The following is a 65831-nucleotide window of genomic DNA, read 5'->3' on the forward strand; positions in this document are numbered from 1 at the left end:
ACAGGGCCAGAATGGTTTCTGGGTTCCCTGTCGCAACTTTAAAATTCACTATAAATTATCCAAAAAGAATTAGGAGATATATCTTATATGTACAGATTCCATTTTGAGTCTAGTTTCATTAGAAACAAACGAAACCAGAATTAAAGCCCTGTACAGAGAGATATTCAAGTTATACCGCGCGAAGGTCGGAGCAGTCGATCCCTGTAACAGGGGTAACTTTAACTAATAAACTGTACCAATTGGCCCGACCAAAATCCTAGAAATAAATCCATGGATGGATATATGAGTCTAAATTCAGGAAAATTTACGAAACCAGTTTCCGAGTTTTGAAACTCGAGATATGATTTTAAGGCGACAGTGACGCAGTTTTCCAGCCTGACTGGAAATGTCAAATTGGTGGGCAAAACATGTGAACTTGGTTTGTTAACCCTCGGTCCGACACGGCGATGGTCTCGGGTTTTGGGGTGTTACAATTTTATTGGTATCAGAGCCACGGTTTAGTCGATTCTAGGACTACCGTGATGTGTTTGGGGTCTAGCTATACATGCCATTAAATGATGAATCGATAGTGTGATGAATTCGACAATTTGACTTCATGATTGTTTATAGCAATGGATCCCGATCCCAACCGAGCGATAGTGATGATGTGGAGAGTGTGGCGCTGCTCCGCGCAAGGGACAGCGCCGGCGGACTCTCAACCTATGGCCAGTAATCCTAATGATGAGGCTAGGCAAGCCTTTTATAGTGTGATGAGCGAATGGTTCAATCAATACATTCGAACCAACACGGTGTTCCACCACCTCCATTCCCGACGAATGCAACCCCGCACCTACAATACCTCCGGTGGTGACCCAATAAGGTCGGGTAAGCCCCGATCGATAGGATTCAAAACATGGGGCCACTGAATTTAAGGCTACGGATGATGATGATGCCGAAGCGAGCTGAATTATGGTTAGATAACACTATCCGGTGCTTGATGAGCTATCCTGTACACCCGATGAGTGCTTAAAGTGTACCATCTCCTTGCTACGCGAGTCCGCCTACTATTGGTGGAGTACTCGACTTGTGGTGCCTAGAGAGCAAGTGACTTGGGAATTCTTTCTAACCGAGTTCAAAAAAGTATATCGATCGAGATTCATCGACCAAAAGCGGAGGGAGTTCCTTGATCTTAAGCAAGGTTCTATGTCCGTTACCGACTCTGAACGAAAGTTTGTGAGGCTTAGCCGATGCTGCGAGAATGCATTTCGTCCGAAGCTATTATGTGCAAACGCTTGAGGATGGGCTGAATGATGATATAAGGATGTTTGTTGGCATTCTCGAGATCGAGAGTTCGTAGTACTTGTTGAGCGAGCTTGTAAAGTCAAGAGCTTAGAAAGGAGAAACAAAAAGCTGATGTGGGGATTGGAGAATTCGAAGAGGTCCTCGGAAAGTCTCTTCAACAAGCATCGAAGAGATTTCGAGATGATGCGAGCCGGTCTAGAGGCGTTTGGGATTTTCTAGACGAGGACGCGATCGACCCCTGTGACCACACGAGTCACCTCGATTGCCGTGGCGGAAATGATCGCCGAGAGAGGACGGAGTGTCCACATTGTGGCAAATGGCATTCGGGGAGCTGTTGGTTTCGTGATCGCTCCTGCTATAAGTGTGGATCGGCCGACCATTTTATGAAGGATTGCCCGAGGATGCATGAACAGAATGCAAGTCAGAGTGCAAACCCGGTGCTACCATTTGCTCGAGGTAGGCCACCTAGAAATATGGGCAATGTCGTTGGCGGTCGAGAGGATCTAGAGATGCTACCATCGATCTGAGGCTCGTGCTCTGCTAGGACTTATGCCATCTGGCACGCGAGGATCTGCCTCTCCAGATGTTATTACCGGTACTTTCACTCTTTTCAATACAAATGTAATTGCTTTGATTGACCCTGGTTCTACTCATTCTTATATATGTGAAACCTTAGCATCCAGTAAGACTTTGCCCATTGAGTCTACTGAGTTTGTAATTCGGGTGTCAAACCCCTTGGGTCATTACGTGCTTGTTAACAAAGTGTGCAAGAAAAGTCCCCTAGTGTTCCGAGGTTCTTGTTTTCCGGCGGACTTAATGCTTTTGCCATTCGATGAGTTCGATGTTATTCTTGGTTTGGATTGGTTGACCATGCACGATGCGGTTGTAAATTGCAAGAGCAAGACTATCGATTTGAGGTGCGCGAATAATGAAATAATTCGGGTTGAGTCCACGGACTTAAAGGGGTTGCCAGCTGTAATATCAGCGATGTTGGCCCAGAAATATGTAAGAAAAGGGTGCGAAGCGTACCTTGCGTACGTACTCGATGACAAGGAATCAGAGAAGAAACCCGAATCTGCTCGTGGTTTGTGAATACCGGATGTTTTCCCAAGAATTGCGGGTTTACCACTGCTCGAAATAGAATTTGGCATCGAATTGGTACTGGTACCACCCCAATTCGATAGCTCCGTATCGTATGGCACCAACGAATTGAAGGAGTTGAAAACTCAGTTGCAAGAATTGGTGGATAGAGGTTTTGCTCGCCCGAGTTTTTCGCCTTGGGGTGCGCCGGTGTTGTTCGTGAAGAAGAAGGATGGAACCATGCGACTATGCATCGACTATCGTCAGCTTAACAAAGCGACGATAAAGAACAAATATCCGTTGCCACGTATTGATGACTTGTTCGATCAAGCTGAAGGAGCCTCGGTGTTCTCGAAAATAGATTTGAGATCGGGCTACTATCAATTGCGAATCCGAGATTGAGGCGTGCCCAAGACGCCTTGAGCGAGATATGGTCACTATGAGTTCCTGGTGATGCCGTTTGGGCTCACTAATGCCCCTGCGGTATTTATGGATTTAATGAATCGAATCTTTAGACCATATTTGGATCGATTCGTAGTCGTGTTCATTGATGACATCTTGGTCTATTCAAGAAATGAGACCGAACATCTTTGAACACCGCGGTTAGTGCTGCAAATTTTACGGGACAAGCAATTATATGCTAAGTTCAGCAAGTGTGAGTTCTGGTTAAGAGAGGTAAGCTTCTTGGGTCATGTGGTATCTGCATCGGGTATTCGAGTCGACCCGAATAAAATTTCAGCCATACTAAATTGGAAGCCTCCGAGAAATATTACTGAGGTTCGAAGCTTTTTGGGGCTTGCCGGTTACTACCGACGATTTGTAAAAGGCTTCTCAACGATAGCCACGCCGATGACGAAGCTACTCCAAAAGGATGTTAAGTTCGAATGGACGGAGAAATGCCAAAAAAGCTTCGATCAACTGAAAACTTATTTGACTGAAGCCCCAATTCTAGTGCAACCCGAGTCCGGCAAGGAGTTTGTCATCTATAGCGACGCCTCTCTACTTGGGTTAGGTTGCGTATTAATGCAAGAAGGTCGAGTTGTGGCCTATGCGTCGAGGCAATTAAAGCCACATGAGAAAAATTATCCGACTCATGATCTCGAATTGGCCGCCATCGTATTCGCCTTAAAGATTTGGCGACATTACTTATTCGGTGAAAGGTGCCATGTATACTCGGATCACAAAAGTCTCAAGTATTTGATGACCCAACGAGACTTAAATCTGCGACAAAGACGTTGGCTCGAGCTGTTAAAGGATTATGAGCTGATCATTGACTATCACCCGAAAGGCGAATGTAGTTGCGGATGCCTTGAGTCGTAAATCGTTATTCACTTTACGACGATGAATGTGCACTTGTCTATCCGATCCGACGGTGTGTTAGTGGCTGAAATGAAAGCCAAACCATTATTGACACACCAAATTCGAGAAGCTCGTAAAGTCGATGACGAGTTGGTTGCAAAGCGGGCGCGTGTGTTCGAACAAGGACTCGGAGTTTCAAATCGACGATGACGATTGTTTGAGGTTCAAAAGTCGTCTGTGTGTCCCAAAGAATTGAACTCATTTCGATAATTCAAATGAAGCCCATTGTAGCCGAATGGCAATCCACCCGGAGTACGAAGATGTACAATGATTTGAAACGTCGATTTTGGTGGCATGGTATGAAGCGAGACATCTCCGACTTTGTTTCAAGATGTTTAATATGTCAACAAGTGAAAGCGGAACATCGGTGCCTTGAGATTACTTCACCAATCACGATACCCGAGTGGAAATGGGATCGAGTCACAATGGACTTTGTATCCGGACCGCCATTGTCGACCAAGTAAGAAGGATGCGGTTTGGGTCGTGGTAGATCGATTGACTAAGTCGGCCCACTTTGTCCCCGTCGTCACGGATTTTCAATGGACAAATTAGCGGAATTGTACGTTTCTCAGTTGTGAAATTACACGGGTGCCTATTTCTATCGTGTCGGATAGAGATCCGAGATTTACCTCGCGGTTTTGGAAAAAGTTGCAAGAAGCTTTGGGTACCAAGTTGCATTTCAAGACCGCCTTCCACCCCAAACCGATGGTCAATCCGGCGGGTAATTCGGATACTTGAGGATATGTTAAGATGTTGCGTCCTCGAGTTTAGTGGTTCATGGGAGCGGTATTTGCCGTTGATTGAATTCGCTTACAACAACAACTTTCAATCGAGTATTAAGATGGCACCCTACGAGGCTTTGTACGGCGTAAATGCCGTACACCATTGTTTTGGACCGAGCTTGGTGAAAGCAAGATTTTCGGGTGGATTTGATTAGGGATGCCGAATGAAAGTGAAAGTAATCCGTGAAAGTTTGAAGATAGCCTTCGATCGTCGAAGTCGTGCGCGGATATGAAGCGTAAGGATATCGAGTATCGGTGGGTGATAAAGTGTTCCTCAAGGTATCGCCTTGGAAAAAATACTCGAGTTCGGTAGTAAGGGCAAGTTGAGCCCGAGGTTCATTGGGCCATATGAGATATCGAGCGAGTCGGTCCGGTGGCATATCGTTTGATTTTGCCCCGAACTCAAAAGGTTCACGATGTCTTCCACGTTTGATGCTTGACGTTATAGATCCGATCCATCGCACGTGATTAGTCCATCGAAATTGAAATTCAAGCTAATATGAGTTATGAGGAAGAACCAATTCGTATCCTATCACGAGAAGTGAAAGAGTTGCGAAACAAGCGGGTTCCGCTAGTGAAAGTGTTATGGCTCAAGCACGGGATAGAAGAAGCTACTTGGGAGACCGAGAACTCAATGAGAGAGCGATATCCGAACCTATTTACTGGTAAGCTTTTGGGGACGAAAATCTCTTGAGTGGGGAGAGTTGTGACACCGAATGTGACCCTAGTCGGAGAGTGGTTTGGGACCACGAAACCGAGTCACAAGAATAATTAAGTGTTATATTCCGTACTTATTGTATGTGGAATTGGTATGCGTAAATATTTCGTGTCTCGATTTTTATTAATTAGGTGCTAAATTATAAGAAAGGACTTAGTAGTGAACTTTGAAAGTACGATAGGAAAATAGGTGATGACTAATTAAAGCATGCATGCAAAATAATGGACTTGCATGTCAAATTCCCCTTTTACAAGTAATGGCCGCCATGACAAAGAAATATGGGTCAAACATGTCATGAAACATGTTTTGTTGGGCATTAGGGAGAAATAGTAAACAAATAAGCATGGGTAAGAAAAGAATGAAAAAAAAATGTGTGTGAGAGAGTGGCATACCCCATTGCCGTGAGTTGTAGAGAAGGAAAGAAAAAATTTTGTTCATCCTTTCTTTGAGCCAAAACTAAGGAAGAAGGAGGATTTTTGCTTCATGCTTGGTTTGGAAGAGATCTAGAAGGAGATTTGGCTAAGTTTGCATCAAGATTAAGGTATGTATGAGGTTGTGTTGGGAGTTTCATGCATGTTTTGGTTGCTAACTTGATGTGCATGTTAGCCATGGCTCAAATCTTTGGTATGCCATGGAAATGGTATTTGGCCAAAGTTGTTATAGTGATAAAGCCATTGCATGCTAAGTGTGAAGCTTGATGATGATGCATGCAATGATGGATTTTCTACTCATGAGTAAGATTTTGAGTTTTCTCTTTGTTTTATCATGATTAAAGTTGAAAAGGAGCATGATTGTCATACTTGGCCATGATGCATTCTTGAGCATGATTCATGCTTCTTGCATGTTAGTTAAAAGTTTGTGTTTTGGATGGCTATGGACACTTTGAAAATTCGCCATGCTCATATATGCATATATATGATTGCACATTTTGTTTGGTTATGAACTAAGTGATGAATATATTGATTTAAAGAAGAAAATGTGGAAGAATGCTTGTGAAATTGCAAGCACAATTGACCTAGCACACATATAAGTGCTTGATGCTATATTATAAGTTTTGGGCCACAATGTGCAAGCATTAATTAGTAGATTGCATGCTGTTTTTGTGAGGTATTAAGTGCAAATTTTGACCTCAACAAGTACATGAATATTCGCCTTGGGTAGCCCATTGAAGGCCTTAGCATTTCCTTGATGTTCAAACAAATTGTATTGAATTGCTTGATGTAGTATAAAATGTGCATGACCATTGTGTATTCAAGCTAAAGAGTGGCCATATGACCATCTAAAATCCTTGTCATATTCGCCATAAGCAAGCACAATGAGGTTTTAATAAATTGAATTTGTTTGAATTAGCTCAAGAGCCAAGAGGGCCACAATTGGACAAGGGAAGGAAAAGGTGATCGAATAGCCGAAAAAGCCGTTCGACAACATCCGAGGTAAGTCCTCAAGAAGTGACCTTACTTGAATTATGTGAGATGAAATATGGATGTGTATGATTATTGATTATGTGTGTATGAGTATTTGAATTCCACCGGCTAAGTCCCGGCGAACATGCTAATGATATTAATTGTGTTTGAGCCTTAGTAACGAAAATGAAATATGTATGTCCAATGATTATTGATGTATGTGTGCATGAGAAATTGAATGATATCCGGGCTAAGCCGAAGACAATTATGCTGAAATTATATCCGGTTAAGACCGAAGGCAATTGTGCTAGTGGTTATATCCGGGCTAAGGCCGAAGGCATTCGTGCGAGTTATTCTATCCGGGCTAAGACCAAGGCATTTGTGCACGTGATTATATCCGGTTATATTCGAAGAATCTTGGGCTGGAGGTGAGTGTTGGTTGCTGAAATGAATTTAATTAGTACACTCGGACAGCCCAAAGGATAAGGTACGTTATATGTGCATTGGAAAGTCGGCGTGTTTGAGCAACATTCGCTCAATCGACTAATGAATTTCAGTTATTGAATTGATTGATGCTTTGCGAACTTATACAATGATGAAGTATGAAGTAAGAATGTGTATTAATGAAATGATGCATTTGGCTATGTGAATGTATTGCTGTAAATTATAGTTCATTATATTCCTTGAGACTTACTAAGCATAAAATGCTTACCCGTTGCTTTGGCTCTTAGTTTTCTAGATTTCGCTCAAGGCAATCGGATTTGGGATCGTTGAAGTCAAGTCATCCACACTATCAAGCCTCCATTTTGGTATAAATTTTGTTTGAACTTGAGATGGCATGTATAGGACTACCCTTGTTTGTTAAATATGTTGTAATGTAAGTATGTACGGCCGTGCGAAAATGGCTCGAAAAGGGAAGTATGAACTTAGACTAATTGTGGGTTGTATGTATATATTTTGTGTCATGATGTGGCTATGGCTTGGAAATGAGAATGTTGGTCATATGATCAGCCATTGGCACGGTTAAAATGATCATATATGAACCTATGTATGGTAAGGCTAGTTGAATCATGGAGACCACCAAATAGGTGAGTCCTATCTTAAAACAGATGCTGCCAGCTGCAGTGGCGTGAATGTGAAAAATCACCAAAATTCATAGGAATGGAATTAGATAGTGAATAAGCTATGTAAATGAACCTTGATGAGTCTATTTTCATATGGAAGAAATGAAACGGTCATAGGAGTTACAGGTTAAGAGATATTAAAGCTATTGTGAGACAGGGCCAGAATGGTTTCTGGGTTCCCTGTCGCAACTTTAAAAATTCACTATAAATTATCCAAAAAGAATTAGGAGATATATCTTATATGTACAGATTCCATTTTGAGTCTAGTTTCATTAGAAACAAACGACACCAGAATTAAAGCCCTGTACAGAGAGATATTCAAGTTATACCGCGCGAAGGTCGGAGCAGTCGATCCCTGTAACAGGGTAACTTTAACTAATAAACTGTACCAATTGGCCCGACCAAAATCCTAGAAATAAATCCATGGATGGATATATGAGTCTAAATTCAGGAAAATTTACGAAACCAGTTTCCGAGTTTTGAAACTCGAGATATGATTTTTAAGGCGACAGTGACGCAGTTTTCCAGCCTGACTGGAAATGTCAAATTGGTGGGCAAAAACATGTGAACTTGGTTTGTTAACCCTCGGGTCCGACACCGGCGATGGTCTCGGGTTTTGGGGTGTTACAGTTCTAGGACTACTGTAGCGCGTGTGAGTCTAGCTATACATGCCAATGTGTTAGTGCTTAAAAATGTGATGACTTCTGACGGTTGAAATTTTTGTTTTGATTAACAAATGGAACCCGGGGTAGAGAGACCCTTGGCGGATGATGTTGAAAGTGTAGCGGCTGCTCCTGCGCAAGGGACACCGCCTGTTGAGCCTCAGTCATCCGCGAATAATCAAGATGAAGGGGCGAAACAAGCCTTCTTCACCATGATGAACGAGTGGGTCGCGCAATATGCCCGAACCAATCCGGCTGTCCAACCATTCCCAAATGTAAATAATCCACCCCAAGAGCCCGTAATGCCATCGATTGCTGATCCCGTGAGGTGAGTAAACCACCGTGGACTTGATTAGGAAGCGTGGGGCCGAGGTTTAAGGCCATAGTTACTGATGATGCCGAAAGGGTCGAGTTCTGGCTTGATAACACCATTAGAGTGTTTGATGAACTGTCATGCACACCCGATGAATGTCTTAAGTGTGCTATATCCTTGTTGCGAGACTCAACCTACTATTGGTGGAGGACCTTAATTTCCATAGTCCCAAAGGAACAAGTTACTTGGGATTTCTTCCAAACGAATTTCAAAGAAATACATTAGTCAACGGTTCATCGATCAAAAGCGTAAGGAATTCTTGGAGCTCAAGCAAGGTCGTATGACAAGATGTCGAATCTGAACATGAGTTCGTAAGACTCGTCGGTATGCTCGGGAGTGTGTGGCTGATGAGGTTGCTATGTGCAAAAGATTTGAAGAGGGATTGAATGAAGAGTTAAAGCTACTGGTGGGTATTTTGGAGATAAAAGAATTTGTAACACTAGTTGAACGAGCACACAAGGCGGAAGAGCTCGGAAGGGAGAAGAGGAAGGCTGAATTTGAAGCTAGAGATTATCGTAAAAGATCGACGGCAAGGCTCCATTTTCTGTAAAGAAGTTCGAGAGGACACAAATAAGTCGAGGGCAATCGGGGATGTCCATTAGAGCACGACCATCGATGGACTCACGAGCTACTTGGTAGCTAGTGTGGGCAATAATCGTCAAGAAAAGCCCGAATGCCCCAATGTGGAAGACGACACATAGGTGAATGTTGGGGTAAGTCTTATTATAGGGCTGTTATGGATGCGGTTCAAGGACCACTTCATTAGAGATTGCACGAGCTAGATGAGAAGAATAAGATGCAAGGTACAAGATCTAGTGGGATGACGGCTAGAGGTAGACCCCGAGGACTTGGGAGGTAGGGGTGGTAATCGAGAGGGTCTCGATACGGTTGTTCGATCTGAGACTCATGCTCCTGCTAGAGCATATGCTATCCGCACACGAGAGGAGGCATCCTCCCCTGACGTTATCACTAGTACTTTCACTCTCTTTGATACTAGTGTGATTGCATTGATTGACCCTGGCTCTACTCATTCATATGTATGTGAAACCTTAGCATCCAGTAAGACTCTACCTGTTGAGTCTACTGAGTTCGTAATTCGAGTGTCAAACCCTTTGGGTCAATACGTACTCGTTGATAAAGTGTGCAAGAGATGCCCCCTAGTAATTCGAGGTTCCTGTTTTCCGGCGGACTTGATGCTTTTGCCGTTCGATGAATTTGATGTTATTCTTGGGTTGGATTGGTTGACCGTGCATGATGCGGTTGTGAATTGCAAAAGCAAGACTATTGATTTGAGATGCGGAAATAATGAGATGATCCGAGTTGAGTCTACGGACTTAAAGGGGTTGCCAGCTGTAATATCATCAATGTTGGCCCAGAAATATGTAAGAAAGGGGTGCGAAGCATACCTTGCGTATGTAATTGATGATAAGGAGTTAGAAATAAAACCGAATCAGTGTTTGGTTTGTGAATACCGGATGTTTTTCTTGAAGAATTACCGGGTTTGCCACTGTTCGGAGATAGAGTTTGGTATTGAGCTTGTACCGGGACCACACCGATTTCGATAGCTCCGTGTCGTATGGCACCAACGGAATTAAAGGAGTTGAAAGCTTCGGTTGCAAGAGTTGGTGGATAGAGGTTTTGCTCGCCGAGTTTTTCACCTTGGGTGCACCGGTGTTGTTTGTGAAAAGAAGGACGGAACCATGAGGTTGTGCATCGACTATCGTCGACAATAAAGTGACAATAAAGAACAAATATCCGTTATCACAGTATCGATGATTTGTTCGATCAAGCTGAAGAACCTCGGTGTTCTCAAAATAGATTTGAGATCGGGCTATTATCGATTCTTGGTCGAGATCGGATATACCCAAAACGCCTTGAGACGAGATATGGTCACTCGAGTTCTTAGTGATGCCGTTTGGGCTCACTAATGCCCTACGGTATTTATGGATTTGATGAATTGGATCTTCGACCATATTTGGATCGGTTTGTAGTTGTGTTCATTGGCGACATCTTGGTCTATTCAAGAGACGAGACCGAACATGTGGAGCATCCGAGATTAGTGTTGCAAATATTACGGGATAAGCGGTTATATGCTAAGTTCAAAGCAAGTGTGAGTTACGGTTAAGAGAGGTTAGCTTCTTGGGTCATGTGGTATCTGCGTGACGGGTATTCGAGTCGACAGAGCAAAATTTCAGCCATATTTAATCGAAACCTCCGAGAAATATTACTAAGGTTCGAGCTTTTGGGACTTGCGGTTACTACCGACGGTTTGTAAAAGGATTCTCGATGATAGCCACACCCATGACGAAACCGCTTGAAAAGATGTCAAGTTTGAATGGACGGAAAAGTGTCGAAAAAGTTTCGACCAATTGAAAACTCATTTGACGAAGCTCCAGTGCTAATACAGCTTCGAATCGGCAAAGAGTTTGTCATCTATAGTGATGCCTCCCTACTTGGGTTAGGGTGCGTATTGATGCAAGAAGGTCGAGTTGTGGCCTACGCGTCGAGACAATTAAAGCCACATGAGAAAAATTATCCGATCCATGATCTCGAATTGGCTGCCATCGTATTCGCCTTGAAGATATGGCGACATTACTTATTTGGTGAGAAGTGCCATGTGTATTCGGATCACAAAAGTCTCAAATATTTGATGACTCAAAGAGACTTAAATCTGCGACAAAGACGTTGGCTCGAGTTGTTAAAAGATTATGAGCTTGTCATTGATTATCACCCGGGAAAGGCTAATGTGGTTGCGGACGCCTTAAGCCGGAAATCACTGTTTGCTTTACGAGAAATGAATGTACACTTGTCTATTCTACCCGGCAATGTGTTAGTAGCCGAATTAAAGGCCAAACCATTATTGACTCATCAAATTCGTGAAGCTCAGAAAGTTGACGATGAATTGGTTGCAAAACGGGCCGAGTGTGTTCCGAACAAGGAATCGGAGTTTCAAATTGATGATGACGATTGTTTGAGGTTCAGAAATCGTTTGTATGTTCCAAGAAATTTAGAACTCATTTCGATGATTCTGAACGAAGCTCATTGTAGCCGAATGTCAATCCACCCGGGGAGTACGAAGATGTACAACGATTTGAAACGTCGGTTTTGGTGGCATGGTATGAAACGAGACATCTCCGACTTTGTTTCGAGATGTTTAATATGTCAACAAGTGAAAGCGGAACATCAAGTACCTTCAGGATTACTTCAACCGATCATGATACCCGAGTGGAAATGGGATCGAGTCACAATGGACTTTGTGTCCGGACTGCCATTGTCAGCAAGTAAGAAGGATGCGATTTGGGTTGTTGTTGATAGATGACTAAGTCACTCACTTTATCCCCGTCGCGTCGGATTTTCATTGGATAAACTAGCTGAATTGTACGTTTCTCAGATTGTGAGATTACACGGGGTACCGATTTCTGTGGTGTCGGATAGAGATCCGAGGTTCACCTCGCGATTTTGGAAGAAATTGCAAGAAGCTTTAGGTACCAAGTTGCATTTCAGCACCGCCTTTCACCCCCAAACCGATGGTCAATCCGAGCGGATAATTCAGATACTTGAGGATATGTTAAGATGTTGCATCCTCGAGTTCAGTGGTTCATGGGAACGGTACTTACCTTTGATTGAATTCGCTTACAACAATAGTTTTCAATCAAGTATTAAGATGGCGCCTTACGAGGCCTTGTACGGGCGTAAATGCCGTACACCATTGTTTTGGACCGAGCTCGGTAAGAACAAAATTTTTGGAGTGGATTTGATTAAAGATCTTTGAGCAAAAGTAAAAGTAATCCGTGAAAATCTGAAGATAGCCTCCGATCGTTAGAAGTCGTACGCGGATCTGAAACGAAAAGACATTGAGTATCAAGTGGGAGATAAAGTGTTTCTTAAAGTTTCGCCTTGGAAAAAGATACTCAGATTTGGCCGTAAAGGCAAATTGAGCCCGAGGTTCATCGGGCCATATGAGATATCCGAACGAGTCGGTCCGATTATGTATCGTTTGATTTTGCCCCGAACTTGAAAAGATTCACGACGTCTTTCATGTTTCGATGCTTCGACGCTATAGGTCTGATCCGTCGCATGCGTAATTAGTCCATCGAGGTTAAAATTCAAGCCGATATGAGTTATGAAGAAGAACCGATTCGTATCCTAGCTCGTGAAGTGAAGGAGTTGCGAAACAAAAGGGTTCCGTTAGTAAAAGTGTTATGGCTCAAACACGGATGGAAGAAGCTACTTGGGAACCCGAGAACTCTATAAAAGAGCGTTACCCAAACCTATTTACGGTAAGATTTTGGGGACGAAAATTTCTTAAGTGGGGGAGAGTTGTGACAGCCCAAAATTGACCCTAGTCGGAATGTGGTTTCGGGACCACAAAACCGAGGCATAAAAATAATTTAATATTTATTTTATTGCCTATAACATGTGTTAACTCATGTGTGACATTTTTGATGTTTTAATTTAGAGTTATAAATGTGAATTTCACTAGAAAGGACCTATTAGAAAACTTTGAAAGTATGATGGGGAAATGTATGATGACTAATTAAAGCATGCATGCAAAACAATGGCCTTGCATGTCAAATACCCTCTTTTTACAAGTGATGGCCGGCCATGACAAGGGAGTATGGGCTAAACATGTCATGAAACATGTTTTGTTGGTGCATTAGGGAGAAACAATAAACAAATAAGTATGGGTAATAAGGAAAGAAAAAAAAAATGTGTGTGTGAGTGAAACCCCCCCCATTGCCGTACATGGAAGAAAAGAAAAGAAAAAAATTTTGCTCATCCATTTCATTCTCTCTTGATCGAAAATACTAGAGGGAAGGAGGAATTTTGCTTCATGCTTGGGTTGGAAGAGGATTAGGAAGAGGTTTGGCTATATTTGCATCAAGATTAAGGTATGTTTGATGTTGTGCCATGAGATTCATGCATGTTTTTGGTTGCTAACTTGATGTTCTTATTAGCCCATGGTTCAAATCTTTGTTATATCATGGGGATGGTATTTGGCCAAGGTGGATTTTGAGTTAATGCCATTGCATGCTAAATATGAAGCTTGATGATGATACATGTGATGGTGGGTTGAGGACTCTTAGATTTTCTTTGAGCATTTTTGAATGATATACTAAGTTCTTTGTGTAATTATGACCAAAATTATGGTGTTGTGATGTATTCGCCATGGTACATCCCCAAGTGTGATTTATGCTCTTTGCATGGAGAGTAAGATTTGTGTTTCAAATCATGTTCATGTTTAGTTACAATCAACTTGAGATTCGGCTCTAGCATACATATATGTATATATGTTTGAGCATGATGTATTGGTATGACGTATATACTATCTTAAGGTATATACTTACTTATGATGATGTTTTGGTTATGAAGGAAATGATAGATGTGTATTGAGTTACAATATGGAAAGGTATTAGTTAGTAAAATGTATGCTGTTTTGTGTGGTAATAAGTGCATAAATGGCCTCAACATGGACATGCATATTCGCCACATGAAGGAAATTGGTGTGCATGTATTCGGTTAGAGGCAACCATATTGAAGCCTTATCTTGGCTTAGATTGTTGACTAAATGGGTAATAAGTGAGGATGGTTGCGAATATACAAACATACATATGCATGTGTAATTGAATTATGAATGTTTAGCAAGATGGTTAAACTAGTTGATTTATTGATTAAGCTCAAGGAGTTAAAGAAGGAGAATCAAGCAAGGGAAAGACGAAGGTCATCGAGTAGCCGACTTGGACTATTTTACCCAACACTAGGTAAGTCATTAAGCATATATTTGATATTGCTTAAATGATTGTAATATCTATGCAATTGTGTTTAATGAAATGAAATATATACAAATGTATGTGTATGAAAAGATGATGTTGTTGAACGTAAAAGAGATAGTGAAATGTGTAGGAAGTATGCTTCGGCACTAAGTGTGCGAGAAATAGATGTGTACGGTGACGAGATTGGCACTGAGTGTGCGAGCTTGTAATGTACGGCACTAAGTGTGCGAGTTGGGACTATATGGCACTATGTGTGCGGGCTTGAATCACGTGGCACTAAGTGTGCGTGATTGAGTATTAAGCACCATGTGTGCGAACTCTACATATATCTCCGAGTGAATATTTATATGGAGGCGTGACTCTATCGAGATGAGTATGGACAGCGGAAAGAGTAAGTACCTTGAGTTCATGGCTAATAGATGCTATGTTCATGCTCGGGGTGGAGTGGTAAGATTTAAATCTATGTGATGATTTCAATTGCATGATTGTTGCGAAATGAAATGATGTATGGAAATTGCTTCAAATATCCTATTGAATAGTATATGAAATGTAAATGTATGACTTGGTATGAGATTGATCCGAAGGATCTAAGGAACTATGGTATAGTTCGGTATGGCTAGAACACTTGGCCTTGTTTCATTATTTCATTTTATGATAATGTTATTAATGGATGGTCGTGGAATGCTTATGACTTCTGAGTTATAAACTCACTCGGTGTTTTCTTGTCACCCATTTTAGGTTCCTTGGGCTCGTCTCCTTTTGGGTGTTCAGTGAATCACAACTAAGTCATCACACCGCGAGCAATTTTGGTATTGTCTTCTTAGTCGACTTAGGAGAACATTTGGCATGTATGGGCTATTTTGTTTTGTTAAATTTTGGGTTGTAAGCTTTAAGCCATGTGAAAATGGCCTATGTGGTCGTTTGAGTGGGATGCTAGAATCCATAGCCACGAGTCTTAGAAACCTTAATTTTGATAAGGTGGCCATAATTTGTGTCATGTATGATGGATGATTAGTAAGGCTAAGGAAGGATTCATGAAATTGGCATAGTCTACTGCAGTAACTGTTGCGGACAGCAGCGGTGATATGAGATCGAAAAATCACTAAAAATAGTAGAAGTGGAATTAATTGCTAAAAAAATTACGTACTCGAAGCTTGATGGGTCTATTTTCATATGGACGAAACGAAACGATCATATGAGCTGTATTTTAAGATATATTCAAGATTTCGGGAGATAGGGCCAGAACGGTTTCTGGATTCTATGTTTCGACTTTGAAAATTTACCATAAATTATCCAGAAATAATTAGAATTCATGCCTTATATGTGTAGATTCCTATCTGAGTCTAGTTTCTATAGAAACAAACGGCATCAGTATTGAAGCCCTGTACAGGGAGATATCCAATTCGTAACGCACAAAGGTCAGTGTAGTCGATCCCTACAACAGGGGAGACTTTAACTAATAAACTGTACTAATTTTCTTGACCAAAAATTCTAGAAAAAAATCTGTAGATGGATATATGAGTCTAGTTTCAGGGAAAAATTACGAAACTGATTTTTGAGTTGTAAAACTCAAGTTATGATTTTTGAAGCGACTAGTACACAGATTGGCAGCTTGTCTGGGAAATTCTCCATAAGTGGTTTGAAGTCTGTTAACACCTCGTGTTCGACTCCGGCGACGGTCTCGGGTTCGGGGTGTTACAGGAGAAGTGGCTTTCTCTATGGTGTTTTGAGTGGCTAATGAGATAGCTCACTCTTTGGCAAAAGCAACATGCTTTAGGGGTGTCATGTTTTCTAGTTTCTAGTAGTGATGGAGTGGTTCTTTCATTGTTAATGTAATCTATTATAATCTAGTTTATGTAATCCAATGTTGCTTTTTTAAGGTGTGTCGAATTGCATTGTTTGATTTGGGGAGTATGATAATTAAGAAATTACCTTTCAATGAAAAATTTGTAAATTTAAAGGAAAAAAAAACATTACTTGCTTATGTTCCTATAGTCGAACTTCATGCAGGATTGACCTAACCTTGCATTCCAAATAGAAACTTCTTGCACCAATTAATGCTCATACTTGCTTATGTTCCTATAGTTGAATCAGCTAAGGAATGGTTGTCGCTAAAGTGCTCAACAATTTTTCTTCTTAAGTGGCATACGGGTACATAATAAATATAGCTTAAAACACAAGAAAAGAACAAGTCAAATCATTAAGGAAACTATTTAAAAACATAAAAAATAAAAAGTATATATAAGTTTTAAAAAAACTATTTAAAAATAAAAGATAAAAAGATGTTTTAAAAACTATTTTAAAAACATAAGAAATGATAAAATTTAATGCTATTTAAACTGGACTAGATCGATTGGGTCAAGAACTAGTTAGGGTATCGATCCGATGAGAGGTAAAAAATTAGTTGACCTGCAAGTTAGTATGAACTAGTTAAACCGGGCTAAAAAATCAGCTGAACTGGAGGTTAATTCGTTTTTTATAAAAAAAAAATTTATTTTTCAAGAATTTATTTGCTTTGAATCGATTGGATTAGTTGTTCAGGAAATCAATTGCCTTGATCAATTAGAAATCAGTTCAAACCATTTTTTAGCTCAGTTCAAGCAGTCTATACCAATTTTAAGTCAACTGATTTTTTACGTCTTGTCGGCCTAATATCCAACCGGTTCTCACTCCGATCAGTCGGTCCAGTCCAGTTTAGATAACATTAAATTTTAAATTTTTTATATTTAGCATCATTTGAAAGAGTTTTTTTTTTTGAATTTTTATATTTAAAATGCAAAGAATTCTGATCTTGCCATAAAAAATGAAAAATGAATATAAATTATTAATCAAACAAAAAAAAAAGTAAGTAAAAATAGCAATAACGAAAACAATAAATTTCATTACTTAACAAAGAAGCTTACAGCAACATAAGCAAATAATTTTTATATTTATTCTTTCCAAAAAAAAAATTATTATTGTAGAAAAGGAAACAAGTCAAAGATTATTGCAAACAAATTGTGAATTTGAATCCAAATTGAATTATACCCTAATTGTTAGCCCACCAGAATTTTGACTGAAGATTTTTCACCACATTCTTGTCCAATTGGAAAGCCTTGACGAGAAAATCGGGATTGATGGGTGGATTTGATCCAAACACTGCATTTGCTACGGTAATAACACCAGGATTCTGGCTACTCAAAGCAGCGAAGGCAACGGCATTGGTTTTCCCCACATTGAATTGAAAGTGAATGAGACCAATTGGGAAAACAAATACATCTCCAGGGTATAAGACCTTGGTAATGAGACGATTATCGGTGTTGGATGTCACGAAGCCAACGTAGAGTGTGCCCTCCACAACGACTAGGATTTCGGTGGCACGAGGGTGAGTATGAGGGGGGTTTAGGCCACCATTTGGTGCGTAATCAATTCGAACCAATGAGATGCCAAGAGTGTTAAGCCCTGGTATTTGAGCAACATTAACTGGAGTAACAGTCGATCCCACTGGATTTGATGTGTTTATGGGGATGTTGAGCCCTGAATAGTAAAAGTCTTGCGCTTTAGCAAGCTTTGGGTCCTTGCAGAACTTCCCATTAACAAACACTGGTGGAGACGAGAAGAAGAATGTTATAATTTCATGTACCATGCCATGAAGAGGTTGTAGAATGTTTTATTTGAAGGTCAAGTTTAAGAAGAAGAGATAAAAACAAAACTTACCAGCATCCTTGGGGTCATTGATGGCTACGCAGAAATCTTGGAGAGGACTAGGATCAGATGCATAGGCAAATGGGGAAGCCAGAGCCAAGAGACAAAATATTAGGATGAAATGGGCAGTTTTCATTGTGATAAATGGAATTTTGATTGCTTTGGAGAGGATGAGGAACTCTGCTGCAGAACATGACTATTTATACATTACAGTCTTTGAGCTAGTCTATGTTTTTCCATTTCTGATGAATTGTTCTTCAACTACTACCCTTGTCTCTTCCCACTTCCAATGCTTACATCAGTATCATTGTCATGGAAGTAGTCAAATCTGTAATTAAATTATGTCTTTTGTATTACTTAATACAACTTGGTCCATTCGAACGTTGACTTTAGGAGATATCCACCATTTCGTTTCTTCCATATGAAAATAGACTCATCAAGGTTCATTTACATAGCTTATTCACTATTTAATTCCATTCCTACGAATTTTGGTGATTTTTCACATTCGCGTCACTGCAGCTGGCAGCATCTGTTTTAAGGTAGGTCTTACCTATTTGGTAGTCTCCATGAACCAACTAGTCTTGCCATACATAGGTTCATATATGATCATTTTAACCATGCCAATGGCTGATCATATGACCAACATTCCCATTTCCAAGCCATAGCCACATCATGACACCAAATATATACATACAAACCACAATTATTCTAAGTTCATGTTTCCCGAGCCATTTTCGATGGCCAATACTTACATCACAACATATTTAACAAACAAGGGGTAGTCCTATAATGCCATCTCAAGTTCAACCAAAATTTATACCAAAATGGAGGCTTGATAGTGTGGATGACTTACTTAACGATCCCAAACCGTTTTTTAAATCTAGAAAACCGGAGCCAAAAGAACGGGTAAGCATTTTTATGCTTAGTAAGTCTCAAGGAATATAATCAACTCTAATTACAGCAATACATTCACATAACCAAATGCATCATTTCATTAATACAATTCACTTCACACTTCATCATTATATAATTTCACAAAGTATCAATCAATTCAATAACTGAAATTCATTAGTCGATTGAGAATGTTGCTCAAACATGTCGACTTTCCAATGCACATATAAACGATTTCATTCTTTGGGCTTTTGAGTGTACTCATTGAATTTATTACAGCAACCAACACTCACCTCCAGCCCAAGATTCTTCGAATATAACCGGATATAACCATGTGCAAAATGCCTTGTCTTAGCCGGATAGAATGTCTCCCAAATGCCCGGTCTTCCCGGATGTAGCCACTAGCACAATTGTTTCGGTCTTAACCCGGATATAATTTCCAGCATAATTGTCTTCGGATTTAGCCCGGATATCATTCAATTTCCCATGAACACATACATCAATTATCATTGGACATACATAATTCATTTTTATTAAGGCTCAAACGCAATTATAGTCACAAGCATATTCGCCGGACTTAGCCCGTAGAATTCAAATACTCATGCATACATAATCAATAATCAATACACATCCATACTTTATTTCACATAATTCAAGTAGGGTCACCTTGAGGACTTACCTCGGATGTTGTCGAACGGCTTTTTTCGCTATTCGATCACTTTCTCCTTCCCTTGTCCAATTGTGGCCCTAAGCTCTTGAGCTAATTCAAACAAATTCAATTTATTAAAACCTCATTGTGCTAGCTTATGGCGAATATGACAAGGAGTTTAAATGGTCATATGGCCACCCTTTAGCTTGAATACACAACGGTCATGCACATTTTATACTACATCAAGCAATTCAATACAATTTATTCGAGCATCAAGGAAATGCTAAGGCCTTCAATAGGCTACCCAACAATATTCATGTACATGTTGAGGTCAATTTTGCACTTAATACCTCACAAAACAGCATGCAATTTACTAATTAATGCTTTGCACATTGTGGCCCAAAACTTATAATATAGCATCAAGCACTTATATGTGTTAGTAATTGTGCTTGCAATTTCCAAGCATTCTTCCACATCTTCTTCTTTAAACCAATTTATTCATCACTTAGTTCATAACCAAAACATAATGTGCAATCATATATATGCATATATGAGCGTGGCAATTTCAAGGTGTCCATAGCCATCCAAAACACAAATTTTAACTAACATGCAAGAAGCATGAATCATGCTCAAGAATGCATCATGGAATATGACAATCATGCTCCTTTTCAACTTCAATCATGATAAAACAAAAAGAAAGCTCAAAATCTTACTCATGAGTAGACAATCCATCATTGCATGCCATCATCAAGCTTCACACTTAGCATGCAATGGCTTTATCACCATAACAACTTTGGCCAAATGCCATTTCCATGGCATAACAAAGATTTGAGCCATGGCTAACATGCACATCAAATTAGCAACCAAAACATGCATGAAACTCCCAACACAACCTCATACATACCTTACTCTTGTTGCAAGTTTAGCCAAATTTCCTTCTAGATCTCTTCTAAACAAAGAAAATGAAGCAAAATCCTTCCTTCTTCCTTAGTATTTTCGGCCAAAGAAGAGAAAAATAGGTGAACAAAATTTTTTCTTTGCTTCTCTTTCACTCACGCAAAGGGGGGAAGGATGAGCAAATTTTGATTTTTTGTTTCTCTTCCTACATGCTTAATTTTTTATCATTTATCACATCATGCATTAACAAAACATGTCATAACATGTCTTCCTTGCCCATATTCCCTTGTCATGGCCGGCCACTATACCATCCTTGGGGAAATTTGACATGCAAATCCCTTATTTTTGCATGCATGCTCAACTAGTCATCACACATTTCCCCATCATACTTTCAAAGTTTACTACTAGGTCCTTTCTAGTGAAATTCACATTTATAATTCTAAATTGAAACATCAAAATGTCATACACAATTTAACACATATCATAGGCATCAAATTAAATTTTAATTATTTTATGCCTCGGTTTTGTGGTCCCGAAACCACATTCCGACTAGGGTCAATTTTGGGCTGTCACAACTCTCCCCACTTAAGAAATTTTCGTCCCCAAAATCTTACCGTAAATAGGTTTGGATATCGTTCTTTCATAGAGTTCTCGGTCTCCCAAGTAGCTTCTTCTATCCCGTGCTTGAGCCATAACACTTTCACTAGCGGAACCCGCTTGTTTCGCAACTCTTTCACTCTCGTGATAAGATACGAATCGGTTCTTCCTCATAACTCATATTAGCTTGAATTTCAATTTCGATGGACTAATCACGCATGGATCGGATCTATAGCGTCAAGCATCAAACGTGAAAGACATCGTGAACCTTTTGAGTTCAAAAATCGCGATATGCCACCGGATCGACTTCGCTCGATATCTCATATGGTCCAATGAACCTTGGGCTCAACTTGCCCTTATGGCAACTCGAGTATCTTTTCCAAGGCGATACCTTGAGAAACACTTTATCACCCACCGATACTCGATATCCTTACGCTTCAGATCCGTCACGACTTCTCGACGATCGGAGGCTATCTTCAGACTTTCACGGATTACTTTCACTTTCTGCTCAGATCCCTAATCAAATCCACCCGAAAATCTTGCTTTCACCGAGCTCATCCAAAACAATGGCGACGGCATTTACGATCGCATAAGGCCTCGTAGGTGCCATCTTAATACTTGATTGAAAGTCGTTGTTGTGTTAATTCAATCAACGGCAAATACCGCTCCCATGAACCACTAAACTCGAGGACGCAACATCTTAACATATCCTCAAGTATCTCGAATTATCCGCCGGATTGACCATCGATTTGGGGTGAAAGGCGGTGAAATGCAACTTGGTACCCAAAGCTTCTTGCAACTTTTTCCAAAATCGCGAGGTAAATCTCGGATCTCTATCCCACACGATAGAAATAGGCACCCTGTAATCTCACAACTGAGAAACGATAATTCCGCTTAATTTGTCCATTGAAAATCCAGACGACGGGACAAAGTGGGCCGACTTAGTCAATCGATCTACCACGACCCAAACCGCATCCTTCTTACTTGTCGACAATGGCAGTCCGGATACAAAGTCCATTGTGACTCGATCCCATTTCCACTGTATCGTGATTGGTCAAGTAATCCAAGGCACCGATGTTCCGCTTTCACTTGTTGACATATTAGACATCTCAAACAAAGTCGAGATGTCTCGCTCATACCATGCCACCAAAACCGACGCTTCAATTCATTGTACATCTTCGTACTCTCGTGGATTGCCATTCGCTACAATGGGCTTCATTCAATTATCGAAATGAGTTCAATTCTTTGGGACACAGACGACTTTTGAACCTCAAACAATCGCATCGCCGATTTCAAACTCCGAGTCCTTGTTCGAACACATGCAGCCTGCTTTGCAACCAACTCGCGTTGACTTTCTCGAGCTTCTCGAATTTGTGTGTCAATAATGGTTTGGCTTTCAATTCAGCCACTAACACACCGTCGGATCGGATGCATAAGTGCACATTCATCGCTCAGAAGTGAATAACGATTTACGCTCAAGGCATCCGCAACCACATTCGCTTTCCGGTGATAGTCAATGATCACTCATAATCCTTTAACACTCGAGCCAACGCCTTTGTCGCAGATTTAAGTCTCTTTGGGTCATCAAATATTTGAGACTTTTGTGATCCGAGTATACATGGCACCTTTCACCAAATAAGTAATGTCGCCAAATCTTTAAGGCGAATACGATGGCAGCCAATTCGAGATCATGAGTCGGATAATTTTTCTCATGTGGCTTTAATTGCCTCGACGACAGGCCACAACTCGACCTTCTTGCATTAATACGCAACCTAACCCAAGTAGAGAGGCGCTATAGATGACAAACTCTTTGCGGACTCGGGTTGCACTAGAATTGGGGCTTCACAAATAAGTTTTCATTGATCGAAACTTTTTGGCATTTCTCCGTCCATTCGAACTTAACGCCCTTTTGGAGTAGCCACATCGGCGTGGCTATCGTTGAGAAGCCTTTTACAAATCGTTGTAATAACCTGAAGCCCCAAAAGTCTCGAACCTCAGAATATTTCTGAGGCTTCCAATTAAGTATGGCTGAAATTTTATTCGGTCGACTCAATACCCGATGCGATACCACATGACCCAAGAAGCTAACCTCTCTTAACCGTAACTCACACTTGTAACTTAGCATATAATTGCTTGTCCCGTAAAATTTGCAGACTAACCGCAGTGTTCAAGATGTTCGGTCTCATTTCTTGAATAGACCAAGATGTCATCAATGAACACGACTACTAATCGATCCAAATATGGTCTAAAGATCCGATTCATTAAATCCATAAATACCGTAGGGCATTAGTGAGCCCAAACGGCATCACTAGGAACTCATAGTGACCATATCTCGCTCAAGGCGCCTTGGGCACGTCCGAATCTCGGATGATCTATTCCACTCTGCTTAGGAGATAAGATCTATAATTTTAGCCTGTTACCCTACTGCTTAGGGGGTTAAGGCGAGTCTTCGATCTACTCCACTACTACTTAGGGAGATAAGATCTGCAAATTTAACCTGTTACCCTACTGGGGATTAAGGTGCTGAATTTTGTAATTTTCAATCAATCTTGCTACATTGTCCACTGGGGAATCCACTTGTAGAATTGATTTCCTGGAATTTATGCTTATGCCAAATAATTAAGATGACATGATCGAAATGAGTCAAATGCTCCTAATTAGACATATTATGATGCAAAATGTTTATGAAAATAACTCCTATTTCAGACGTCATCACTCATTCATCTATCGAGCTTCCCACCTCATTCTTCTCAACATATCAATCATACTCTACTTGAATGCCTTTAATCTTCTCCATTAATTTGGTCTACTGTACCATTCCCTGAATGTTACAACCCACTGAAGATGTTTATAAAATGATCCTTTCTTAAGATCAATATTGCTTAAAAAGTCCAACCACCTTTTGGACTGAAGAAGAAAATCTCTCGAGTATCTCCAACCCATACATATAGGAATTCCTTAAACAATTGTCTTGTTTCAGTTTCTTGTATTATCTAAAAATTTCCAGAGTAATATGCAAAACTTCGTTTGTGAAGATATTTTAGTTTATCTATCATTATTTCAATGCAACATGCTTTATGAATAATGGGAGACAAATAAATTGATCCTTAGGATAATTAGATTTGGACAAATTATTGGAAGGAATGCAAAAAGATTAACCTGAGAACATATCTTTGAGAAGAAAAAGAATCCAAAGATAGTAAATAGGACAAAAATCAGATGCCCCAGATATCGCCGCTTGAGCGTATATACACCAGATCCATGAAGACTTTCTTGAGTTCAACATGTGTTTAAAAGATCCAAAGTAATTTGTTGATGCCTCGATATGTAACATACTTCACTTCTCGTCGAATCCGGTATAGCAAGGTCACTGCATGACTTTCCAAATTTTAGCTGCCCTTTCGGGTTTTCAACTCAAAACCCCTTTGGTCTCAAGGCGCCCTTTACGGGTTTTCACCTTAGCCTCTCCATTTTTTTTTCTTTTTTCTCTTTTTTCTTTTTCTTTTTTTTTTCTCTTTTTCTTTTATTTTTTTGCCTTTTTTTTTGAAATAGAAGTCCCAAAGTGCCCTTTGCGGGTTTTCACCTTGGCTTCTCTTCTCCTTCAGACAAAGTACTCCTTGACCGAGTCTGAATTCACTGGATCAGATAAATTCTTCCTATCCATTTCTTGACAAAATCAGTGCACCTCTAGAGAAATCCCTCTTCGCAACATATGACTATTCCCAATTCGGCATCCTTTTGTATGGGAAGGATCTCTTTCAGCACAAGGTTTCCTTTATGAAATTCTTTTGGATGAACCTTTTTTGTCATAAGTCTGTGTCATCCATTCTTGGTACATTTGCTTAGGATGAATACTTTCAAGTTAAGTTTACTAGAGGTATTCAATTCTTGACTCCATCAAAGCTTGGAGGAAAAATCTTGATTCATAAACCCATGAGAAAAGGATTGCCCCAGCAGCAGTCCTGGCTGTTGTTTGTCAAACCCTACAAAAAGTTGGTTCAATGATTCTTAGCAGACAAGAATGAAGTTGCTGACTTTATCCTTCAACCTAAAAACCTGAGGTACAGAGATTACTCCCAGAGCATACATCCCACCATGACTCGATGATGTTTCTGAAGCATCCCTAATCTTCATAAATTGCCCCCAACTGTGAAGCTGCCAAATGAGCGTAGCAAATAGGAGCCACAAAAATATAGTCATGGTGCTATTTTTGTAACACCCTTACCCGCTTATGTCATCGCGGAACAGATACAAGGTATTACCGAACATAACACATACCATTAAACATAACCGAGATATAAATATGTCATCCAATTTGATAGTGCATCGTATAACATATGTCTTGAACAATATTAGCCAACTTTAATGGCTTGTACAAAGTAGTGGTCGAAAATCTTGAACTAATATTTTAAACCTAGACAAATATGACACGTAACAAAATAATTAAGCCTACTATACATGCCATAATTCAAAACGTTTAGTTCAAATACCCTAAAGTATGATAGTGCGGGTAGATCTTCACGATCCTTAACTCCCGAGCAAGTTGGAGGACACTATAAGACAAAAGAGAGAAACAAAGTAAGCTTATAGCTTAGTAAGTAAGTATGTAAATACTAATTAAAGAATCTAACATGTTTACACAACAATTCAAGTATATCTCCTTTAACTTCACTATTCATTCCACTTTGATTAAGCTATCTCTGTTGCGTCATATTCACTAAATAAATCATAACTCGAGTTACAAAACTCGAAATTCAAATCCGTAAAATTTTTATAATTTTTGCTAATTTTTTTCTATAATTTTTGGTTCAAATTGATTAGTACAGTTTATTAGTTAAAGTTTCCCTATTACACATTTCGACCGATCGACCTCTGTTCACTACTGAATTGAATTTCTCTCATTACACAATTCAAACAACCTCAAGTCTATTTCATTTAAAACTAGTCTCAATAAGGAATTTATGCATGTAAACTATATTTCTTAATTTGCTTTGTACAATTTTTAATGATTTTTCAAAGTTGGAACAGGGATCACGTATTCATCTGAGCAAGTCACATACAATTGTAAATATCTCAAAATATAGAATTCCTTTGCTTGCTCTGTTTCTTTTACATGAAAGTAGACTCATTAAACTTTAATTTCACTTCTCATTCAACTTCTAATTATATTCCTCCTATTTTTGTGATTTTTCAAAATCACGCCACTTTACCATCTAAAAACAATTTTAATGCTAATTTCACTCTTTCACACATTCTTTATGCTAACCTCATTTTATCTTATATATGTATGTACCACAAATCATTTTCACCACATTTCATTCACCAAAAGTGTAGGTCCAAACCACAATATCACCACAAAACCATCCCGTTGAATAATTCGGATCAATCCTCGATATTTAATGGTTTCAGCACACAGCCCCACCATCATACTTCGTTTAGTTCGGCTCTCTTGTACACATGGTGAACACTTAGTACCACTCATGCGACCTAACCGATTTGTCTCGTAGCTCTCTTGTCTACATGGTGTCCTTCACTTGGAATCACGCATGCGACCTAGCTACATTTATCTTTCACGTAGCTCTCTTGTCTACATGGTGTCCTTCACTTGGAATCACGCATGCGACCTAGCTACATTTATCTTTCACGTAGCTCTCTTGCCTACATGGGATACATCTCGTATCACACATGTGACCTAGCTACTACTGGGTGTCTCGTAGCTTTCTTGTACACATGATGTGCAACAAGATCATACATGTGACCTAGCTACGCTCCTCTATTTCATTCGATCTCTCAGAATGTTCAACCGGATCTCTCTCTATATTTATTTCCATTCTTCCAACAATGATTTATATTTTAACATCAGCTAGTATATTTATATAATAGGCTGAAATATAAGAATGTACATGAAATTATTGTAATATTTACATGCAAACTTACCTTGGTGCAAAATGTGGAAATTTTGCAATTTAGTCCAAAACTTTTTCCTTCCCCGCTCGAGATCAATTCGCGTCTTTCTTGATTAATGAGCTTGAAAATTGAAGAAACCCTAGCTATGGAGAGAGGAGAATTCGGCAGCAACTAAGGAGGATGATGATCAATTTTGTGTTATTTTTCCCATTTTATTTCATTTAATATCCAAATGACCAAAATGCCCTCCTTACTAAACTTTCAAAAATTCCTTCCATGTCCTAATTTTGTCCATGAACTTAAAATTGGTCAAATTGCTATTTAAGACCTCCTAATTAATATTCCAAAACAATTTCATACTAAAACTTCCGGATGCAAATTTTGCAACTTATTCGATTTAGTCCCTACTTTCAATTTAAGCACTTTAGGCATAGAATTTCATCACGAAATTTTCACACAATCATGCAATCATATCATAAACCGCAAAATAATTATAAAACAATTATTTCTATCTCGAATTTGTGGTCACGAAACCACTATTCCGATTAGGCCCTAATTCGGGTTGTCACAATTCTCCCCCCCTTTTGAGATTTTCGTCACCGAAAATCTTACCGGTAAAGAGGTTTGGGTACTATTTCCTCATAGCTTCCTCAGGTTCCCACGTAGCCTCTTCTATCCCATGTCTGTGCCACAATACTTTCACTAAGGCTATACTTTTATTTCTTAACTATTTAACTTCTCGAGCCAAAATCTTTATTGGTTCCTCCTCATAGGTCATATCCGATCGAATCTCAATTTCTGTTGGGGAAATCACATGTGAAGGATCAGAACGATAACGTCGCAACATTGATACATGAAACACGTTATGAATTCTTTCTAACTTCTGCGGTAAGGCCAACCGATATGCCATCGGTCCAATTCTCTCAAGAATCTCAGACGCCCAATAAAACGCAGACTCAACTTGCCTTTTCGACTAAATCTCGAATCTTTTTCCATGGTGACACCTTCAAGAACACTTTATCACCCACTTGAAATTCAATCTCTTTTCTTTTTAAATTTGCATATGACTTTTGTCGATCCAAGCGACTTTCAAGCAATCCCGAATTACTTTTATTTTCTCTTCGGTTTCTTTAACTAAATCAACTCCATGAATCTATTTCTCACTAAGCTCGGTCCAATATAAAGGAGTCCGACACTTACGACCATACAAGGCTTCGTGACGGTGCCATTTGTATACTTGATTGATAAGCTGTTATTGTAGGCAAACTCAATCAAAGATAGATATTTCTCCCAACTACCTCCAAATTCTAAAACACAAGATCTAAGCATATCTTGAGTACCGGATTACTCTTTCCGTTTGACCATCTGTTTGTGGATGAAATGCGGTACTAAAGTTCAATTTTGTACCCAAAGCTTCTTGTAACTTTTTCCAAAATCTCGAGGTAAATCTTGGATCTCTATCGATATTATAGACATAGGTACTCCGTGCAACTTCACAATTTCAGCAATATATAATTCGCTAATTTATCAAGTGAGTAATCGGTGCGTCTTGGTATAAAGTGGGTGACTTTGTTAATCTATCAACCACTACCCAAACAAAGATCCTTCTTTTTAGGAGTTAAAGGCAAACCGGTTACAAAATCCATGGTAATCTTGTCCCATTTCCACTCGGGCACCATTACTGGTTGAAGTAATCCACAAGGCACTTGATGTTCAAACTTTTACTTGTTGATGATCAAACACTTGGTTACAAATTCGAAATGTCCTTTTCATACCGCCACCAATACTTCTTTAAATCATTATACATTTTGTGCTACCAGATGAACTGATAAACAGCCATTGTACGCCTCATGTAATATTTTCGAATCAATTTATCGTTTTCGACACATATCCTGTCTCAAACATCAAACAGTCATCCGGTCCAACTCGAAAATCTGAGTCGAATCGATTTGCATTGATTTCTCTTGATCCGCAACTCACTATCATTCTTTTGAGCATCACAAATCAACTGGAGAAATAATGGTTTAGCTCTCATCTCTGCTAAGATTGACCCATCATCAGACAATGTTAACCCCGTGTTCATGGCTCTCAAAGTAAAAAGAAATTTTCTGCTCAAGGTGTCAGCAACTACATTTGCTTTTCCGGATGATAATCAATCACTAGATCATAATCCTTTAATAATTCAAGCCATCTTCATTGCAGATTCAAATCCTTTTGATTCATCAAGTACTTCAAACTTTTGTGATCGGTAAAATTTGGCATTTTTCACCGTACAAATAATGTCGCCAAATTTTCAAGGCAAAACAACAATGATCGGTTCCAAATCATGTGTAGGATAGTTCTTCTCATGCGGTTTTAACTGTCTCAAAGCATAAGCTACCACTTTACCCTCTTGCATCAACACACATCCAAGGCACATCAACGATGCATCACTATAAATTACGAACTCCTTTCCGACTCGGTCAGTACTAAAATTGGTGCTTCATCAATCGTGCTTTCAACTTTTCAAAACTTTGTTGACATTTATCATCCATTCAAACTTAACATTCTTTTGCAACAACTTAGTCATAGGAGAGGCAATCATCGAAAATCCTTCAACAAAACGTCTATAATACGGCTAAGCCTAAAAGCTTCTAACCTCGGATACATTCTTGGCGGTTTCAATCAACGATCACGAAATCTTGCTTGGATCCACCCGAATACCATCACCTGAGACTATATGCCCCAAAAATCCGACTTCACGAAGCCAGAACTCACTTTTACTAAACTTGGCAAACAGTTTCTTTTCTCTCAAGATCTGCAATATAGTTCTCAAGTGTTCGGCATGTTCAGACTCATCTCGAGAATAAATTAAAATGTCATCTATAAACACTACTACAAACTTATCCAAATATGGCCGGAAGATCCGATTCATTAAGTCCATAAATATAGCTGGAGCATTTGTTAAGCCAAAAGGCATCACAAGAAACTCATAATGTCCATACCTTGTCCTAAAGGCGGTTTTCGGCACATCTGACTCCTTAACTCTCAGCTGGTAGTAACCAGACCTCAAATCAATCTTTGAAAACACTGTGGCCCCCTTTAACTGATCGAATAAATCATCAATCCTCGGCAATGGGTACTTGTTCTTTATAGTCACCTTATTAAGCTGACGGTAATCAATGCAAAGTCTCATTGAACCATCCTTCTTCTTTACGAATAATACAGGAGCACCCCAGGGAGAGAAACTCGGTCTCACAAATCCCTTGTCTGTTAACTCCTGCAACTGAGCCTTCAATTCTTTTAATTCAGTCGGAGCCATTCTATATGGAGCAATCGAGATCGGTGCGATGCAAGCAACAAATCAATGGAAAAATCTATCTCTCTTCGAGGCAACCCGTGCAATTCCTCCGAAATACATCTGAAACTCACGACTATCGATCGATTCAAATTTCGGTTGAGGCAACTCAATATTCATTACATAAGCGGATAAGCTTCACACCCTTTTCTCATGTATTTACGTGCGGACATGTGCGAAATCACCATAGGCAATTTATTTGATTCATCTGTTTCAACCCACGAATTTCTCCATTTTCACATTTCAACTCTAGTGTCTTTTGTTTACAATCTACCTTAGCATCATACAATGTTAACCAGGTCCATTCCCAAGATAACGTCAAACTCACCAAATGGTAACACATCAAGTTGGTAGGAAAAGCAGTGACCTTGAATCATTAATGGGCAATTCTTGCAAACCTTGTCAACTAGCACATATTGGCCTAAGGGTTCGACACTTTAATCGTAAACTCGATAAATTCAACAGCAACTTTTTATTGGATACTAAATTCATGCAAATATAGGAATAAGTGGACCGGGATCAATCAATGCAATAACAATAGTATCATAGAGAAAATGTACCAAGAAAGACATCGGAGATGATGCATCTTCTCGAACACGTATAGCATAAGCTCTAGCAGTGCTCGAGCTTCGATCTTCCGTTAAATCTTTCATCACAGTCTTACTACTAGTCCCACCTCCGGTATTTCTCGGTGGTCTACCTCTACTAGCGGTGGTATTCATCTAGCACTCAAATCTTTCTTCTTTAACTTTCTCCGGACAATCTCTAATAAAATGCTCATGAGAATCGCACTGAAACAAGCTCGCTCGGTCCCCAACACTCACCATAATGTTGCTCGCCACATTGTCGACACTCGGGCTTTCTAGGTCGCACATTACCCACACTTGCCACAAGTAGCTTGAGCTTTAGACCCGAATATGCTCTACCACGATCTCTGTGAATCCCCAATTGAAACTGTCATTCGAGGGTTTGTCTCTTTGGACCTCTTTGGTTGAGATTGAAATGGTTTGCTTATCTGTCTTTTTCGACATCTCGAGCCTCAATAGCACTTTTCTTCTTTCTTTGTTCAATTCTTCACTTTAAGAGCTCGATCAACCAATACTACAAATTCTTTCAACTCCAAAATTCCTACAAGCACTTTAATATCCTCATTCAGCCCATCTTCAAATCTTCTACACATAATAGCCTCGGTGGACACACATTCTCGGGCATACTTGTTGAGTCTTACAAATTCGCGTTCATACTCTGCTACAAACATTTTCCCTGCTTCAATTCAAGGAACTCCTTCCGTTTTTGACCAATAAATCGTGACTTATGTATTTCTTTCTAAATTCTTCCCGAAGAAATCCCAAGTAACTTTTCTTTTGGCACCATGCAACCAAAGTCTTCCACCATTAGTAAGTCAATCTCTCAAAAGTGATACAACACACTTTAAGCATTCCTCGGTGTACATGAGAGCTCATCAAATACACGGGTAGAATTTCAAGCCGAATTCCGCTTTCTCGGGATCATCATCGACCTTTGCTCTAAACTCTTGACCCTTGTTTTGAATCTTGTCAACCGGAGGCTTGTTCATTCTTACCAAATCTATACCTTGAGCAGCTAAAGGAATCGTCTGAGGTATAGGAGGGGGTGGAGGAGGTTGAGCATTTGGATTTGCTCGAATAAATTCAATATACCAATTGTTCATCATTTGGAGAAAGGCATCCCGAGCCTCATCTCCTTGTCTCAATGTCTCAGGTCTACTTTCCACAGGCGCGGTCCCTTGTGCGGGAGCCGGCGCATTACTAGCAGCATCATCAGCCACAGTTCCTTCAGGATCCATTACTATATTAAAACAAAACACAGTTTAGAATAATCAGGAGTCACCACACTATCACAATATTTTTATGGCATGTATAGCTAGACTTTTACACACACTTTATTAGTCCGAGAACCGACTAAACCATAGCTCTGATACCACTAAATGTAACACCCCTTACCCGTTACCGTCGCCAGAACAGGATACAAGGTATTACCAGAACATAACACATACCATTAAACATAACCGAGATATAAATATGTCATCCAATTTGATAGTGCATCGTATAACATATGTCTTGAACAATATTAGCCAACTTTAATGGCTTGTACAAAGTAGCTGGTCGAGTACTGTAACTAATATTTTAAACCTAGACAAATATGACACGTAACAAAATAATTAAGCCTACTATACATGCCATAATTCAAAACGTTTAGTTCAAATACCCTAAAGTATGATAGTGCGGGTAGATCTTCACGATCCTTAACTCCTGAGCAAGCCGGAGGACACTATAAGACAAAAGAGAGAAACAAAGTAAGCTTATAGCTTAGTAAGTAAGTATGTAAATACTAATTAAAGAATCTAACATGTTTACACAACAATTCAAGTATATCTACTTTAACTTCACTATTCATTCCACTTTGATTAAGCTTTGTCTCTGTTGCGTCATATTCACTAAATAAATCATAACTCGAGTTACAAAACTCGAAATTCAAATCCGTAAAATTTCCCAGAATCTAGACTCATAAAGCTTTTTGCTAATTTTTTCTATAATTTTGGTTCAGCCGATTAGTACAGTTTATTAGTTAAAGTTTCCCTGTTACACAGCTCGACTGATCTGACCTCTGTTCACTACGAATTGAATTTCTCTCACTACACAATTCAAAAACCCTGAAGTCTATTTCATTTAAAACTAGTCTCAATAAGGAATTTAGGCATGTAAATTATATTTCTTAATTTGCTTTGTACAATTTTTAATGATTTTTCAAAGTTGGAACAGGGGATCACGTATTCATCCTGAGCAAGTCACATACAATTGTAAATATCTCAAAATATAGAATTCCTTTGCTTGCTCTGTTTCTTTTACATGAAAGTAGACTCATTAAACTTTAATTTCACTTCTCATTCAACTTCTAATTATATTCCTCCTATTTTTTGTGATTTTTCAAAATCACGTCACTGCTACCATCTAAAAACAGTTTTAATGCTAATTTCACTCTTTCACACATTCTTTATGCTAACCTCATTTTATCTTATATATGTATGTACCACAAATCATTTTCACCACATTTCATTCACCAAAAGTGTAGGTCCAAACCACAATATCACCACAAAACCATCCCGTTGAATAATTCGGATCAATCCTCGATATTTAATGGTTTCATATGACCCCCACCATCATACTTCGTTTAGTTCGGCTCTCTTGTACACATGGTGAACACTTAGTACCACTCATGCGACCTAACCGATTTGTCTCGTAGCTCTCTTGTCTACATGGTGTCCTTCACTTGGAATCACGCATGCGACCTAGCTACATTTATCTTTCACGTAGCTCTCTTGTCTACATGGTGTCCTTCACTTGGAATCACGCATGCGACCTAGCTACATTTATCTTTCACGTAGCTCTCTTGCCTACATGGGATACATCTCGTATCACACATGTGACCTAGCTACTACAGGGTGTCTCGTAGCTTTCTTGTACACATGATGTGCACTCAGCATCATACATGTGACCTAGCTACGCTCCTCTATTTCATTCGATCTCTCCAATGTTCAACCGGATCTCTCTCTATATTTATTTCCATTCTTCCAACAATGATTTATATTTTAACATCAGCTAGTATATTTATATAATAGGCTGAAATATAAGAATGTACATGAAATTATTGTAATATTTACATACAAACTTACCTTGGTGCAAAATGTGGAAATTTTGCAATTTAGTCCAAAACTTTTTCCTTCCCTGCTCGAGATCAATTCGCGTCTTTCTTGATTATGGAGCTTGAAAATTGAAGAAACCCTAGCTATGGAGAGAGGAGAATTCGCAGCAACTAAGGAGGATGATGATCAATTTTGTGTTATTTTTCCCATTTTATTTCATTTAATATCCAAATGACCAAAATGCCCCTCCTTACTAAACTTTCAAAAATTCCTTCCATGTCCTAATTTTGTCCATGAACTTAAAATTGGTCAAATTGCTATTTAAGACCTCCTAATTAATATTCCAAAACAATTTCATACTAAAAACTTCCGGGATGCAAATTTTGCAACTTATTCGATTTAGTCCCTACTTTCAATTTAAGCACTTTAGGCATAGAATTTCATCACGAAATTTTCACACAATCATGCAATCATATCATAAACCCCAAAATAATTATAAAACAATTATTTCTATCTCGGATTTGTGGTCACGAAACCACTATTCCGATTAGGCCCTAATTCGGGTTGTCACACTTTTGATACATATAGGATAGAGAATGAACAAACTCTAGTAGATCATTAGCCGAAAACTCAGCATGGTCTAAGAGAACATAATAGTGGGTTTGTCTCGTGATTCCAATCATTCTAGCATGGGTACCAAGGTAAAAATCATTGTTCTTTGGATGACATACTTTGTTGTCAATGACAGTACCATGTATCACATTGTTAGGAGATCCCTACTGAAAAAACTTGGTATGATGGTTTTTTGTACAACAATAACCACAATCTTTAGGGTTCCACTTCTCGTCAAGGAACTTGCAAGCCTCAATAACTTAATCAAAACTTGATTGAATTGAGACTCGCTAACCCCATCCCTGAAATTAATGATTTGATCAGGTTTCCTCTTCCCTGAACTTGTATAGAAGTCAAAGAGAGCTTCCTTCATGATACCGTCATCCACTTTGTCAGAAACTGGTTTTGAAGAAAGAATCTATCATTTTAAGCTTTAGAGACTGTGACGGCCTGATGCTCCATAGCTGGAAATCAATAGCCACTACCTGGAGCTAACCATCGCAGCTATTGACGGCACATCAGACTGCTCAGGAAAGCCAAACAATGCACCCATTCCAAGGATGATGGTTGAAACCTTTGAAACAACTGGAATTGAAGGTGTTTGCCCCAGCGTAAACATAAAGAGTAGGCGGTAGTTTCTTATGCCAATTTTTACCAGTCTCGGTCATCTTCTGTAATTTGTTTTTTTTTTCTTTTCTTTTGGCAACCTTTGTTGTAATGTGGTATGGCGCATTATTTTTGAAAAGACTGCAAACTTTTAGCATTGTGCAGTTATATATAATCTCTTTTTCTTTTTTTTTTCCTTTTTTTTTTTTGAGATGGATGACTTTTGACTTTGTAATATTGGCATATGAAGCTATCTCCCCTCCTAATGGAGCAGTTGACGTCCACAAAAATGAGTCATTGTTAGCTTGAAACTTTTGACGACCTCGGGCCCATAACATACATGCCCCATAAGTCTTGACTCCCTTAAATTTGGCATTCATTGTACAACTGATGCGATCCCTTTTCATGGTGGACCAACAGTGTCCCAAAACCTCATGTTTATCCTGGAAATTGCAAATCATCCTGCATGCGTCTTTGGACCACATTTTTGAATTTCCATAATAGTCTCAACAAGGTCTTGTTTTGTCTCCTCAGCTAATTCCAATTTCGTAATCTTTCCTTCCTCTAAGCCTATATTTCCTACCACCACTTCATGGGGTAAAAACAATTTTCAACAAATTCAGAAACAAGTCACAATTTCTGTCACCTTCAAAGTACTGAGATTCCTCTAAACACATATCGCACTCAAAAGGAACTCTGAATCTGTAGTATCGTTGCTCGTGTCATTGATATCTAGGGATCTATGATAGGCACACAAAAGAATCTACAAGGAATAAATGAATTCAAAAATGACTATTTACATGAAATGAAAATTTAAAAAGAATGTCAAAGGTCAAAAGAATCAGAATGAAAGAATATTTACTCGGATGAATAATAAAAGTATGTTTTATTGAAAATAAAAATGTCTGAACATGAGCCCACTTCTCAAAAGGAATCTTATTACTCCTAGGATTTAGAGCAACAAGAGTATTCTGAATATTACTCCGTAAAATTCCTAAAGATTACAAGAAGTTCTTCTGCAGTCCAATTGTTTAAAGAAATTCCCAGTTCGTAAGGGCGAATGCCTTCAAGGTTTCTTTGTTCAGTCCCTTCCTCATGTATGACATTGATGGGATGATTTTCATTTCCAAACACCCCCTTCTCTGGGTAAGCTATCCCTCCTAACACAAAAGTCGAGGATATGTAAGGGAACGTAGTTAATTCCTATTCAGCTTTTTTTTCATTCAGTCGTGGCCCTCTTCTCTCTCCCTCTTTTTCTTTCTCTTTTTAATAACTTTAACTAATTAGGGTCTTATTATAGATTTAAATGCATTTGATGTGATGCAATGCAAATGTATGAATGCAAAAGAAAAAGGAGATGTTGATCTTGAATTCAATTCCATTAGAATAACTTTTCTAAAAAATAGATTTCTTTACATGAAAATAGATTACATATGCGATCTTGCCCTTCATAGTCCAAGTAAACGCTGATCTTTTCTTCATGTTCGAATCCTGTAAATTCTCCAAAAGATACCTTTGCTAGCTCCTTGCTGCTTAATCTGAGCCTCGATCTCTTGCTCGTTTATCTTCATGATACTCATCAAAAAGTGCCGGCTCTTGGATAATCTTCGTTGGCAATTAAATCAAGTCATGTATTCCTTCGTGGACTTCTGGCTTTCTCTCGTCATGCTCTTGGATAACCTTTGTTGGCTTGAATCTTTGGCAATTACATCATGTATACCTCCATGGACTACTAGCTTTCTCTCGTCGTGTTTACTTGGACTATATTCAGACGACCGTACTATAATCTACTTTATCAAGAAATTTGTTTCCTTATGACAAACTATTCTATTTAGGAATCGAATTTCAAATCAACACCTTCTTTTCTTTGATGTAATGTAATGCAAATGCATGAATGCAAAAAGGTATCGATCTCGATTCAGTTTCATTTTAGAAAAGGTTATTTAAGGAACAAAAATCTTTTCATAAAATGGATTACAAATACGCTTTCGCTCGTAGGCCCAGAGTCTTAACCCTATCTAATAACAAAGCTAACTCTCGACCTCTATCTGAACTGTAGCTCATATTGGTGCTCAACGTGCTTGCCCTTTCTACCAGTATCTGTAAATGATCAGCTATCTCTTGAATTTGAATTACAGCTTCACCTATGAAGTAAGCTCTACAGCCAAAGACACCTCCTCCAATGTCTGTGAAGTTGCTCTGATTACCTCGAAAGAAAGATTAGCGAACAAGTAGGCATTCCAGCTTCGCAGCATACTGCCTTAAAATGATATCAAACATCCTCAGTGCTTCTTGAGAGTCTTTAAATTTCTGCCTCCACAGAACATTTCGAATTGCTTGCATGGGTATCTTCCCAGCATAGCTAATCTCCACTTTAAAGGTCTTTAAACGATACGATCTTCTTTAATCTCTTTCTTTCATGCTCATTTGGGTTGTCCCGATCATCAGGGCTTGCATTTCCATTATTTCTGATAAGTACAACATCCTAAAGTACCATAGTAAATTCCAGCTTGTTGTTTGGTAATGGTCCTATAGTAAGTGAGCCTTTCTACCATCATAAGCAAAATTCTTTCCATCCAATTCAATTTTGTAGGTCTTAAACCCTTACCATCCACGAGGTGACTATCTTCATCTGTAATGGTAGAAGTGTCCATCAGTACTCCCCACGCTCACCTTGAATTGTTCATCTATCTTCATGTCAAGCAAATACTGCAATTCCCCATAACTATTGTAGAACAACTGCTTGGCTTCGTTACTCCATTAATCCCACATTTCCTTTAACTCTTGGAGGTTATTTTGCATCACACTAATGAGAGTGTAGTCCCATAATTCTGATGTGTATCCTTCGATGACACTATTTCCTTTTTCTATCTGGGTTTTCTCTGACCAAGCACAAACGAAAGAGTTGTCCTCCACTTTATTAAGATATCCGTTCCCCGTTACAAAACTTTCTAACTCAGAAATCGAACCTTGAATCGACACCTTTTAATGATAAATGACATGCAATGATAGCAAAATAAGAAAAACAAGTCAGTGTCACATATATAAAAAAAATATAATAAATAAGAACTTATAAAGGTAGGCACTAAAGGTCATCATCATACTACCTGGGGCAAGCACTTAAAGTTCACTATATGTAGTTCGGTTCTAAAGAAAAGGTACTTGAACCAGCAGATTCCTTGATCCTCACCAATTATAGGCTCATATGGACCAAGTTCGGTTCAGGGGGACACATTTCCTTATGGCCATGTGGAGATGAAAATCTCACGAAGACATAGGTACGGATGTATCCCGGAAGCAATCCACTAGCCCATGCGAAGGTGAAAACCTCACGAAAGCATAGCTTCTCACTCCCACTTAAGGGTGTGACCACAACGGTCATGCAAATGCAATGTGTGCGTAAACAATAACAAACGTATGCAACTAACACATGTAAAAATGACATATTTTAAAAATTTTCCAAATTTCCGACATTAAGACAGAAAATAATCAATTTTCGGCTTGACTCTCTTATACGTCCCCAGCGGAACTATTTTTTAAAGGGATGTTTTAGAAACGGGGTTTGACTTTTTGAAAAATGAAAATGGGAGTCGCCACCAACCTTTTTAGGTGTGATTGGATCACCTTTATAAAACATTTTGGTCTACGAAATTCAAGAAAATAGGTTCGGGAGTCGGTTACGCACAAGGAAGGATTAGCACCCTCATAATGCCCAAAATTGGTATCGAATTGATTATTTATTGTCCTAATGTCGAAAATTTGAAAAGATTTTAAAATTTGAACAATTTAAAGTTGAAACTTGAGATTCTTTTGTTCTGAAAGTATACAAACATTACATCCAGCATGTTAGGACACGATGTTTTAAATCCTCGTAACTAAAATTATCTCATGATTTTGAAAATTTATTAAAAGGATATTTGGTTATTTAGTCAAACGAAAAATCGCAACCCAGTATGTTAGGGCACTATTTCCCGAATTTCTAAACACCAAACATTGCCTTATTTAAGAAAAACTTTTTCAATTAAATGAAATATATTTTTTTAAAACAATGAATAATATAGAATTTAATAAAAATAGTTTGATATAATACTAAAATTATTAAAAAATAAAATATAAAAGAGAATTAAAAATCAGGGAAATAGGGATTAAATCAAAATAAAAAAAGGTTGAAAACGAAAATGAACAAAGAATAAATAAAAACAAACCGCAGAAAATAAGAATGCAAGAGGGAGAGAAATTTGAGTGAATGCTCTTAAGAATTCTTATTGCTTCCCAAAACTCAAGTGAAGTCAAGTTGTTTTACAATGAGGGGAGAGGCCTCTATTTATAGTTGAGCCTCCCCAAATCCAACGGTACAGATCAATTACATCAACGGTTAAGATTAAAGGATATCTACAAATTAAATCTCCAAGATTACAAAATCATATCTTCTAAGATTGTATATCATATCTAAGATTGCAATCATATCTAAGATTGTATCATATCTAAGATTGCAATCATATCTAAGATTGTATCATATCTAAGATTGTATATCATTGAAGATTATATTTCCATATGAGTCAAACTTGTAGATGGGCCTTAAATCTTTTCAAGTAATGGGTCATTCTGATCAGGCCAAATTATATTTGTAATTCTGGACTGAACTTGGACTTCGTTTTTTTTTTTGGGGGTTTATTATTTTTGGACTTATTTCTGGGCCCGGGCAAAATTGTGTGTCTACATTATGAATGCAAAAATGACCATTAAGTTTGAGGGCACTTTCCCAAATCACGCAAGCGTCGTCCTCCTTGCCCCTAAAAATGGCATTATTTCTGTAGTTCCAAATATTCGGAAGGGTAGTAATGAAGTCCTCGAAAGTTTTTTTTGTCCAAGAGACACATAGAGTCTTCAATCTAATCAATGCAAAACTCATATTTATTAATCAACAATCTATTATCAAAACCACTAGCAATAAGGACATCTTAAGCTTTAGGGTAATCTCTTAAAGCATGAATCACAATTTCATCACCGTCTTTACACCTCGAGCAAACCAGATCAACATTATGTTTAATAGTCGATATCTTAACATTAGTGGAAAGCAATTCATAACTGATCCACCGTGCAAAAAAAAAAATCAGGAAGGGCTCTCATCTTCCAAATGAACTTCTAAAAGAACCAATGCAGGCCAAACCCAATGCCTTTAAGTAGTAACAAGAATATGCCGATTTGGCCGTGTAAAGTCCATGGACATTATGGAACCAAACCATCCTATCATTCATCCTATGAGGTAAAATTGGGATGTTACAAATTCAGCTAGCCATAAAATTGCTGTACAGCTCACGCTCACGATCCATGTTCCAACCACCATAATGTGGTAACCAAAGAGCACAGACACAAAATCGGAAGAGAATCGGTCAAGATATGTAAGGCATTTCCATCAAGACCCTCAAAGCCCAATTTGTGATTGTCAAGCCAAATTCTACAACCATCCCCACATACCAGCCAAGCCCCTTATTAAGAGCTCTTGTAGCCTCCAAAATGCTTGACCAAGTAAAGGAAAGTTTATCAATCTTATTGGGATGGAATAAATCACCTTCAGGAAAATATTTCAAGCTAAGAGCACGGAAGAAAAAAGTGTCCCTATGCGGGATGAGCCTCCATACTTGCCAACCAAATAGGGTGAAGTTAAATAGCCGAAGGTCTCTAAATCCAATTCCACCCATAACTTTTGTAACACCCCGAACCCGAGACCGTTGCCGGTGTCGGACACGAGGGGTTAACAAGCCAAAACCACTTATGGCACCGACCAATTTGACATTCCAGGCAAGCTGGAAAACTGCGTTGCTGTCGCCTTAAAAAGCATATCTCGAGTTTCACAACTCGGAAACTGATTCCGTAAAATTTCCCTGAATTTAGACTCATATATCCATCCATGGATTTATTTCTAGAATTTTTGGTCAGGCCAATTGGTACAGTTTATTAGTTAAAGTCACCCATGTTACAGGGGTCGACTACACTGACCTTCGCACATTACAACTTGAATATCTCTCTGTACAGGGTTTCAATACTGATGCCGTTTGTTTCTAATGAAACTAGACTCAAAAATAAATCTGCACATATTATGCATGACTTCTAATTCATTCTGGATAATTTATGGTAAATTTTCAAAGTCGCAACAGGGGACCCAGAAACCGTTCTGGCCCTGTCTCACGATAACTTTAATATCTCTTAACACGTAATTCCTATGACCGTTTCGTTTCTTCCATATGAAAGTAGACTCATCAAGGTTAATTTACATAATTCTTTCACTATTTAATACCATTCCTACAATTTTGGTGATTTTCACATTCCCGTCACTGCAGCTGGCAGCACCTGTTTTAAGGTAGGTCTTACCTATTTTGTAGTCTCCATGAACCAACTAGTCTTGCCATACATAGGTTCACCTATGATCATTTTAGCCATTCCAATGGCTGATCATGTGACCAACACTCCCATTTCCAATCCATAATCACATCATGAAACCATATATATATACAAATCACAAATGGTCTAAGTTCAGTACTTTACTTCTACGAGCCATTTTCGCATGGCCGTACACATGTACATCACAACACATTTGAACCAACAAGGGTAGTCCTATACATGCCATTTCAAAGTTCAACCAAAATTATATCAAAATGGAGGTTTTGATAGTGTGGATGACTTCGACTTCAATGATCCCGTATCCGATCGCTAACGAACAAAATCTATAAAGCGAGAGCCAAAGCAACGGGTAAGCATTTTTATGCTTAGTAAGTCTCAAGCAATAAAATCAGCTTTAACTAAAGCATTACATTCACATAGCCAAATGAATCATTTCATTAATACACATTCACATAATCATACTTACTTCACACTTCATCATTGTATACTTTCACAAGATATCAACCAATTCAATAGCTGAAAATTCGTTAGTCGATTGAACGAATGTTACTCAAACATATCGACTTTTCCAATGCACATATAAACATACCTTATCCTTTGGGCTTTTCGAGCGTACTAATTAAATTTATTACGAAACCAACGCTCACCTTCAGCCCAAGCTTCTTGAATACAACAGGATATAACCACATGCACGAATGCCTTGGTCTTAGCCGGATAGAACGACTTGCACAAATGCCTTGGGTATTAGCCGGATTTAACAACTTGCACGAATTCCTTGGTCTTAGCCGGATGTAATCACTAGCACAATTGCCTTGGGTCTTAACCGGATATAATTACTAGCATAAATGTCTTGGGACTTAGCCGGATATCATTCAATTGCTCATGCACACACATACATCAATAATCATTACACATCCATGTTTCATTTTCGTTACTAAGGCTCAAACACAAACATATCACTAGCATAATCGCCTTGGGCCTTAGCCCGATATCATTCAAATACTCATACACACATAAATCAATAATCATTATACATCCATATTTCATTTCACATAATTCGAGTAGGGTCATTTCTTGAGGACTTACCTTGGATGTTGTCGAGCGGCTTCAACGGCTATTCGATCACTTTTTCCTTCCCTTTATCGGATTTAGCTCCTTTTTGCTCTTGAGCTTAACGAATACAAGTAGAAGTATTCAATATTTCTATCAATAATGTTTACTAGTAAATGACATTCGCATCTCATATCATCTCACTTTATTATAATTTATCATTCAACCTTTGAACCAAAACGCCATTATATGGCCACATATACATACATCCATATATTTAAGCTCAAGAATTTTAACATAACATCAAGTGCTCAAATTACTCATGTGGCCAATTACACATGGTCATAAATACACAAAATCAAAAATAATTTCAAGGTTTTCACACTATACATGTACTAGGCGAATGTACATGCAAATTTCACAACATTCTTCAACAAATTTCTTCTTTAAACAAACATATTTATCACTTTCGCATAATCAAAATATCATGTGCAAACATATATACACATATAGGTGCATGGCGAATCTCAAGGTGTTCATAACCCTCTAAAACACAAATTTTACCAATCAAGTAACAAGCATAAATCATGCTCATGAATGCATCATGGCGAATACATCACAATCATACCCCATTGAACTTTGGTCATGGTTAAACAAAGAACTCAATGTCTTACTCAAGATTGCTACAAAGAAATTTCAAGAGTAGTCAATCCATCATTGCATGCATCATTAGCAAGCTTCACATTTAGCATGCAATGGCTTTAACACAATATCAACCTTGGCCAAATACCATTTTTCATGGCATAGCAAGGATTTGAACCATGGCTAACATGCACATCAAGTTAGCAACCAAAACAAGCATGAATCTCATGACACAACCTCATACATACCTTAATCTTGATGCAAGTTTAGCCAAATCTCCTTCTAGATCTCTTCTAAACAAAGAAAATGAAGCAAAAATCTCTTCTTCCTCTTAGGAATTTCGGCCAAAGGAAGGAGGGGAAAAGATGAACAATTTTTTTTGTTTTTCTTTCTTAGTCTTTGCTCAAAGAAAGGATGAATGACAACTTTTTTTTTTCTTTCTTTCTCTCTAGCTACGGCACCATGGGGGGGGGCATCTATGCTCATTTTTTTCTTTTTGTTTTCATTTCTTAATTCTTTCTACATAATGCACTAACTAAACATGTTGGAAACATGTCCCCTTGCCCATCATCTAGACATGGCCGGCCACTCATCCAAAATAAATGGAGTATTTGACATGCAACTCCATTTATTTTGCTTCATTCCTTTATTAACCTCTTAAAATTAGCTACATATTTTTAAATCCTTTCGCATGAGTCCTTTTTCTTTCAATTCACAATCAAATTAACTAAATCAAAGAATTCAAAATTCACACATGCATTTTCCCATATTCTAGACAATAAATATTACGTTCGAGCATGTCGGTGACTCGGTTTAGCGGTCCCGAAACCACTTCCCGACTAGGGCCAATTTTGGGATGTCACAACTTTTGATAAAAAAAGATTATCCCAAAGGACCATAGCCCAAAAACATCCCTTCTCTTTGCTTGCCCACCACCAATGATGAATTTTGGAAGTCATCTCCTCCATTATACCCCTAGGAGCAAGGAAAATAGACACAGCGTAAGTAAGTAATGATTGTAGAATAAATTTGATAAAAAATCTCTTCACAAGCAAGAGTTTAGACCAACTGTTAATCTTATTGGAAAAACGATCCAGAATATGCTTAAAAGCTCCCTTTTTTTCTTTCCATTAAACAAAGAAAGCCCAAGATAATAATCCAAATTCACCACCACCTGCAACCCTAGCTTGTTACCAAAAAGTTATTTTTGAACCCTTGGCATATTGGGATCAAACCAAACCATTGAATTAGAAAGGTTAATTTTTTGCTCGAAGACCCTTTCAAAATTGTCTAAGGATCAACCTCCTTATTTTTGTTCTTGACGAAGAGAAACACATCATCAATGTAACAGCTTGGTTTTATCTAAATCGGAACAATCCGAGGTCGTAAAATTATTTTAATATTATTTTTGGTATTTATACCATGTGAATATGTATGTGTGAAAATTTCGTAAAATAATTTTAGCGTTTGAGTGCTTAATTTGATGAAAGGACTAAATCGCGTAAAATGCAAAAGTTACGTTCTAATTGTTTAAGTGTTTAATTGCTATGGTTTATTAAATGTGAAGACCTTATGTTGTGAATAGAACATTGATAGTGGGAATGGACTTAAATGGGCATGTATTTGATGTTTATTAATGTTTTAAACCAAGGTCAAATTGGCAAATTAGTAATTAACTTATGTTTTAATAAAACAAAACATAAAGCCATCTTTATGTTCATATTTTATGGGCATTTATTTGAATGTTTATTAATGTTTGAATTTTGAATACGACTATACGGATGTGTTCAACGATGAAATCGACAAGTGAAACTTCCCGGTTGAACCTTAGGAATAGTTAGGATGCTAATGACATGTCATTAGGTTAATGTATTGGCTTCGGGCCATGATATGGAACTTTGGGTGCGAATAATACCTTGATTTAGCTACGGGCCATGGTATAGGTATTTAGAGAGGAGTTACCTTGATTTGGCTAGATGTAAGTTGATGGTTATAATTTGCTTGTCGCCTTAGATCATGAAATTTTTTGATTAATATGTGTATATATGTATGTTTTCTATTGAATTGTAATGTTAATTCTTGTAATTATATATTGGATCCTAAATGTACCATTGAGCCCTATTACTAAGTGTAGAGTTTGTTTTCTCCGTCCGCAAGTTTAGGTGATTTTTGAAGCCTAGAGATTTGAAGCCAGCATCCAGACTATCATTTCCAACCCAACAAATTTTGTATAAAGTGACTCATTTTGGTCTTTTGGGCATGCACCTAGGAACCTTAGGCTAAAAGTCTCAAAAGTTAAGTTACATATGGTATTATCTTTTGTTAATGATTTGAACTTGTATTGAAATGAATTCTAGTTGGTGTGGGATATATATGAATTGGTTGTATGAAAATGTATATATGTGATTTTAGGTCCCTTTTAACTTGTAAACAAGTTGATTTTGGAAGAAATAGATTGTCACGTTGTGATGATGAACTTCTGACGTCACAATGAAAAAGAAAGCAAGGTTCTTGTGGTGACACCGTTGCTTTGAAGTCATGACAAGCACCAAACAGAGATTTGTGTCGTGACAAGGAACCCCGTGCCATTGTGATGTCAACCCAAAATTTGGGAATCCTTACAATTAGGTTCTTTTTAGACATTGGGTTAACAAAAAAGCTTTCATAAACTTGTTAAGATTCGAAAATGATGATGTATCGTGTTATACACATGTTTTAGTTATATTTGAATGCTTAACAATTTGTAATTTGATCGTAATTGCTTTGACAATGAATGTGACACCTTATAACTCAGACCCGATGATCGAATCAAATATCGGGGTGTTACATCTCTCAAATACTTAGTACATTTCAAGTCTCTCAAATATATAGGACTTTTCGAGACTTGCTAGCATACCAAAGATTGACGAAAATCCCTTCTTGACAACAACTAAAATAACTAAATAGAATATTATAATAATGACTAAAGTAAGTTGGGTTGTTGGAAGATAAGTTTTCAAGTTTTGTTTCAATCTAACATCCTTAATTTAAGAAATTTGGCACACTCGATCCGGTCCGGTGCTTAGGATATGTTTCTCCAGGTGAATTGATATTCATTGAGGGACTTGAATAATCCTACAATATAACACAACCTAAAAATTTGTTTCAATAAATTGATAACTTTCAAGTATGGCAAGTTGCTTTCTTTGATGCAGTGGTGATGAAAGTGGGCATTTCCATTGGCAAATTGCAATGATATCAAATATTTGTCTCAACACCACCGTTAAATGGTAACAAAATTTTAATGGTGAATTTCCACGTTAGTCACGCTAAAATTTGTGTAAACTACCTATTAATCACTCTAAATAGGGGTTTTTCCTATTTTGGTGACTCCAAACTTGTTCACATAAATGCACTGTAAGTCTTCCATTACCATTTATTAGTGAAGTGACCAATTTGATAAATTTCTTTTTTGGGTGACTAAATTAACAAAATAAAAAAATTGGGGTGACCAAATTAGAGGCGAGCCGTATTTAGAGTGACTAACGATATAATTTACTCTAAAATTTTTGACATACAATAACGACACATACAAATATAATAATTTAATTGATTTTAAGGTTTGAGCCTAATTTTGCTTGGGTTGGGGCTAATATTCACGTAAACTTTCCCAACAATAATGGCCCTAAGATTCAAACTCAATCCAAATTCTTAGGGAAAATGTCCAGGGCTATTTTTTCCAACCATTTGTTGGTATAATTTAATTGATGTATATGATATATAAGATTCACCCATGATTTATTAACCAATAAAGATTAATAATTATAAATAATAATGAGTAAAAATTGGTTAATTATAAAATGTATAATTTTTAATAAATAAAAAATTAGTAGAAAAATGGTTAAGTTAATTATGAATATACTATGATGAGTCATAATTCTCGTAATAAAGTATACATAATTTTTTAAAATATTAATTTTTTTAAAAATATAACTTACAAAATGACCTAATATGATAGCTTATAAGAAAGTATTGACATTGAAACCACCACGTGTTATGTTAAGTGGGAGGTTATAACACCAATTTAAAATAATCGCTATCGAGAAAATTAGCAACTATCGAAAGCAAATCTTGATACAAAATGCAAGATAGAAAAAACTTAACATGGAAACATAAGTCATTGCAAGTAGACTAGCAAACTAGAAACCATGCCATAACCATTAGATCAGGCACATTATTAATAAAAACACACATTATTTAGAACAAAACAATCACAACTTCTTATGATTGAAGAAATTTTATTCCCATATATTTAAATGAACCTGTGAAAATAAAATAAAATAAAGAACACACAGATTTTACATGGAAATCTTTTTGGGAAAAAACCCACAGGCAGAGGAGAAGAAAATTCACTATGTCAAATTCAAATGATTATAGGAGGAACAGATTATGTCTATTTATAGGCTTGTAAAGCCACATTCTAGTAAGATTGAAACACCTTATTCCAATCAATATAAAATAGATGCAGTTTAATAAGTTTTAAAAAACCTTATTCTAAAATAAAATAAAAGAAGTGTAGTTCTATATGGATTTTACTTTTATTTTATTTTACCACTGGATTTTATTTAAATAAGGATTCGGGTCATTAATTCTAACAATCTCCACCTTGATACGAATTCTTAATGAACAAGTTCTTCATCGCGAACTCTCAACGAACAAGTTCTTCGCCTCTTCCATAGAACCTTTTAAGGGCTTAACTTCAACAATGAACACCAATCAAGTCTAAGCAATGCTCAAACTTGGTTATAGGAAGTGACTTAGTCATCATATCTGTAGGATTTTCATGAGTACTAATTTTGCTCACAACAATATCACCACGAGCAATAATATCACGTACAAAATGATACCGAACATTAATGTGTTTTGTTCTCTCATGAAACATTTGATCTTTTGTAAGGAAGATTACACTCTAACTGTCACAAAATACTGTATTGATTTGAAGGACTTCATTGAGTTCACTAAAGAGTCCCTTCAACTAAATAGCTTCTTTACAAACCTCGGTAATCACCATATACTCAGCTTTAGTGGTAGACAAAGCAACTGTAGTTTGCAAAGTTGCTTCCCAACTGATTGCGCAACCTCTGATTATAAAGACATAACCTGTGAGAGATCTTCTTCTATCAAGGTCTCCAGCAAAACCAGCATCAACATACCCGATGACTCCATCTCTAGTTCTTCTAAACTGTAAGTAGACATCAGTAGTACCTCGTAAGTATCTTAAAATCCACTGAACTATTTTCAGTGTTCTTTACCGGGATTTGCCATGTATCTTCTAACTGCATTGACTGCATATGATAAATCTAGACGTGAACAAACCATAGCATATATGAGAGATCCCACTACACTAGAGTATGAAACATGTGACATGTACTCAATCTCATCATTTAATTGTGGAGACAAAGCCGATGAAAGTCTGAAATGGGCTGCTAAAGAAGTACTAACAGGCTTAACACTTTGCATATTGAACCTGCAAAGAACTTTCTCAATGTACTCCTTCTGACTTAGGTACAATTTACTTGCTTTTCTATCTCTGAGAATATTTATATCAAGTATCTTCTTTGCTGGTCCCAAATCTTTCATCTCAAATTCTTCAGTTAGTTGGCCTTTGACCTTTCCTATCTCTCATTTATCTTTTGCTTCTATCAACATGTCATAAACATAAAGAAGTAGATATACAAAAGAACCATCATTGTTTTACTTAAAGTAAACACAACTGTCAAAACTACTTCTTTTGAAATCATGAGAAGTCATAAAGGAATCAAACCTCTTGTACCACTGTCTTGGTGATTGTTTCAAACCGCAAAGGGACTTTTTCAGCAAGCAAACATAGTCCTCTTTTTTTGAGACTGTAAAACCCTCTGGTTGTTACATGTAAATGTCTTCCTCAAGTTCTTCATGCAAAAATTCAGTTTTTACATCTAACTGCTCAAGCTCCAAATCATGCATGGCCACAATACCAAGCAAAGCTCGAATTGAACTATACTTCACAACTGGAGAGAACACATCTGTGAAGTCCACTCCTGGAATTTGACTGTAACCCTTTGCAACAAGCCTTGCTTTATATCTGGGTTCTTCAACTCCTGGGGTCCTTTCTTTCTTTTTAAACACCCATTTACAACGAACAACCTTTTTACATTTAGGAAGTTTCACAAGATCTCGTGTTTTGTTTTTGTGGAGTGATTTCATCTCCTCTTGCATAGCAAACATCCACTTTTTTGAGTCTTCACAGCTAACTGCCTCAGAATAATTAGATGGCTCTCGGTTTGCATCTATATCTTCAACCGCATTTAAACCATAAGCAACTAGATCAGCCTCGGGATACTTCTTTGAAGGTTTAATTTCTCTTCTAGTTCTGTTTTTGGCAATAGAGTGTTGTGGTGAAGAAGCAACTCTATTCTCAATTTTTGTACTGGCTTGAGGAGTCGATTCTGTATTAATCTGATGCTCCACCTGCTTTTGATTTTCTTTAATGGAAGAGTCTTTAAGAGTAAGTTAGGTAGCATAGCAGTTTCATAAAAAACGACATCTCTGCTAATCACAACTTTTCTATTTTCAGGACACCATAACTTATGCCCTTTTACATCGACTTTATAACCAAGTAAAACACATTTAATTGATCTCAGTTCCAATTTTCCATTATCAACATGAGCATACATAGGACACCTAAAGATCTTTAAGTCAGGATAATTAGCAGGATTACCAGACCATACCTCTTGTGGAGTCTTCTTCTCAATGGCAACGGATGGAGATCGGTTGATCAAAAAACATGTAGCAGAGGTTGTTTCTGCCCAAAACGACTTCGGTAAGTTGACATTTGACAACATACGTCAAACCTTCTCCATGATCGTTCTGTTCATTCGTTCTGCAATGCCGTTTTGCTGTAGAGTATGACGAATTGTCAAGTGTCTCATGATTCCTTCTGACTTGCACAGTCTATTAAACTCATCAGAATAGAACTCTAAGCCATTGTGTGTGCAGAGGTATTTTATTTTTTTTCCCGTCTATTTTTCAATCATAATTTTTCAAGACTTAAATACGAAAAACACATCGCTTTTCTGCTTCAAGAAGAACACCCAAACTTTTCTGGAAAAATCATCAATAAAAGTTAGCATATAATTAGCTCCACCTCTCGAAGACACTCTGGATGCCCCCACAGATTAGAGTAAATATACTTCAATGTTCCCTTCGTGTTATGGATTCCTCTGGTAAATCAAACTCTCTTTTGCTTCCCAAAAATATAGTGCTCACAGAACTTCAGTTTGCAAATTCCTTGCCTATCAAGAAGCCCTCTTTTGCTCAATTTTGTCATGCCATTCTCACTCATATGCCCTAGGCGCATATGCCAAAGTTTAATAATATCATCATCTAACAAGGAGGAGGAAGCGACAGCTGCATCACCAGTAACAGTAGAACCGTGCAAAACATATAACTTGGTAGTCTTTCTCTGCCCTTTCATCACACAAGGGATCCTTTGGAAATATTTAAAACTCCACTTTTAGTTGTGTATCTGTACCCTTTTGAATCAAGAGTATTCAACGAAATTAAATTTCTCTTCAATTTTAGAACATGTAGTATGTCACTAAGTGTTCTAACAACTCCATCAAATATCTTAACTTTAATTGTTCCAACACCTGCGATTTTACATGAAGCCTTATTTCTCATCAAAACAACACCTTCAGACACTGTTTCGTAAGTTGTAAACCAATCCCGATTGGGACTCATGTGGAAGGTGCAACCTGAATCAAGTATCCACTCCTCGATTACTTTATAATTGTTGGCAAAAGTGACTAGAATTTCCCCATCACTGTAGTCTTCTACAACATCAGCTTCACCAGAATTTTCTAGTTGTTTTCCTTTTTGATTCGCAGCCTCCCTTTTAATCTTGTTCTGCAGCTTATAGCACTCAAATTTAATCTGCCCTTTCTTCTTACAGACGTTACAAGTTTTACCTCTGTTTGAAGACTTCGATTTACCCTTAGATTTACCTCGAAGATTCCATTCCTATGTCCTTCCATGATCATCATCAGCATTCTGATCTTGTCTCACACGAAAAATGAGACCCTTTCCCTGAGAGTCGAGTTTAACCACAAGATGCTTCATTTTATCATATGAGGTCAAAGAATCATAAACCTTATCAATTGTAAGAGACTCGCGGCTATATAAAATCATGTCTCTGACAGTTGAATAAGACGGGGGCAACGAATAAAGTAGAATCAACCCTAGATCTTCCTTATCATACTGAACTTCAATGGCCTCCAAGTTTGAGAGAATTTCTTTAAACACTACTAAGTGTTCATGTACAGACCCACCTTCCTCCAAACGATGAGCATAAAGACTCTGCTTTATATGCAACTTGCTTGTTAGAGTTTTCGACATGCATATTTGTTTCAGCCTCTTCCATAATGCAGTGTCGGTCTTCTCCTTCATCACATCTAGCAAAATTTCATTAGACAAATACAGATGTAATTGTGTTAATGCCTTTCGATCCTTACGCTTCTTCTCTTCATCTGTTAATGTCAAAGGCATCTTATCTATCCCTAGCAGGGCATCTTCTAGATCCATCTGCGCAAGAACTGCTTGCATATTAATCTGCCACAACGCAAATTTGGTGTTGCAATCCAAAAGTAGAATTTTATACTTCAAAGACGCCATTACCGTGATCGAGATGAACTACCCGGAAGCTTGGATACCAATTTGTGAAAATAAAATAAAATAAAATAAAATAAAGAACACACAGATTTTACGTGGAAACCTTTTCGGGAAAAAAATCACGGGCAGAGGAGAAGCAAATTCGCTATGTCGAATTCAAATGATTACAAGAGGAATAGGTTATGTCTATTTATAGGCTTGTAAATCCATATTCTAGTAAGATTGAAACACCTTATTCTAATCAATATAAAATAGATGGAGTTTAATAAGGTTTAAAAAACCTTATTCTAAAATAAAATAAAAGAAGTGTAGTTCTATATGGATTTTACTTATATTTTATTTTACCCCTGTATTTTATTTAAATAAGGATTTGGATCATTTAATTCTAACAGAACTAATTGTTGTCTCACCAAAATTTGGATTGGAGATAGGTAACAATATTCTTGTCCAACTAGAAGGCTTTAGTGAGAACATCAGGATTAATGGGAGGGTTAGAGCCAAATCGCATTTGCAATCGTGATAACTCTGGATTTTGGTCTTTGAGACCAAAGAAATGCAAGCGCTTTGGTATTCCCAATATTGAATTGGAAGTGGATGAGACCGACAGGGAAAACAAACACATCACCAGGGTTTAGGACTTTGGTGATGAGGCGGTTATCTGTGTTGGATGTAACAAAACCGACATAAAGTGTGCCTTTCAAAACCACAAGGATCTTCGTTGCACGAGGGTGCGTGTGAGGAGGGTTTAGGCCACCATATGGAGCATAGTCAATTTGAACTAGAGATATGCCGAGAGTGTTAAGTCCCGGTATTTGTACCACATTGATAGGAGTCACAGTTGATCCAACCGGATTTGAGGTGTTTCTAGGGATATTAAGCCCTGAATAGAAGAAGTCTTCTGCATTGGAAAGCTTTGGGTCAAAGCAGAACTTTCCATTTACAAACACTGCATGAAATAAAGTAAGGTTAGTGAATATCGTGAATCCATGCAAAAGTATGAATTCTAATGAAGAAAATGTTACTTCAGATCAAAAGCTCTAGCGTCTTGCATAATTATGGACTTAAATATACTAGTCAACAAGAAAGTACTGAGAAAAATAGCGTACCACCATTCTTGGTGTCATTGATGGCTACACAAAAATCTTGCAGGGGGCTGGGATTAGAAGTTGAGGCTAATAAGGGACTGAAGGCCAAGATGGCAAAAGCTGCAACGAAAAGTTGAAGTCGTTTGATCATAATTGATGTGCAAGCACGAAATGTATGCTACCAATTGGGAGAGGGGTGGGAAATCCTGCATGGCAAACAGGTCGATATATAGGCATTGAAACAAAAGTACTCGTCCTGATTTGCCTTTCATCAAGTACGTCAAGACTAGGCGTTTGCATTCACAATTAGTTATTTCTTATTAGGAGGTGAATCATTCTTCAACCACTACACTTTCTAGTTCTGTTCTCCTCGTACATCATTTCAATATATTTCGTGGAATTGGTCTTAATTCACTCGCAGTTCTAAACATTTTCTTATCCAGGCTTTGACTTTTCCTTCTCAAAGTAAAGTTGATGGGGAAAAGAAGGTGCTGAAAATACATTATTATCTTATAATTTGCTAGTGAGAAGAAAGTTTTATTATAAAATACTTTTTTCAAATATATATATTGCATCAAATATGAACTCAAAAAAAATTCCATCTGGCCTTAGGCAAACAAATATATATATATATATATATATATACATATATTTATTTAATTTTGTATTAGCTCTAGATACCAATTGTTGGTGTTGAGAGCAAAGAGAAACAAGTTTTGAACTAAAAGACTTGAGCAGGAAGGCTCAATGCTTGGTGAACAAACAAGCAGAATTCAAGAACGAAATTTAAAAACAATGAACAATGGAGAATATGGAAAGAAAATCTAATAATTTCATTCAAAAAGAAAACTTTGGCATGAAGCCATTACATAAACAAGACATAGGTTGATCATTACAAGTCAAATTTACCTAAACATCTATCTAACTCCACTAAAAATACATTGAAACTTGTTAAACTAACTTGTTCATATAAACAAAGCTGATTTTCAACTCAATCACTACCTAAACACATCAAATACATCAGCAACAATTGAAATCAAACTAAATTACATAACAACTACTTAGAGTAGCAAAATGAACAAAATGAAACAGTTTCATCAGCTGCATCAGCTAGGCTCGAGCTGCATGGTCTGCTGCTTGCTGGTCTTAGTGTCACATGCTGGCCAACTTCAACAGACTTTTCCTTCTCAGACTAAAGTTGATGGGGAAAAGGAGGTGCTGAAAGTACATTATTATCTTATAATTTGCTAGTGACAAGAAAGTTTTCTTGTAAAATTTTCAAATATATATATTGCATCAAATATAAACTCAAAAATAATTCCATCTGGCCTTTGGCAAACAAATATATATATGTAATTTTTTATTCAGATAGTGGGGATAATTTAATTTAGATTTGGAGTTGCTGCAAGCAGCCGGTAGTTTTGTTCTGATTTCTTCTGATTAAAGGCTTCTGATTTCTTCTGTAATCAACATGTTATACGATCTCAGTTGACATAGTCTATTCTGGCATGTTCATTTGTTCTGACATCTGTGCTTATCACATCCACAACATTGTCAATTTCTTGCAAGTTCAATGAAGCATGCATGCAAGAGCGAAACTTTCCAAGTCTGTTGATCACTTCAATTACCCAAAATGAGCTTTGAATTAATCACTGATCCAATTCGTTGCCAACTTTGTAATAAAATATTTTTTAAGCCTAATTAATGACTTGAATTTTTCCTAGTACAGAAAAGTAAACTTCAAGACTTTAGTTACCTCACAGACTTCGAATCATATTAGTTTGAGTGATCACACCGCTTTGTTTAATACAAGTTTATTGCTAGTCAGCAAGGCCGTGAACTAACAGGTACGATATGATGCAATAGCAAAGAGTTTGATATATTAAGAAAGTGGTAAATTTGGTGTAGGCTTATCCAATGTTGTCCAAAATCGAATATACAGACTTTACACAGTCAAAATCAAGTGATTAGGTATATGATATATTCCAATTCTGGATTAAATCAAAGTGATTAGGCATGTTTGGACGTCCTTTACAATTTTATCTAATTACATTAGCATTTTATATCTATTCGTAATTCCCTTTCTAATATTTAAATTTAAATATGTCAAAGGTTCTTGTACTCTTTCAAAATTTAAAATTTAGTCTCTATTTTTTAAATTTCCGTGTTTTTTTATTTAAAAATTTTAGTCCCTTTTTTTTTAATTTTCCCGTTAAAGTTAACATTATCAAAGGTAAAATAACTTTTTTAGACATCAACATTTACAATTTTTTTTGTCAATTTGGTTCTTACCCTTTAAAAGTACATAATTTTTTAAAAAAAATATAATTTTTTTTTTCATATTCTTTGATTTTTAAATTTCTAGCTAGAACGATGGCTTACCATTGGCTAAAGGCAGTTAAGGAAGGGGTTTTTGTTAATGAGTGGACTTGCAAGGATGACTCAATCATATGTGTCCAATGTTGTTGTTTGTTAAAGCAATTTCAATGTTCGGTGGGATCCCCATGTAAAAGGAGCTTAGAAGTTTAATGTTGACGATTCCACTTTCGAGAAACTAGGGACTTCAGGTTGAGGGGGTGTGTTGCATTATGATTGTGGGGCTGATAGGATTTCAAGATTCTAAAGATCCTAAAATTATGACCGTTAAATGTGCCTTTAACTTAAACTGAAAAAGTAAGATAAAACTAGTCATTGAATAAGATTGGAGAAGTGGCTTTCTCTATGGTGTTTTGAGTGGCTAATGAGATAGCTCACTCTTTGGCAAAAGCAACATGCTTTAGGGCTGTCATGTTTTCTAGTTTCTAGTAGTGATGGAGTGGTTCTTTTATTGTTCATGTAATCTATTATAATCTGGTTTATGTAATCCAATGTTGCTTTTTTAAGGTGTGTCGAAATGCATTGTTTGATTTGCGGAGTAGGATATGATAATTAAGAAAATTATCTTTCAACGAAAAAATTGTATATTTAAAGGGAAAAAAAAACATTACTTGCTTATGTTCCTGTAGTCGAACTTCATGCAGGATTGACCTAGCCTTGCATCCAAATAGAAACTTCTTGCACCAATTAATGCTCATACTTGCTTTTGTTCCTATAGTTGAATCAGCTAAGGAATGGTTGTCGCTAAAGTGCTCAACAATTTTTCCTCTTAAGTGGCATACGGGTACATAATAAATATAGCTTAAAACACAAGAAAAGAACAAGTCAAATCATTAAGGAAACTATTTAAAAACATAAAAAGTAAAAATAAAAAGTATGTATAAGTTAAAAAATATATTTAAAAATAAAAGATAAAAAGATATTTTAAAAACTATTTTAAAAACATAAGAAATGCTAAAATTTAATGCTATTTAAACTGGACCAGATCGATTGGGTCAAGAACTAGTTAGGATATCGATCCGATGAGAGCTAAAAAATTAGTTGACCTGCAAGTTAGTATGAACTAGTTAAATCGGGCTAAAAAAATCAGCTAAACTGGAGGTTAATTCGTTTTTTATAATTTTTTTATTTTTTAATAATTTATTTGCTTTGAATCGATTGGATTAGTTGTTCTGGAAATCAATTGCCTAGATCAATTAGAAATCAGTTCAAACCATTTTTTAGCTCAGTTCAAGCAGTCTATACTAATTTTAAGTCAACTGATTTTTTACGTCTTGTCGGCCTAATACCCAACCGATTCCCACTCCGATCAGTCGGTCCAGTCCAATTTAGATAACATTAAATTTTAAATTTTTTATATTTAACATCATTTGAAAGAGTTTTTTTTTTTTGAATTTTTTATATTTAAAATGCATTGAATCTACAGTATTACCATAAAAAAATGACTAAATTATTAATCAAACAAAAAAAAAAGTAAGTAAAAATAGCGAAAACGAAAACAATAAAGTTCATTACTTAACAAAGAAGCTTACAGCAACATAAGCAAATAATTTTTATATTTATTCTTTCCAAAAAAAAAATTATTATTGTAGAAAAGGAAACAAGTCAAAGATTATTGCAAACAAATTGTGAATTTGAATCCAAATTGAATTATATTTGGGCGCCCTAATTGTTAGCCCACCAGAATTTTGACTGAAGATTTTTCACCACATTCTTGTCCAATTGGAAAGCCTTGACGAGAACATCGGGATTGATGGGTGGATTTGATCCAAACACTGCATTGGCTACGGTAATCACACCAAGATTTTGGCTACTCAAAGCAGCGAAGGCAACGGCATTGGTTTTCCCCACATTGAATTGAAAGTGAATGAGACCAATTGGGAAAACAAATACATCTCCAGGGTATAAGACCTTGGTAATGAGACGATTATCGGTGTTGGATGTCACGAAGCCAACGTAGAGTGTGCCCTCCACAACGACTAGGATTTCGGTGGCACGAGGGTGAGTATGAGGGGGGTTTAGGCCACCATTTGGTGCGTAATCAATTCGAACCAATGAGATGCCAAGAGTGTTAAGCCCTGGTATTTGAGCAACATTAACTGGAGTAACAGTCGATCCCACTGGATTTGATGTGTTTCTGGGGATGTTGAGCCCTGAATAGTAAAAGTCTTGCGCTTTAGCAAGCTTTGGGTCCTTGCAGAACTTCCCATTAACAAACACTGGAGACGAGAAGAAGAATGTTATAATTTCATGTACCATGCCATGAAGAGGTTGTAGAATGTTTTATTTGAAGGTCAAGTTTAAGAAGAAGAGATAAAAACAAAACTTACCAGCATCCTTGGGGTCATTGATGGCTACGCAGAAATCTTGGAGAGGACTAGGATCGATGCATAGGCAAATGGGAAGCGAGCCAAGAGACAAAATATTAGGATGAAATGGGCGTTTTCATTGTGATAAATGGAATTTTGATTGCTTTGGAGAGGATGAGGAACTCTGCTGCGAACATGACTATTTATACATTACGCCTTTGAGCTAGTCTATGTTTTTCCATTTCGATGAATTGTTCTTCAACTACTACCCTTGTCTCTTCCCACTTCCAATGCTTACATCAAGATCATTGTCATGGAAGTAGTCAAATCAGAATTAAATTATGTCTTTTGTATTACTTAATACAACTTGGTCCATTCGAACGTTGACTTTAGGAGATATCCAAGGTTGCTAAGGCGGCAAGCGAGCAACCTGTTCATGCAAGATACAATGAAAATAATGTTAACAATAATCCAAGTTGGAAACATTTTGCCATTTGGCAGTGTTTAAACATAAAGTGCCAGCAGCTGGGCTTGGTTAAAGTGTGAAAGAGACTGCCATTGTGGGTTGAGGGAGATTAACTATTGAAACCTTTGACATGATCTTTTTCCCTCATTATCATCTCCTTTTGCAATTAGTGATCTCAATTTTATTTTATTTTTTAAAAAAATTAGAGAAACTGTTTTTCCAGGCCGGCTTATTAACCAGCTTCAACATCTATTAATTAATTCAAATAAAATTGCTTGATTAAGTAAGAAGTATTTGCAAGAAAAGCGCCTCGGAGTGATTCAATACTTGTGGTTTTATATCTCTCTGAAAATACACGTGCATGGACATCTTCATGAAAGCCCGGTTGCATTAAATGTAATCTGCATATAGTTTTCACCGTTCTATGGATATATAGGAGCACTGCAACTTTGAAATACTGCTAGAGGCTAATCAATTGTGTATATATATATATATATTATATATTTATATATATACACATTCAAAGTCAGTAGAGTAGTTAAGACGACATTGGGTATGTAAAAACGACCAGTTCGACGAGGTTGGAGGTGTAGAGTAGTTGAAGAATGATTCCTTCAGATTTCTTTAAAAACCAGTAATCACTTCAGACTTGGCAAACCTCTTTTTTTTTTATTTTCCTTTTTAAAATGGAATTGTTAAACACATAAAATGACAATGGAACTGTTCAGTGACTACTATCTATAAATGGACATGCTTTGAAACCAGATTTCTCACCGCTCATAAAGCAACTGTTGGTGTTAGACACACTTTAACCGGATAAAGTAATAACTACGATCTGGACTTTAACAGCAGTGTATTATACCCGGATAAAGAATGAAGGAAAAATGCTTGAAGTTCAAGCTTTTAGCATCTACCAGGAATTGAGAACAGAATTTTGAAGACAAGAAAAATGGAGCATGTGGAAGTAAAATCTGATGATTTCATTCAAAAGAAACTTTGGCTCAAGGCCATTACATATACCAGACATTTGCTGGTCAAAATAAACAAATTCATCACCTAAACACTACCTAACTCCACCTATTACATTGGAACTAGGTGATATTACTTGCACACTTGAACAAAGCTGGTAACCAGCTCTTTGACCATCAAGTTACATCAATTTGTCATCCAAGCATAATTCAAAATAAACTAAATTACAAAAATATTGTTAAAAAGTAACAAAATGAAACTGAGATGAAACAGTGGTATTAACATCTCCTGTTGCATGTATTTTACCCGGACAACTTATGTGCAAAAAATCTTGCGTGCATGAATTTGCACGAGCTGCATGTGTTGCATGGGAACTAACTTCAACACTCCTCCTTAGTTTCCATGCGTGCAACACCTAGTTGCTTTCTCAGTTTTATAAACCTTGACACACAAAGGGCCTTTGTGAAAATGTCAGCAACTTGTTCCTCTAAATTGCGATGAATCAGCTCCACCTCTCGAGCTTGTTCCATCTCCTTTATCACATGTAACTTGATGCTGAAGTGCTTCGTTCTACCATGAAAGACAGGATTCTTTGCAATTGCAATAGTAGACTTGTTATCACAAAAGATATCTGTTGCCTCCCTTTGATGTAGGTTAAGATCAGCTAGAATTTTTCTCAGCCAAATGGCTTGATTTACAGCATTGGCAGCTGCAACATATTCAACTTCTGCTGTTGATTGAGCCACCATTGATTGTTTCCTTGAGCTCCAACAAAACATAGTTGAGCCAAGGTTAAAAGCATATCCAGAGGTGCTTTTCATATCATCACTTGAACCAGCCCAGTCACTATCAGTATAGCCTTTCAACTTCAAACTTTCAGCTTTGTTGAATAACACACCATATTCAAGAGTGCCTTTGATGTACCTTAGCACTCTCTTTGCTACTTGAAAATGCTGGAGATTACAGCAATGCATAAACCTTGATAACATACTCACAGCAAACAAGATATCTGGCCTAGTTGCTGTCAAATATAACAAGCAGCCAACTAGGCTCCTGTAGGTAGACTCATTGACTGGTTCATGATCTCCTTGGCTTGACAGCTTCATTCCAACAGCAATAGGAGTGCTCGTTGGCTTACAATGCTCTATTGAGAACTTGGACAAAACCTTCAAGGCAAATGTTCTCTGTCCCAAGAAGATTTTTCCTTCTGTTTGGCGCACCTCCATTCCCAAAAAGTATGTCATTAGCCTTAAGTCAAACATTTCAAACATGTCCTTCATTTTGGCTTTGAATTCAGCCAACATGTCTTGATCTCCTCTAGTCACCAAAAGGTCATCGACATAGAGGGATACAATAAGCTGTATTTCAGCTTCATTCTTCTTGACATATAGTGTTCGCTCACTAACACTTCTGTTAAATCTCAAACTGACCAAGTAACTGTCAATTCAAGCATACCAGGCTCTAGGAGCCTGTTTCAGGCCATACAATACCTTCTTAAGCCTGTACACCATTTGTTCTTTGCCAGACACAATGAAGCCTTGAGGCGGATCAATGTAGATCTCTTCTTCAAAGAAGCCATTCAGGAATGCAGACTTGACATCTAACTGATGAATGACCCATTGGTTTTGTGCTACTAAAGCAACTAGCAATCTGATGGTGTCAAGTCTGGCTACTGGTGCAAAAGTCTCCAAGTAGTCTAGGCCATATCTTTGACTGAAGCCTTTGACAACAAGTCTGGCTTTCAGCTTGTTTAAACTACCATCAGCATTTTGTTTGGCTCCATAGACCTATTTAACACTAATGATCTTTCTATTAGTAGGCCTTTCAACTAGCTCCCTTGTTTGATTCTTTTGAATGATCTTGATTTCTTTAATCATGGCTTGTTTCCATCCTTCATCAGCTTCAGCTTCTTCAAAATTGCATGGCTCTAATAAGGCAACTTGTACTCTTTCATAAATTTTAGCCAAAGGTCTAGTGCCTCTGACTGGCATGTCATCAATGTCCATTTCAGGACTAACTTGATTAGGTTCAGCATGATCAGCCATCAGCTCTTCAGAAATAGCCTCTGGCTCATTCTTCTCCCAATTCCAGCATCCCTTTTCATCAAAGATCACATCTCTACTTACTTGAATTTTGTTTGTTAAAGGGTCCAAGATCCTGTAGCCCTTCTTGACCATACTATACCCGGTTAAAATTCCAGGAATAGCTCTTTTGGACAACTTATCCCTCTTTACAGGTGGTATTTGGCTGTAACATAGGCAACCAAAGACTTTCATATGAGCCAATGATGGCTTGAACTCGAACCAGGCCTCAAAAGGTGTCTTGTGAGCAAATGCTTTAGTTGGAAGCCTATTCTGAATGTAGACAGCAGTATTGATAGCTTCAGCCCACATGGTCTTGGGCAAATTCTTCTCAAACAATAAACATCTGGCCATATCCATCAAGCTCCTATTTTTCCTTTCACTTACACCATTTTGTTGAGGTGTATAAGTGTTAGTGAGATGGTGTTTAATACCTGCTTCATTACAAAAGGTATTAAACCCGGATGAAGTATACTCTGCTCCATTATCAGACCTAAGGGTCTTGAGTTTACAGCCTGTTTCAGTTTCTGCTTCAACTTTAAATTTTTGAAATATTGAGAGTACTTCATACTTATTCCGGTGAAAGTATGCCCAACAATACCTGGAGTAATCATCAATAAATAAAATGAAGTATTTGCTTCCATTAAATGATTCAGTCTTCATGGGGCCACACACATCTGTGTGTACAAGCTGCAGCTTCTCAGAGGCTCTCCATGCTTGATTGGTAGGAAATGGCAATCTTGCTTGTTTTCCCAATTGATAGACTTCACATACCTCTTCTTCCTCAACAGAGTTGGTGAAGTTTTCAACCAAGTCTTCACTGATCATCTGAGTCATTGATCTGAAGTTGGCATGCCCAAGCCTTTGGTGCCAAAGCTTGGAATCTTCTGTAGAGGCAATACAGGCTAAGTGTAAGTCACTTGGCCAGCTAACTTCAAAGTATTTATCAGTCATAGTGACTGTCATGAACTTGGATCCACTTGGAACAATTATCTGGCATTCTTCACCTTTAAACATAACAGAATAACCTTTCTCAAGCAATTGAGCAATGCTGACAAGGTTTCTGTCAATTTTAGGCACTAGCAGCACATTTGATGTAACACCCCAAACCCGAGACCATCGCCGGTGTCGGACCCGAGGGTTAACAAACCAAGTTCACATGTTTTTGCCCACCAATTTGACATTTCCAGTCAGGCTGGAAAACTGCGTCACTGTCGCCTTAAAAATCATATCTCGAGTTTCAAAACTCGGAAACTGGTTTCGTAAATTTTCCCTGAATTTAGACTCATATATACATCCATGGATTTATTTCTAGGATTTTGGTCGGGCCAATTGGTACAGTTTATTAGTTAAAGTTACCCAAGTTACAGGGATCGACTGCTCTGACCTTCGCGCGGTATAACTTGAATATCTCTCTGCACAGGGCTTTAATGCTGGTGTCGTTTGTTTCTAATGAAACTAGACTCAAAATGGAATCTGTACATATAAGGTATATCTCCTAATTCTTTTGGATAATTTATAGTGAATTTTAAAGTTGCGACAGGGAACCCAGAAACCATTCTGGCCCTGTCTCACAATAGCTTTAATATCTCTTAACCTGTAACTCCTATGACCGTTTCGTTTCTTCCATATGAAAATAGACTCATCAAGGTTCATTTACATAGCTTATTCACTATTTGATTCCATTCCTATGAATTATGGTGATTTTTCACATTCACGCCACTGCAGCTGGCAGCATCTGTTTTAAGGTAGGACTTACCTATTTGGTAGTCTCCATGATTCAACTAATCTTGCCATACATAGGTTCATATATGATCATTTTAACCATGCCAATGGCTGATCATATGACCAACATTCCCATTTCCAAACCATAGCCACATCATGACCCCAAATATATATACATACAACCCACAATAAGTCTAAGTTCATGCTCCCTTTTCGAGCCATTTTCGCATGGCCATACAAACTTACATTACAACGTATTTAACAAACAAGAGGTAGTCCTATACATGCCATCTCAAGTTCAACCAAAATTTATACCAAAATGGAGGCTTGATAGTGTGGATGACTTCGACTTCAACGATCCCAAATCCGATTGCCTCGAACGAAATCTAGAAAACTAAGAGCCAAAGCAACGGGTAAGCATTTTATGCTTAGTAAGTCTCAAGGAATATAATGAACTATAATTTACAGCAATACATTCACATAGCCAAATGCATCATTTCATTAATACACATTCTTACTTCATACTTCATCATTGTATAAGTTCGCAAAGCATCAATCAATTCAATAACTGAAATTCATTAGTCGATTGAGCGAATGTTGCTCAAACACGTCGACTTTCCAATGCACATATAACGTACCTTATCCTTTGGGCTGTCCGAGTGTACTAATTAAATTCATTTCAGCAACCAACACTCACCTCCAGCCCAAGATTCTTGAATATAACCGGATATAATCACGTGCACAAATGCCTTGGTCTTAGCCCGGATAGAATAACTTCGCACGAATGCCTTCGGCCTTAGCCCGATATAACCACTAGCACAATTGCCTTGGTCTTAACCGGATATAATTTCAACATAATTGTCTTGGGCTTAGCCCGATATCATTCAATTTCTCATGCACACATACATCAATAATCATTGGACATACATATTTCATTTTCGTTACTAAGGCTCAAACACAATTAATATCATTAGCATATTCGCCTTCGGGACTTAGCCCGGGTGGAATTCAAATACTCATACACACATAATCAATAATCATACACATCCATATTTCATCTCACATAATTCAAGTAAGGTCACTTCTTGAGGACTTACCTCGGATGTTGTCGAACGGCTTTTTCGGCTATTCGATCACCTTTTCCTTCCCCTTGTCCAATTGTGGCCCTCTTAGCTCTTGAGCTAATTCAAACAAATTCAATTTATTAAAACCTCATTGTGCTTGCTTATGGCCGAATATGACAAGGATTTTAAATGGTCATATGGCCACTCTTTAGCTTGAATACACAATGGTCATGCACATTTTATACTACATCAAGCAATTCAATACAATTTATTTGAGCATCAAGGAAATGCTAAGGCCTTCAATAGGCTACCCAAGGCCGAATATTCATGTACATGTTGAGGTCAATTTTGCACTTAATACCTCACAAAAACAGCATGCAATCTACTAATTTATGCTTTGCACATTGTGGCCCAAAACTTATAATATAGCATCAAGCACTTATATGTGTGCTAGGCGAATTGTGCTTGCAATTTCACAAGCATTCTTCCACATTTTCTTCTTTAAATCAATATATTCATCACTTAGTTCATAACCAAACATAATGTGCAATCATATATATGCATATATGAGCATGGCCGAATTTTCAAGGTGTCCATAGCCATCCAAAACACAAACTTTTAACTAACATGCAAGAAGCATGAATCATGCTCAAGAATGCATCATGGCCAAGTATGACAATCATGCTCCTTTTCAACTTTAATCATGATAAAACAAAGAGAAAACTCAAAATCTTACTCATGAGTAGAAAATCCATCATTGCATGCATCATCATCAAGCTTCACACTTAGCATGCAATGGCTTTATCACTATAACAACTTTGGCCAAATACCATTTCCATGGCATACCAAAGATTTGAGCCATGGCTAACATGCACATCAAGTTAGCAACCAAAACATGCATGAAACTCCCAACACAACCTCATACATACCTTAATCTTGATGCAAACTTAGCCAAATCTCCTTCTAGATCTCTTCCAAACCAAGCATGAAGCAAAAATCCTCCTTCTTCCTTAGTTTTGGCTCAAAGAAAGGATGAACAAAATTTTTTCTTTCCTTCTCTACAACTCACGGCAATGGGGTATGCCACTCTCTCACACACATTTTTTTTTTCATTCTTTTCTTACCCATGCTTATTTGTTTACTATTTCTCCCTAATGCCCAACAAAACATGTTTCATGACATGTTTGACCCATATTCTTTGTCATGGCGGCCATTACTTGTAGAAAGGGGAATTTGACATGCAAGTCCATTATTTTGCATGCATGCTTTAATTAGTCATCACCTATTTCCCTATCGTACTTTCAAAGTTCACTACTAAGTCCTTTCTTATAATTTAGCACCTAATTAATAAAAATCGAGACACGAAATATTTACGCATACCAATTCCACATACAATAAGTACGGAATATAACACTTAATTATTCTTGTGACTCGGTTTCGTGGTCCCAAACCACTCTCCGACTAGGGTCACATTCGGTGTCACAACTCTCCCCACTCAAGAGATTTTCGTCCCTAAAAGCTTACCGGTAAATAGGTTCGGATATCGCTCTCTCATT

The 65831-nt window shown here is 37.6% G+C and overlaps 2 protein-coding genes and 1 pseudogene across 3 annotated transcripts; all 3 read right to left on the reverse strand.

The window, feature by feature from the left end:
- Positions 1–17423: 17423 nt before the first annotated feature.
- LOC108466648 (germin-like protein subfamily 1 member 14) lies at positions 17424–18406 on the reverse strand. 2 transcript variants are annotated; one of them, XM_053021914.1, is made up of 2 exons: positions 18259–18406; positions 17424–18174 (listed from the first exon to the last, which is right to left on the reverse strand). In XM_053021914.1, exons 1-2 carry the CDS (start codon positions 18374–18376, stop codon positions 17585–17587), a joined length of 708 nt encoding a protein of 235 aa, XP_052877874.1. In that variant the 5' UTR covers positions 18377–18406; the 3' UTR covers positions 17424–17584. The 2 variants fall into 2 exon arrangements, with proteins under 2 accessions (XP_052877874.1, XP_017622521.2); XM_017767032.2 differs by having other exon boundaries at positions 17424–18138; positions 18253–18406.
- A 6876-nt stretch (positions 18407–25282) lies between these two features.
- Positions 25283–35431, reverse strand: LOC128283937 (protein argonaute 4-like; annotated as a pseudogene).
- A 17260-nt stretch (positions 35432–52691) lies between these two features.
- On the reverse strand, positions 52692–53436 carry LOC128284339 (germin-like protein subfamily 1 member 14). Its single transcript, XM_053022350.1, has 2 exons — positions 53307–53436; positions 52692–53146 (listed from the first exon to the last, which is right to left on the reverse strand). The coding sequence occupies exons 1-2, from the start codon at positions 53434–53436 to the stop codon at positions 52692–52694; spliced, it is 585 nt and encodes a 194-aa protein (XP_052878310.1).
- Between the last annotated feature and the right edge of the window lie 12395 nt (positions 53437–65831).

This window comes from Gossypium arboreum, chromosome 11, assembly GCF_025698485.1.
Source record: "Gossypium arboreum isolate Shixiya-1 chromosome 11, ASM2569848v2, whole genome shotgun sequence".
Taxonomy (NCBI): domain Eukaryota; kingdom Viridiplantae; phylum Streptophyta; class Magnoliopsida; order Malvales; family Malvaceae; genus Gossypium; species Gossypium arboreum.

Bases quoted from the DNA above. Each gene is read 5' to 3' on its own strand.
- LOC108466648 (XM_053021914.1), bottom strand. From the start codon at position 18,376: ATGAAAACTGCCCATTTCATCCTAATATTTTGTCTCTTGGCTCTGGCT. The intron at 18,175-18,258 runs ATGCTGGTAAGT...ATGGCATGGTAC, and splicing joins AGCCATCAATGACCCCAAGG to ATGAAATTATAACATTCTTC.
- LOC128284339 (XM_053022350.1), bottom strand. From the start codon at position 53,436: ATGATCAAACGACTTCAACTTTTCGTTGCAGCTTTTGCCATCTTGGCC. The intron at 53,147-53,306 runs GTACGCTATTTT...TATTTCATGCAG, and splicing joins CAATGACACCAAGAATGGTG to TGTTTGTAAATGGAAAGTTC.